Here is a 72089-nt window from a genome sequence, read left to right as displayed (position 1 = left end):
GGGCAACTAGTAGAAATTATTTGCTCCAATGGCGTTTGTCACTCTGTCATGGCCCATAACAAGTAGGAACTAGTGTTAGGGACCACTCATGGAGGCGACCTTGACGTGGTGAGTGGCTTATTACGCTTTGGCCAAAATGTACACCAATGCCTCATTCAACATCCAGCATAGAGGCTGGGCAGAGTGCTGGTTGCAGAGTGCGATTGCATTTGTGTTTTTGCGTTTGTATCTGTATTTCGTCATAGCAATGTGCACCTGCATACTGGGTTGCGTGGGCTGAACCCCCCAAATTTTTTTCTTTGTAGTATATATTGGAGTCGTGGCGATCTCCATGCAGTCATGCACACCTGACCAGTTAGTCTGCCCTGGAGGCTAGTTTTAAAGTCAGCATAAAACTGAGTCTGCTTATATAGCACCTACCAGTAGCCATTTGTCTCCAGGAGAAGTATATAGTGGGCTCAGCATGCATGTTGGTACTTGCATCCCTGGATCCGATGAAAGCTGTAATGGCACCGGACGGGGTTAAAAGCAGAGTGTGCTTGGCGTGCATGCTGTACCTGCTCTCCCTGGACTTTGTGTGGCTGCCATGGCCCATAACAAGCAGGAACTAGTGTTAGGGACCACTCATGGAGGCGACCTTGACGTGGTGAGTGGCTTATTACGCTTTGGCCAAAATGTACACCAATGCCTCATTCAACATCCAGCATAGAGGCAGGGCAGAGTGCTGGTTGCAGAGTGCGATTGCATTTGTGTTTTTGCGTTTGTATCTGTATTTCGCCATAGCAATGTGCACCTGCATACAGGGTTGTGCTGACTGAACCCCCCACAAATGTTTTGTTTGTCACTCTGTGTAGCTGAGGTAACGCAGTTAAACCACAAACAAATGCTGCACTACCAAAATGCAGTATATTGAAAGTATATTATTGGTATATAACACCCCTGCTTCAGCCAGTTTTTTTTGGGGGGGCAACTGGTATTTTACACCAGTAGAAATTATTTGTTCCAATGTCATTTGTCACTATCTGTAGCTGTGGTTAACGCAGCAAAACCGCAAACAAATGCTGCACTACCTAAATGCACTATATAGAAAGTATATCATTGGTATATAACACCCCTGCTTCAATCAGTTTTTTTAGGGGGCAACTGGGTATATCACACCAGTAGAAATTATTTGTTGCAATAGCGTTTGGCACTCTGTGTAGCTGCAGTATCGCAGCAGACTTGCACACAACTGCTGCACAATACAAATGCACTATAATATACTTTCTATGTTAGAAAGTATATTATAAGTATATAACACCCCTCAGTAAGTCACACCTATCGATAGCACACCTATACCAGTCCTTAAAAGGACTTTTGTGGCCCTATTAGCTAGCATTTGCTGTCCCTAACAGTCTGTCCATGCTCCATACAGCAACCTCTCCCAACACTGGCAAAAGACTGAATGTAAAATGATGGCAAGATCAGTTTATTTATAAGGTAGGGGGTATGTCCATGAGCTGAAATGTCTCAATTGGCTGTCCTGTACCACCGGATGGATGTGTCATGGGTCAAAGTGCCTAACAATGTAAAAGAATATGGCACTGGCGGACATCTCCATATGTTCGCATGTTCGGCGAATCGCGAACGAGCAAAGTTCGCCACAAAACGACCGTCAGGCGAACCGCAAGGCCATAATAAATGTTAAACCTTTGGAGCTGTCTTCCTTGCCATCTGCTCCTGTCATAGTGATGGTAGTTTGGAATTTCAGATCGCCAAGATAATTGACTCTCGAGTTCTCCGTAGATCTCTTCGGTATCTTACTCACTGGAACGGTTATGGACCAGAGTAGAGGATGTGAGTACCAGCATCTGATGTGAATGCCAGTCGTTTGGTGAAAGCTTTTCACAAGTCTCACCCGGATAAGGTCGGTCCTGGCTGCTTGGCAGTCACCCGTAAAAGGGAGGGTTCTGTCATGGACATTCCTGTGACAGGTGCCAGGAGATCAGTGAGACTGGAAAGACGTGGTTTGATCTGACAGGTTCCTTGTGGATCAATTCTTGTCTGTGTTGTTTCTGGTAATGGCCACATCCCTTGCCTCAGATGTTGCTTATGTGGTCATTTTACCTTCTCTATTTATTGTGGCTTCTCCCACCATGCTGTGCGGTTTATAACTTCAGTCTCGTTGTGGATTGCTGGTGTTTGGATCTTGGCTGAGTTCCTGTGCTTCCATAGCTATTTGAAGTTAAGTGTCTCCTTCCCCTGTTGTTTTATTGTTTGGGTTTTCTTGTGTTGCTCTTTACCCTGCCATTTCTTTTTAGGCCTGAGGGAGACTCCTATTCATCCTACTGTTTGGAGGAACAGGTTGTCTCTGGTCCTGACTAGTGATGAGCGGCATAGGCAATATTTGTTTTCGCAATATTTCGCACATTTTCCACATAATATTCGCAATAAATTTGCGACTTGTAGAATTAATTATCTCCAGTCATTATTTTTGCGATTGTGCAAATGGGCACTAATGATGCGGATGTTTTTTGCACAATACATGCAACTTCACATTTTATCAGCTCTGAGTAGATATTACTGATTGGTGCACTAAGTATTGTTGTGACATCACAGGACTATGTCTGTAGCATGTACGTATGTATATAAAGCAGAGAAACAGTAATTCCTATCACACTACCTAACGCCCTGCTTTGGAACCTATCAGCTACACTTTATCACTATCTAACCTACACTGAGTATCTCCCACTAACTATCTGTATTATATATATGAGCTAACTAACTATCTAATGTAATTGGATAAAGAATAGGTTCCAGATGAAAGCACAGAGCACAGCAATGTCACTGCTCTGTCTCAGAACTGCAAAAAACTGCAGAAAATGGCTGCTGGGGAGTTTCTTATTTAGTAAATGGGGTAGGCAACTTTCCTATTTGTTGCTAGGGATCTTGCTAAGCTCTGCTAAAGATATTGCAGCTTTCTAATTTGCCCACAAGCAAGAAGGAAGGTAATGCTGAAAAAAAATCTATAAGTGCCAATTTTTGCGATAAAAATTCAGGATTAGAATATTTGCGATCAACACTAGTACCAGGGTCCTACAGAGTGAGTTAGGACTCTAGGTTCCTGTGTATGAACTCACCTACATCTGGGGTCAGTTTATACTTGCAGTTAGTCAGGATTTGGATTAGGGTTTCTCTAGGAGATGACCTGCTCCTTTCCCTAGTTTCCAGACCTTTTCCCCTCATCCCTTTCCCTCCTATGTTCGGTGTGGGTTTCCCTCCCTCACTGAAGCATGACATTGCTATTCCGTCCTGCTAATTCCCTACTTCCATTACCACTACACAGCAACCACTACTACTACTTCCACCCCTAAACAGCTGCATACACAACTGCTGACTTGTGTGTTCCATGCTGTGCGCTACTGCTGCCCATACTATTGCGCTCACATGCCGTGATTATCCTATTCTTTCAACATGTACACTGTATGGCTGCTGATCCAAAATAAAAGGGAACATTTCTTCAGGCTTATGCAGAACAGGGGATTCTGTCCCCATTAATGCATACTTTTTGGACTGTTGTGCAGAACAATACAATCTTTATTTTGACAATTGACACTTGTGCATGTATAAATATGGGCATGCATTCTTCTCCAGTTAAGTCATAATCTTAAATTCTTGTTCAGGACAAGCAGCTCTTTCTACTTACTGTCTATTAACTGGGGTAGCCATTGAGGCCTCATTTTTGGATGCTCATCTCTAGTACACAGGATTCTGCTCACACACTGGTGTCTGCTACATGGTCTAATACATCCACCAGCCACAACTATACACAGCTTCTCTCTTGCACTCCTAGAAGCAACACACTAACCAGAGGAGTGGTGTCAACCCACCACCTGGCAACTGTCTCTAAAGTCTGCCAGTTAACTATTCCCTTCCCATATACAGCCTTTTTATGTACAAGTGCATAATAAAGCCACTTTAACCATTTGTACTACTGAAAGTGCACTGTTAGCATACATTAGCAATCTTAGTATTTTTGGACATTTTAGCAGTGAACCACTGGGTCACTGCAGGAACATCAAGGTACTTGTACATACATATTATAATAACATCTGTCTTCTCTTCAAAGTCACTCAGGCTATATTAAAATCTGCTTTGGTTCCTGTATTTTACACTACTTTTATATATGACCCTGACATACAGTGTATTGGATTCTGTATATAAATCCTTAGTGTAAAGATCCAAGTAGACATTTATTTAATGGAAGGTGATGATGTTCTAGAATTGTATAATGCATGCCAAGAGGTTATGAACTCTCCTTTTGATGTACTGTAAGTCAGAAAGCATAATTTTCAATAGTGCAGTCTTTGACTTTCAATTGCAAATCTTTACGAACAGTTACTGTTTGCAATTATTCAGTGACCAATTAATACAATTTCCTCTGTTTCCTAATATGGTACCAAATAATAGCCATATAAAACAATGCAAGCTTATCTAATGATCCCTGTTTCATCCTCCATTGTTGTAATTGGAGAACATACAGTTCCACAATACAAAATTAGACAAAAATCATGTTTTCAGCTTTGTGCATCTTATAGGGATCCTGCCACACTGAGCACAGTGTATGCTCTGTGGGCAAGAGGTTATAGAGCAGGAGGAACTGAACAGATTAATATCAAGTTGTTTGTGAAAAGATTGTGTAAAACTTGCAGTTTATTCGTTTAATTTCCTGTTGACACTGGGTTAGGAGTCCAGTGGGGCGGTCTTGTCAGTGATTGACATCCTTACTTGTATATGTGTGCATACAGAGCTAGCTGGAAATCACTGATAAGCCCACCCAATTAACTCCTAATACAGGCTGAACAGGTATTTAACCCCTTAAGGACATGGCCATATTTCACCTTAACGACCAGACCATTTTTTGCAAATCTGACCAGTGTCACTTTAAGTGGTGATAACTTTAAAATGCTTTGACTTATCCAGGCCATTCTGAGACCGTTTTTTTGGGCACATATTGTACTTCATGACACTGGTAAAATAAAGTCAAAACAATTCATTTTTATTTATAGTTATTACTTTACATTCCCCATATGTCTACTTCATGTTTGGATCATTTTGAGAATGATATTTTATATTTTGGGGATGTTACAAGGCTTAGAAGTTTAGAAGCAAATCTTGAAATGTTTCAGAAATTTTCAAAAAAAACCTATTTTTAGGGACCAGTTCAGGTCTGAAGTCACTTTGTGAGGCTTACATAATAGAAGCCACCCAAAAATGACCCCATTCTAGAAACTACAACCCTCAATGTATTGAAAACTAATTTTGCATACGTTGTTAATCCTTATGGTGCTCCACAAGAGTTATTAGCAAATGGAGATGAAATTTCAGATTTTTTTTTTTTGCCAAATTCTTAATTTTAACCAATTTGTTCCACTAAAAAAGCAAGGGTTAACAGCCAAACAAGACTGTATCTGTATTGTCCTGACTCTGCAGTTTACAGAAACACCCCATATGTGGTTGTACACTACTGTACGGCCACACGGCGGGGCGTAGAGGGAAAGCAGTGTCGTGTGGTTTTTGGAGGGCTGATTTTTATGGACCGGTTTATTTACAGCGTGTCCTGTTGCAAGCCCCCCCTGATGCACCGCTGGAGTAGAAACTCCCTAAAAGTGACCCCATCTAAGAAACTACACCCCTCAAGATATTCAAAACCGATCGTACAAGCTATGTTAACCCTTTAGGTGCTCCACAAGAGTTATTGGCAAATGGAGATAAAATTTCAGAATTTATTTTTTTTGCCAAATTTTCCATTTAAACCCATTTTTTCCACTAACAAAGCAAGGGTTAACAGCCAAACAAGACTGTATCTTTATTGCCCTGACTCTGCTGTTTACAGAAACACCCCATATGTGGTCTACACTACTGTACGGCCACACGGCTTGGCATAGAGGGAAAGGAGCGCCGTGTGGTTTTTGGAGGGCTGATTTTTATGGACCGGTTTATTTACACCGTGTCCTGTTTCAAGCCCCCCTGATGCACCCCTGGAGTAGAAACTCCCTAAAAGTGACCCCATTTTGGAAACTACGGGATAAGGTGGCGGTTTTGTTGGGACTATTTTTAGGGTACATATGATTTTTAGTTGCTCTATATTACATTTTTGTGAGGTAAGGTTACCAAAAATTGAAATTCTGAAATTTAATTTCCATTTGCCATTAACTGTTGAGGAACACCTAAAGGGTTAATAAAGTTTGTAAAATCAGTTTTGAATCACTTGAGGGGTGTAGTTTCTTAGATGGGGTCACTTTTCGGGAGTTTCTACTCTAGGGATGCATCAGGGGGGCTTCAAAAGGGACATGGTGTCAATAAAAAAGGCCATTAAAATTGGCCTTCCAGAAACCATGTTGGTCCTTTACTTTTGCGCCCTGCCTTTTAGTGATACAGCAATTTACGACCACAAATGTGGCGTTTCTGTAAACTGCAGTATCAGGGTAATAAATATTACGTTTTGTTTGGTTGTTAACCCTTGCTTTGTTATTGGAAAACGGATTGAAATGGAAAAGTGGCAAAAATAGCTGTTTTGGCACCGTTTTAATTATTTTTTTGGGACCGTGTTAATCTGGGAGGTTAGTTCATGGGGTTTTTTTATAGAGGAGATTCTTACAGACGCGGAAATACCTAATAAGTCTACTTTTTTACAATTATTTAGGTTTTAGACTATATTATACTTTTTGATAAAAAAAAATTTTTGTAACTCTAAATTCTAAGAGTCATTTAAAAAAAAAGTTTTTTAGCTGATTGTATTAGGTAGGGGCTCATTTTTTGTGGGCTGAGGGGACGGTTTTAATGGCACTATTTTGGGGGCTATATGACTTTTTGATCGCTTGCTATTAAACTTTTTTTTATCTAATGTGACAAAAAAATATATTTTTTTGCACCGTTTTATTTTTGGACCGTGTTAATCTGGGGGGTTAGGTCATGGGGTATTTTTATAGAGGAGATTATTACCGATGCGGCGATACCTAATTGGTATACTTTTTTTAATTATTTTAGTTTTACACATTTTTTTAACAAATTTTTTTGGTGTCTCAAGTCTGAGAACCATAGTTTTTATTGATTTTACTGATTGTCAGTGGCTAAATGGAAAAGGGGATTCTAAATTTAGTACTCCATGGAAGTGTGGTACTCCCTGAAGCAATCTATAATGCAGAGGCCCGAATAATCGGAGCACGTGTTACATTGAATGGTGGTGTCCTTCTGTGACACACTCTGCACTTGTTTGGGGTCCGTTCCTTCTTTCAGTATGGGGGACCACACCTGGAAAGTGTTGACCAGGGACGATCTGGGCGTCTACAGTTCCCGAGGTACTCCGGCCTGCTCTTTCCCGGTCAGAAAAGATCAGGGCCTTGAGGACTGCCTCATAGAACTGCAAGAATTTCCCTGTGTTGCCAGCGCACTGGAACAGTACAAAAGAGTTGAACATGGCAACATGCACCAAGTAGACCGCAACTTTTTTGTACCATGTCCGTGTTTTGCGCATGGCGTTATATGGCTTGAGGACTTGATCAGAGAAATCACCTCCTCCCATATACCGATTGTAGTCGACAATACAATCGGGCTTGAGGACCGTTGGCGCGGTACCTCGTACAGGGACAGGGGTGATGCCGTTACTGTGAATTGTGGACAGTACAAGGACATCCCTCTTGTCCTTATATCTGACCAGCAGCAGGTTTCCAGTGGTAAGGGCACGTGTCTCACCCCTGGGGATAGGTACCTGGAGGGGGTGGGCAGAGAGGCTGAATTGATTTTTCCGCACGGTCCCACAAGCGGACCTGGATCTGGCGGCGAGGGACCTGAACAAGGGGATACTAGTTTTAAAGTTATCCACGTAAAGGTGGTAACCCTTATCTAGCAGTGGGTGCATAAGGTCCTACACAAGTTTCCCGCTAACACCCAGAGTGGGGGGACATTCTGGGGGTTGAATAAGGGAATCTCGCCCCTCGTACACATGAAACTTGTAAGTGTACCCTGAGGTACTCTGACAAAGATTGTACAGCTTCACGCCATACCTCGTCCGCTTTGAGGGTACATACTGGCAGAAACTAAATCTCCCCTTGAACGCAATGAGAGACTCATCAATCGTAACCTCCCTTCCAGGTACGTAGGCCTCCAAAATGTTTTGCCCCGAAGTGATCACATCGGGGGGGGGGGGGGGGCGACTGTCACGGCTGAGGATGGGGAAAACCCTCAGCCGTGTGATGCCTGAAGATGTTAATGGCTGCTCGGCCAGGACGACAGAATTAGGGAGCAGGTCACCTCCTAACACATCCCTAATCTGACCCTAACTCCTAGCTGCATGAGCCGACCTTGAAGGTAGGAGGGCCTATGCTCAGGAACCTCGGATCCCTACTCACCCTCCGCCGATCCCTGAACTAGGAGCTGGGTAGACCACCTGTTTCTCCTGGATGCGGAGAAACAGGAGTCTAAAACTGGCCGAGCTGCAATGGGATGCAACCATAAACAGACTATGGATATGGCAGGAGAGTGAAAGACTTCCACCTCTACCTGCCACAGACACACTGACTGGATCCCTGGACACAAGTGCTGGCTGTCCACACACAAACATAAAAGGACACAGCACACATAAACACACAGGGACCCAGAACCAAAGCTGCAATAATAACAGACACCACAAAGACATAAACTTAACATCACATTAACATATAGTATCACAATTTATGACCACAAGGGTGGCCCTCACTGGCAGATGGTATATGGGACCAGGAGAGTGCCTCCAGCTTACTACAAGGCTGGAGTACCCCTCAGAACTCAGGTCTCAACTGAGGTTAAATAGCCCATGTAGCCACACCCACGCAGACACACCCAGTGCTCACAGACTAGGAAGGGAATTAACCCTTCACACACCAGGGAAGGGAAGACAGCAACTAAAAGGGGAATACACACAATAAACCCCGTGCACACCAGACAAGGAAAGTGCACACATAAACATACATTGCCAAAGACAACCGCATGCATGGACAGCTAGCCGCCCAGCAAACAGATCAGGCTGCTCCACTGCCCAACAACCACAAGTTGCCAGCGGCAACCACACGTGAGGCAAGATACTAGCCCTCACCTGTGGTTGACAACAATACCAGACCGCGGGCAAATGCATGCGGGTCCCAAGGAGTCACGACCATGACGATGGTTGTGACAGGGACATGCTGCATTATCTGCATAATGCAGGTATTTCCAGATGGCCTCAAACCGGGAGCGTGTCATGGCCGTACTGTAGAGTGGGGTCTGGTAGAGGACGTCCCCACTCCAGTACAGCCTGGCACTAGGTTTTTTGACTAGGCCCATGTGCAGCACGAGGCCCCAAAATGTCCTCATCTCGGCTGCACTGACCGGGGTCCAGCCACCGGGCCTAGCCCAAAAGGAGCCTGGGTTTTGAGCGACGAATTGTTGGGCGTACAGGTTCGTCTGCTCCACCATTAGATTTACCAGTTGGTCACTGAAAAAATGACAAAAAAAGTCGTATTCAGTGAAGCCCACTGTGTAAATCTGGATTCCTGGTTGTCCAACAAAATCAGGAATCACAGGCTCAAATCGCGTGCAAGTTCACCTGCAGGGGGCTCAGGTGAACTGACCTGGTGGGCTGAAAAACTAGTACGAACCCTATTGCTGCTCATACTAGGGTGGGCCACAGGGTTTCTAGCCACACCTGGGGGGTTAATTGTGTGGATCACAGCCCCCTGTAAGAGATCAGGTGCTGCCAGGTAGCAGGGGTCCAGACCCCCCTCCCTCCTCAGTATTAAAATCATTGGTGGCCAGTGTGGCCCCCTCCCTCCCTACTAATAAAATCATTGGTGGCCAGTGCGGCCCCCCCCTCCCTATTAAAATCATTGGTGGCTAATGCGCCCCCCCAACCCCCCCTACCCCCTATTGAAATCATTGGTGTCCAGTGCGGCCTCCCCTCCCCCCCTAATTTAAATCATTGGTTAACAACCCCCCTCCCCCTCATCATTGGTGGTAGCGGAGAGGCAGTTCCGATCGGAGTCCCAGTTTAATCGGGGCTCCGATCGGTTACTATAGCAGCAAGGACGCTACTGCAGTACTGGCTGCCATGGTTACTAATGCACTTTTAGCAGCATTATACTTACATGCACTGTCTGTGGCCGGCCGGCTCTCCTCCTACTGGTAAGTGAAAGGTCTGTACGGCGCATTGCTTATAGCACAGACCTGTCACTTACCAGTAGGAGGAGCGCCCGACCGGCCACAGACAGCGCATGTAAGTATAATGCTGCTAAAAGTGCTAAGTAACCATGACAGCCAGGACTGCAGTAGCGTCCTGGCTGCCATGGTAACCGATCGGAGCCCCAGTGATTAAACTGGGACTCTGATCGGAACTGCAGCTCTGCTGCCACCAATGATGGGGGAGGGGGGTTGTTAACCTGTGGCCTCTGCCACCAATGATTTTAATTAGGGGTGGGGGGGAAGAAGGGAGGCCGCACTGGACACCATTGATTTTAATAGGGGGGGACCCGCACTAATAGGGGTGGGTTGGGGTAGGGGTGTCACACTGGCCACCAATGATTTTTTTACTGGGATGGGGGGGTGCCGCACTGGCCAACAATGAATTTAATACTGGGAGGGAGGGGGGTCTGGCCCCCGCTGCCTGGCAACACCCGATCTCTTACAGGGGACTGAGATCTGCACAATTAACCCCTCAGGTGCGGCTCCTGAGGGGTTACTTGTGTGATCACAGCACCCTGTAAGAGATCGGGTGCTGCCAGGCAGCAGGGGGCAGTTATATACACAGTTCTTAGTATATTCTAACTTGAAGCGTCCCCATCACCATGGGAACGCCTCTGTGTTAGAATATACTTTCGGATTTGGGTTTTCAAGATCGTGAAAACTCAGATCTGAAAAAGCTAATACTATTATTTTCCGTTATAACCATGTTATAACGGAAAATAATAAAGTGAAGTTCGGGTTCCCATTGACTTCAAGTTCGGGTCCAAGTTCGGATCTAGTTCGGGTCCCGAACCCGAACTTTTTTTTAAGTTCGGCCGAACTCCCCGAACCCGAACATCTTGGTGTTCGCTCAACTCTACTCATAAGTCTTCAAAATAGAGCCAATGAACTTGATTCCTAGTCTATGACCATGTAATTATCATCTAAATGAATAGCTTTATGGCTATGATGTTACATTCTAGGATAGAGAGTCATTCAAATTGTTAAACATAATTCCAGTCACTACTGACAAAAAATATGACCGATTTTTATAATCCATAATTGTATTTGCTATAAATGCACTTTACCCTAATTCTAAAGTTTTTTTTTAACTGGTTTTAACAGGGGTGGATTGGTAGTGCTCAATAGTGTTGGGCGCAAATATTAGAATCGCAAATTTTAATAACGAATATTGGCACTTCGGCAATTCGCAAATATTTAAAATACAGTGCTATATATTCGTATTCACGCATATTCTAGATTTTTTTCATCTGAACTCATGATCCCTCCCTGCTTCTTGCTTGTGGGCCAATGAGAAGGCTGTAATGTCTTTATATGAGCTTAGCAACATCCCTAGCAACCAATAGGAAAGTTGCCTACCCCTTACTATATATGAACCTCTCCAGCAGCCATTTTCTGCATTTTTTTGCAGTTCTGAGAGAGACAGCAGTGTCATTGCTTAGCTCTGTGCTTTGCTGTGTCACATTACATTAGATAGTTAGATAGCTCATATATATATAATACAGATAGTTAGTGGGAGATAGTCAGTGTAGGTTAGATAGTGATATAGTGTAGCTGATAGGTTCTGCTGTCTATACATACATGCTACAGACATAGTGTTGTGATGTCACAAGTTCACAACAATACTTAGTGCACCAATTAGTAATATGTAGTCAGACCTGCTAAAATGTGAAGTTGCCTGCATTGTGCCAAATTATGTGCATCATTAATTGCTGATTTGCGCAATCGCGGATATATAGGAACACTCTATCTGCATATAAAGCTATTGAAATGTTTTGCAGTGCCAACTATTTTCTCCAGTCTCAGGAAACTTCTAGCAGCTTGAAAAATGTAGCAAAAGTGACCCTCGTCTGTATTTTACGCGCAATATGCGAATATTACACTGCCGATTTTCTCAATCAAGAAATAATCATGAATTAGCAAATTCGCAAATATGATGAATATTCGCCCAAATATTCACAAAATATTGTGAATTCAGATATTGCCCCTGCCGCTCATCACTAGTGCTCAAGTCTTGATTAGGGATGAGCGAACTCGAACTGTATAGTTCGGGTTCGTACCGAATTTTGGGGTGTCCGTGACACGGACCCGAACCCGGACATTTTCGTAAAAGTCCGGGTTCGGGTTCGGTGTTCGTCGCTTTCTTCGCGCTTTTGTGACGCTTTCTTGGCGCTTTTTGAAAGGCTGCAAAGCAGCCAATCAACAAGCGTCATACTACTTGCCCCAAGAGGCCATCACAGCCATGCCTACTATTGGCATGGCTGTGATTGGCCAGAGCACCATGTGACCCAGCCTCTATTTAAGCTGGAGTCACATAGCGCCGCCCGTCACTCTGCTCTGATTAGCGTAGGGAGAGGTTGCGGCTGCGACAGTAGGGCGAGATTAGGCAGATTAACTCCTCCAAAGGACTTGATTAACTGATCGATCTGCAGCTGTGGATCATTGAGCTGCTGATCCTCAATTGCTCACTGTTTTTAGGCTGCCCAGACCGTTTGTCAGTCACATTTTTCTGGGGTGATCGGCGGCCATTTTGTGTCTTGTGGTGCGCCAGCACAAGCTGCGACCAAGTGCATTTAACCCTCAATGGTGTGGTTGTTTTTTGGCTAAAGCCTACATCAGGGTGAAGCTGTCACACCAAGTGCATTTAACCAGCAATAGTCTGTTCATTTTTTGGCCATATACAAAATCAGGGGCAAGCTGCGCCTGTCACCAAGTGCATTTAACCCTCAATGGTGTGGTTGTTTTTTGGCTAAAGCCTACATCAGGGTGAAGCTGTCACACCAAGTGCATTTAACCAGCAATAGTCTGTTCATTTTTTGGCCATATACTAAATCAGGGGCAAGCTGCGCCTGTCACCAAGTGCATTTAACCCTCAATGGTGTGGTTGTTTTTTGGCTAAAGCCTACATCAGGGTGAAGCTGTCACACCAAGTGCATTTAACCAGCAATAGTCTGTTTATTTTTTGGCCATATCCCAGTCTAATTCTGTCACTAAATCCATACCGGTCACCCAGCGCCTAAATACTAGGCCTCAAATTTATATCCCGCTAAATCTGTCCTTAGTGCTGTAGCTGGGCGAGTTATTTAGTGTCCGTTCAAGCACATTTCTTGTTCTGGGTTGAAATACAATTCCCAATTTAGCAATTTCATAATTTAGTGGTTTCTGCTATATCAGAGCTATTTGAAATCTATCCCTAAAAGGGTATATAATATTCAAGGTGCACATTGGGTCATTCAGAATAACTTCACACACACCCGCTACTGTGTATTTCCAAGTCTAATTCTGGCACTAAACCCATACCTGTCACCCAGCGCCTAAATACTAGGCCTCAAATTTATATCCAGCTAAATCTGTCCCTAGTGCTGTAGCTGGGCGAGTTATTTAGTGTCCGTTCAAGCACATTTCTTGTTCTGGGTTGAAATACAATTCCCAATTTAGCAATTTCATAATTTAGTGGTTTCTGCTATATCAGAGCTATTTGAAATCTATCCCTAAAAGGGTATATAATATTCAAGGTGCACATTGGGTCATTCAGAATAACTTCACACACACCCGCTACTGTGTATTTCCAAGTCTAATTCTGGCACTAAACCCATACCTGTCACCCAGCGCCTAAATACTAGGCCTCAAATTTATATCCCGCTAAATCTGTCCTTAGTGCTGTAGCTGGGCGAGTTATTTAGTGTCCGTTCAAGCACATTTCTTGTTCTGGGTTGAAATACAATTCCCAATTTAGCAATTTCATAATTTAGTGGTTTCTGCTATATCAGAGCTATTTGAAATCTATCCCTAAAAGGGTATATAATATTCAAGGTGCACATTGGGTCATTCAGAATAACTTCACACACACCCGCTACTGTGTATTTCCAAGTCTAATTCTGGCACTAAACCCATACCTGTCACCCAGCGCCTAAATACTAGGCCTCAAATTTATATCCCGCTAAATCTGTCCTTAGTGCTGTAGCTGGGCGAGTTATTTAGTGTCCGTTCAAGCACATTTCTTGTTCTGGGTTGAAATACAATTCCCAATTTAGCAATTTCATAATTTAGTGGTTTCTGCTATATCAGAGCTATTTGAAATCTATCCCTAAAAGGGTATATAATATTCAAGGTGCACATTGGGTCATTCAGAATAACTTCACACACACCCGCTACTGTGTATTTCCAAGTCTAATTCTGGCACTAAACCCATACCTGTCACCCAGCGCCTAAATACTAGGCCTCAAATTTATATCCCGCTAAATCTGTCCTTAGTGCTGTAGCTGGGCGAGTTATTTAGTGTCCGTTCAAGCACATTTCTTGTTCTGGGTTGAAATACAATTCCCAATTTAGCAATTTCATAATTTAGTGGTTTCTGCTATATCAGAGCTATTTGAAATCTATCCCTAAAAGGGTATATAATATTCAAGGTGCACATTGGGTCATTCAGAATAACTTCACACACACCCGCTACTGTGTATTTCCAAGTCTAATTCTGGCACTAAACCCATACCTGTCACCCAGCGCCTAAATACTAGGCCTCAAATTTATATCCCGCTAAATCTGTCCTTAGTGCTGTAGCTGGGCGAGTTATTTAGTGTCCGTTCAAGCACATTTCTTGTTCTGGGTTGAAATACAATTCCCAATTTAGCAATTTCATAATTTAGTGGTTTCTGCTATATCAGAGCTATTTGAAATCTATCCCTAAAAGGGTATATAATATTCAAGGTGCACATTGGGTCATTCAGAATAACTTCACACACACCCGCTACTGTGTATTTCCAAGTCTAATTCTGGCACTAAACCCATACCTGTCACCCAGCGCCTAAATACTAGGCCTCAAATTTATATCCCGCTAAATCTGTCCCTAGTGCTGTAGCTGGGCGAGTTATTTAGTGTCCGTTCAAGCACATTTCTTGTTCTGGGTTGAAATACAATTCCCAATTTAGCAATTTCATAATTTAGTGGTTTCTGCTATATCAGAGCTATTTGAAATCTATCCCTAAAAGGGTATATAATATTCAAGGTGCACATTGGGTCATTCAGAATAACTTCACACACACCCGCTACTGTGTATTTCCAAGTCTAATTCTGGCACTAAACCCATACCTGTCACCCAGCGCCTAAATACTAGGCCTCAAATTTATATCCCGCTAAATCTGTCCTTAGTGCTGTAGCTGGGCGAGTTATTTAGTGTCCGTTCAAGCACATTTCTTGTTCTGGGTTGAAATACAATTCCCAATTTAGCAATTTCATAATTTAGTGGTTTCTGCTATATCAGAGCTATTTGAAATCTATCCCTAAAAGGGTATATAATATTCAAGGTGCACATTGGGTCATTCAGAATAACTTCACACACACCCGCTACTGTGTATTTCCAAGTCTAATTCTGGCACTAAACCCATACCTGTCACCCAGCGCCTAAATACTAGGCCTCAAATTTATATCCCGCTAAATCTGTCCTTAGTGCTGTAGCTGGGCGAGTTATTTAGTGTCCGTTCAAGCACATTTCTTGTTCTGGGTTGAAATACAATTCCCAATTTAGCAATTTCATAATTTAGTGGTTTCTGCTATATCAGAGCTATTTGAAATCTATCCCTAAAAGGGTATATAATATTCAAGGTGCACATTGGGTCATTCAGAATAACTTCACACACACCCGCTACTGTGTATTTCCAAGTCTAATTCTGGCACTAAACCCATACCTGTCACCCAGCGCCTAAATACTAGGCCTCAAATTTATATCCCGCTAAATCTGTCCTTAGTGCTGTAGCTGGGCGAGTTATTTAGTGTCCGTTCAAGCACATTTCTTGTTCTGGGTTGAAATACAATTCCCAATTTAGCAATTTCATAATTTAGTGGTTTCTGCTATATCAGAGCTATTTGAAATCTATCCCTAAAAGGGTATATAATATTCAAGGTGCACATTGGGTCATTCAGAATAACTTCACACACACCCGCTACTGTGTATTTCCAAGTCTAATTCTGGCACTAAACCCATACCTGTCACCCAGCGCCTAAATACTAGGCCTCAAATTTATATCCCGCTAAATCTGTCCTTAGTGCTGTAGCTGGGCGAGTTATTTAGTGTCCGTTCAAGCACATTTCTTGTTCTGGGTTGAAATACAATTCCCAATTTAGCAATTTCATAATTTAGTGGTTTCTGCTATATCAGAGCTATTTGAAATCTATCCCTAAAAGGGTATATAATATTCAAGGTGCACATTGGGTCATTCAGAATAACTTCACACACACCCGCTACTGTGTATTTCCAAGTCTAATTCTGGCACTAAACCCATACCTGTCACCCAGCGCCTAAATACTAGGCCTCAAATTTATATCCCGCTAAATCTGTCCCTAGTGCTGTAGCTGGGCGAGTTATTTAGTGTCCGTTCAAGCACATTTCTTGTTCTGGGTTGAAATACAATTCCCAATTTAGCAATTTCATAATTTAGTGGTTTCTGCTATATCAGAGCTATTTGAAATCTATCCCTAAAAGGGTATATAATATTCAAGGTGCACATTGGGTCATTCAGAATAACTTCACACACACCCGCTACTGTGTATTTCCAAGTCTAATTCTGGCACTAAACCCATACCTGTCACCCAGCGCCTAAATACTAGGCCTCAAATTTATATCCCGCTAAATCTGTCCTTAGTGCTGTAGCTGGGCGAGTTATTTAGTGTCCGTTCAAGCACATTTCTTGTTCTGGGTTGAAATACAATTCCCAATTTAGCAATTTCATAATTTAGTGGTTTCTGCTATATCAGAGCTATTTGAAATCTATCCCTAAAAGGGTATATAATATTCAAGGTGCACATTGGGTCATTCAGAATAACTTCACACACACCCGCTACTGTGTATTTCCAAGTCTAATTCTGGCACTAAACCCATACCTGTCACCCAGCGCCTAAATACTAGGCCTCAAATTTATATCCCGCTAAATCTGTCCTTAGTGCTGTAGCTGGGCGAGTTATTTAGTGTCCGTTCAAGCACATTTCTTGTTCTGGGTTGAAATACAATTCCCAATTTAGCAATTTCATAATTTAGTGGTTTCTGCTATATCAGAGCTATTTGAAATCTATCCCTAAAAGGGTATATAATATTCAAGGTGCACATTGGGTCATTCAGAATAACTTCACACACACCCGCTACTGTGTATTTCCAAGTCTAATTCTGGCACTAAACCCATACCTGTCACCCAGCGCCTAAATACTAGGCCTCAAATTTATATCCCGCTAAATCTGTCCTTAGTGCTGTAGCTGGGCGAGTTATTTAGTGTCCGTTCAAGCACATTTCTTGTTCTGGGTTGAAATACAATTCCCAATTTAGCAATTTCATAATTTAGTGGTTTCTGCTATATCAGAGCTATTTGAAATCTATCCCTAAAAGGGTATATAATATTCAAGGTGCACATTGGGTCATTCAGAATAACTTCACACACACGCTTCTGTGCATTTCCAAGTCTAATTCTGTCACTAAATCCATACCGGTCACCCAGCGCCTAAATACTAGGCCTCAAATTTATATCCCGCTGAATTTGAATACAATACATTGGGCCAAATAATATATTTGTTGTTGTGGTGAACCATAACAATGAGAAAAACATCTAGTAAGGGACGCGGACGTGGACATGGTCGTGGTGGTGTTAGTGGACCCTCTGGTGCTGGGAGAGGACGTGGCCGTTCTGCCACATCCACACGTCCTAGTGTACCAACTACCTCAGGTCCCAGTAGCCGCCAGAATTTACAGCGATATATGGTGGGGCCCAATGCCGTTCTAAGGATGGTAAGGCCTGAGCAGGTACAGGCATTAGTCAATTGGGTGGCCGACAGTGGATCCAGCACGTTCACATTATCTCCCACCCAGTCTTCTGCAGAAAGCGCACAGATGGCGCCTGAAAACCAACCCCATCAGTCTGTCACATCACCCCCATGCATACCAGGGAAACTGTCTCAGCCTCAAGTTATGCAGCAGTCTCTTATGCTGTTTGAAGACTCCGCTGGCAGGGTTTCCCAAGGGCATCCACCTAGCCCTTCCCCAGCGGTGAAAGACATAGAATGCACTGACGCACAACCACTTATGTTTCCTGATGATGAGGACATGGGAATACCACCTCAGCATGTCTCTGATGATGACGAAACACAGGTGCCAACTGCTGCGTCTTTCTGCAGTGTGCAGACTGAACAGGAGGTCAGGGATCAAGACTGGGTGGAAGACGATGCAGGGGACGATGAGGTCCTAGACCCCACATGGAATGAAGGTCGTGCCACTGACTTTCACAGTTCGGAGGAAGAGGCAGTGGTGAGACCGAGCCAACAGCGTAGCAAAAGAGGGAGCAGTGGGCAAAAGCAGAACACCCGCCGCCAAGAGACTCCGCCTGCTACTGACCGCCGCCATCTGGGACCGAGCACCCCAAAGGCAGCTTCAAGGAGTTCCCTGGCATGGCACTTCTTCAAACAATGTGCTGACGACAAGACCCGAGTGGTTTGCACGCTGTGCCATCAGAGCCTGAAGCGAGGCATTAACGTTCTGAACCTGAGCACAACCTGCATGACCAGGCACCTGCATGCAAAGCATGAACTGCAGTGGAGTAAACACCTTAAAACCAAGGAAGTCACTCAGGCTCCCCCTGCTACCTCTTCTGCTGCTGCCGCCTCGGCCTATTCTGCTGCTGCCGCCTCGGCCTCTTCCTCCGCCTCTGGAGGAACGTTGGCACCTGCCGCCCAGCAAACAGGGGATGTACCACCAACACCACCACCACCACCTCCGTCACCAAGCGTCTCAACCATGTCACACGCCAGCGTTCAGCTCTCCATCTCACAAACATTTGATAGAAAGCGTAAATTCCCACCTAGCCACCCTCGATCCCTGGCCCTGAATGCCAGCATTTCTAAACTACTGGCCTATGAAATGCTGTCATTTAGGCTGGTGGACACAGACAGCTTCAAACAGCTCATGTCGCTTGCTGTCCCACAGTATGTTGTTCCCAGCCGGCACTACTTCTCCAAGAGAGCCGTGCCTTCCCTGCACAACCAAGTATCCCATAAAATCAAGTGTGCACTGCGCAACGCCATCTGTGGCAAGGTCCACCTAACCACAGATACGTGGACCAGTAAGCACGGCCAGGGACGCTATATCTCCCTAACTGCACACTGGGTAAATGTAGTGGCAGCTGGGCCCCAGGCGGAGAGCTGTTTGGCGCACGTCCTTCCGCCGCCAAGGATCGCAGGGCAACATTCTTTGCCTCCTGTTGCCACCTCCTCCTTCTCGGCTTCCTCCTCCTCTTCTTCCACCTGCTCATCCAGTCAGCCACACACCTTCACCACCAACTTCAGCACAGCCCGGGGTAAACGTCAGCAGGCCATTCTGAAACTCATATGTTTGGGGGACAGGCCCCACACCGCACAGGAGTTGTGGCGGGGTATAGAACAACAGACCGACGAGTGGTTGCTGCCGGTGAGCCTCAAGCCCGGCCTGGTGGTGTGTGATAATGGGCGAAATCTCGTTGCAGCTCTGGGACTAGCCAATTTGACGCACATCCCTTGCTTGGCGCATGTGCTGAATTTGGTGGTGCAGAAGTTCATTCACAACTACCCCGACATGTCAGAGCTGCTGCATAAAGTGCGGGCCGTCTGTTCGCGCTTCCGGCGTTCACATCCTGCTGCTGCTCGCCTGTCTGCGCTACAGCGTAACTTCGGCCTTCCCGCTCACCGCCTCATATGCGACGTGCCCACCAGGTGGAACTCCACCTTGCACATGCTGGACAGACTGTGCGAGCAGCAGCAGGCCATAGTGGAGTTTCAGCTGCAGCACGCACGGGTCAGTCGCACTACAGAACAGCACCACTTCACCACCAATGACTGGGCCTCCATGCGAGACCTGTGTGCCCTGTTGCGCTGTTTCGAGTACTCCACCAACATGGCCAGTGGCGATGACACCGTTATCAGCGTTACAATACCACTTCTATGTCTCCTTGAGAAAACACTTAGGGCGATGATGGAAGAGAAGGTGGCCCAGGAGGAGGAGGAGGAGGAGGAGGAAGAGGGGTCATTTTTAGCACTTTCAGGCCAGTCTCTTCGAAGTGACTCAGAGGGAGGTTTTTGGCAACAGCAGAGGCCAGGTACAAATGTGGCCAGCCAGGGCCCACTACTGGAGGACGAGGAGGACGAGGATGAGGAGGAGGTGGAGGAGGATGAGGATGAAGCATGGTCACAGCGGGGTGGCACCCAACGCAGCTCGGGTCCATCACTGGTGCGTGGCTGGGGGGAAAGGCAGGACGATGACGATACGCCTCCCACAGAGGACAGCTTGTCCTTATCCCTGGGCAGCCTGGCACACATGAGCGACTACATGCTGCAGTGCCTGCGCAACGACAGCAGAGTTGCCCACATTTTAACCTGTGCGGACTACTGGGTTGCCACCCTGCTGGATCCACGCTACAAAGACAATGTGCCCACCTTACTTCCTGCACTGGAGCGTGATAGGAAGATGCGCGAGTACAAGCGCACGTTGGTAGACGCGCTACTGAGAGCATTCCCAAATGTCACAGGGGAACAAGTGGAAGCCCAAGGCCAAGGCAGAGGAGGAGCAAGAGGTCGCCAAGGCAGCTGTGTCACGGCCAGCTCCTCTGAGGGCAGGGTTAGCATGGCAGAGATGTGGAAAACTTTTGTCAACACGCCACAGCTAACTGCACCACCACCTGATACGCAACGTGTTAGCAGGAGGCAACATTTCACTAACATGGTGGAACAGTACGTGTGCACACCCCTCCACGTACTGACTGATGGTTCGGCCCCATTCAACTTCTGGGTCTCTAAATTGTCCACGTGGCCAGAGCTAGCCTTTTATGCCTTGGAGGTGCTGGCCTGCCCGGCAGCCAGCGTTTTGTCTGAACGTGTATTCAGCACGGCAGGGGGCGTCATTACAGACAAACGCAGCCGCCTGTCTACAGCCAATGTGGACAAGCTGACGTTCATAAAAATGAACCAGGCATGGATCCCACAGGACCTGTCCGTCCCTTGTCCAGATTAGACATTAACTACCTCCCCATAACCATATATTATTGGACTCCAGGGCACTTCCTCATTCAATCCTATTTTTATTTTCATTTTACCATTATATTGCGAGGCTACCCAAAGTTGAATGAACCTCTCCTCTGCCTGTGTGCTAGGCCTAAATATATGCCAATGGACTGTTGCAGTGGTGGCTGACATGAAGCCTGATTCTCTGCTATGACATGCAGACTAATTCTCTGCTGACATGAAGCCAGATTGTCTGTTACGGGACCTCTCTCCTCTGCCTGGGTGCTGGGCCTAAATTTATGACAATGGACTGTTGCAGTGGTGGCTGACGTGAAGCCTGATTCTCTGCTATGACATGCAGACTGATTCTCTGCTGACATGAAGCCAGATTGTCTGTTACGGGACCTCTCTGCTCTGCCTGTGTGCTAGGCCTAAATATATGCCAATGGACTGTTGCAGTGGTGGGTGACGTGAAGCCTGATTCTCTGCTATGATATGAAGACTGATTCTCTGCTGACATGAAGCCAGATTGTCTGTTAAGGGACCTCTCTCCTCTGCCTGGGTGCTGGGCCTAAATTTATGAAAACGGACTCTTACAGTCCTGGGTGACGTGAATCCTGATTTTCTGCTATGACATGCAGACTGATTCTCTGCTGACATGAAGCCAGATCGTCTGTTACGGGACCTCTCTGCTCTGCCTGTGTGCTAGGCCTAAATATATGCCAATGGACTGTTGCAGTGGTGGGTGACGTGAAGCCTCATTCTCTGCTATGACATGCAGACTGATTCTCTGCTGACATGAAGCCAGATTGTCTGTTACGGGACCTCTCTGCTCTGCCTGTGTGCTAGGCCTAAATATATGCCAATGGACTGTTGCAGTGGTGGGTGACGTGAAGCCTCATTCTCTGCTATGACATGCAGACTGATTCTCTGCTGACATGAAGCCAGATTGTCTGTTACGGGACCTCTCTGCTCTGCCTGTGTGCTAGGCCTAAATATATGCCAATGGACTGTTGCAGTGGTGGCTGACGTGAAGCCTCATTCTCTGCTATGACATGCAGACTGATTCTCTGCTGACATGAAGCCAGATTCTCTGTTACGGGACCTCTCTCCTCTGCCTGTGTGTGTGCTGGGCCTAAATATATGCCAATGGACTGTTGCAGTGGTGGCTGACGTGAAGCCTCATTCTCTGCTATGACATGCAGACTGATTCTCTGCTGACATGAAGCCAGATTCTCTGTTACGGGACCTCTCTCCTCTGCCTGTGTGTGTGCTGGGCCTAAATATATGCCAATGGACTGTTGCAGTGGTGGCTGACGTGAAGCCTCATTCTCTGCTATGACATGCAGACTGATTCTCTGCTGACATGAAGCCAGATTCTCTGTTACGGGACCTCTCTCCTCTGCCTGTGTGTGTGCTGGGCCTAAATATATGCCAATGGACTGTTGCAGTGGTGGCTGACGTGAAGCCTCATTCTCTGCTATGACATGCAGACTGATTCTCTGCTGACATGAAGACAGATCCTCTGTTACGGGACCTCTCTCCTCTGCCTGTGTGCTAGGCCTAAATATATGCCAATGGACTGTTGCAGTGGTGGCTGACGTGAAGCCTCATTCTCTGCTATGACATGCAGACTAATTCTCTGCTGACATGAAGACAGATTCTCTGTTACGGGACCTCCCTCCTCTGCCTGGGTGCTGGGCCTAAATATATGCCAATGGACTGTTGCAGTGGTGGCTGACGTGAAGCCTCATTCTCTGCTATGACATGCAGACTGATTCTCTGCTGACATGAAGACAGATTCTCTGTTACGGGACCTCCCTCCTCTGCCTGGGTGCTGGGCCTAAATATATGCCAATGGACTGTTGCAGTGGTGGCTGACGTGAAGCCTCATTCTCTGCTATGACATGCAGACTAATTCTCTGCTGACATGAAGCCAGATTGTCTGTTACGGGACCTCTCTCCTCTGCCTGGGTGCTGGGCCTAAATATATGCCAATGGACTGTTGCAGTGGTGGCTGACGTGAAGCCTCATTCTCTGCTATGACATGCAGACTGATTCTCTGCTGACATGAAGCCAGATTGTCTGTTACGGGACCTCTCTCCTCTGCCTGGGTGCTGGGTAGTGTTGAGCGCGAATATTCGAAAAGCAAATTTTTTTCGCGAATATCGCAACTTCGCGATTTCGCGAATATTTCGAATATAGTGCTATATATTCGTAAAAACGAATATTCGTTTTTTGTTTCCCCCCCCCCCCCCACAAAATTACAGTACACATATAATTGATTGTTTCCCAAAGGTCCAACAGCTCAGATCTTCAGATCTTACTCACATTGCCTAGAAAGTGATTGAGGCGCGAATCTTCGTAAGGCGATTTTATTAGCGCACATGCGAATATCGGCACGTCCCAGAACAGAGGCAAAGGGCTTTGCATTCATACATTAGTGAATTGAGTTGCGAATCTTCGTAAGGCGATTTTATTAGCGCACATGCGAATATCTACACTTGTCCCAGAACAGAGGCAAAGGGCTTTGCATTCATACATTAGTGATTGAATTGAGCTGCGAATCTTCGTAAGGCGATTTTATTAACGCAAATGCAAATATCTACACTTGTCCCCAGAACAGAGAGGCAAAGGCCTGTGCATTCATATAGTATAGCACCATATTCGCGAATACGTAGAACTTCGTAAAATTCGATTTACGAATATTCGTATTTTTTATTTTACTTTCCACCTTACAGATTACATTGATCTGTACTCTGTCAACTACTGTCATCACCCCCCACTGTATCTCGATTGATTCCCAAAAGTCTCACATTCCCTAGAAAGTGATTGAGGTGCGAATCTTCGTAAGGCGATTTTATTAGCGCACATGCGAATATCTACACTTGTCCCAGAACAGAGGCAAAGGGCATTGCATTCATACATTAGTGATTGAATTGAGTTGCGAATCTTCGTAAGGCGATTTCATTAGCGCACATGTGAATTTTGCATAGCATATGTATTATGCGATGCGAAAATTCGAATTATCGCATATGCGAAATAATAACGAATTTGAATAATCGCGAATATTTTACGAATATTCTTTCGAATATTTACAAAATTTCGCGAATTCGAATATGGGACATGCCGCTCAACACTAGTGCTGGGCCTAAATTTATGACAATGGACTGTTGCAGTGGTGGGTGACGTGAAGCCTGATTCTCTGCTATGACATGCAGACTGATTCTCTGCTGACATGAAGCCAGATTGTCTGTTACGGGACCTCTCTCCTCTGCCTGGGTGCTGGGCCTAAATATATGCCAATGGACTGTTGCAGTGGTGGCTGACGTGAAGCCTCATTCTCTGCTATGACATGCAGACTAATTCTCTGCTGACATGAAGACAGATTCTCTGTTACGGGACCTCTCTCCTCTGCCTGGGTGCCGGGGCCTAAATATCTGAGAATGGACTGTTCCAGTGGTGGGTGACGGGAAGCCAGATTCTCTGCTATGGAACCTCTCTCCAATTGATTTTGGTTAATTTTTATTTATTTAATTTTTATTTTAATTCATTTCCCTATCCACATTTGTTTGCAGGGGATTTACCTACATGTTGCTGCCTTTTGCAGCCCTCTAGCTCTTTCCTGGGCTGTTTTACAGCCTTTTTAGTGCCGAAAAGTTCGGGTCCCCATTGACTTCAATGGGGTTCGGGTTCGGGACGAAGTTCGGATCGGGTTCGGATCCCGAACCCGAACATTTCCGGGATGTTCGGCCGAACTTCTCGAACCCGAACATCCAGGTGTTCGCTCAACTCTAGTCTTGATCCTCTGTTCAATAGAAAGCAGTCCAATGTCGTGACTCTTAAGTCTGTAATATCCATATGTACTATAACATCCATATGAACTAATATTAGTCACAGCGTTTGCATAACATTAATGTATATTGTTTAATTTTTTGTTAAATATGTTGATCTGTATAAACCTTGTGGCATTTATTTGTAGACTTTCTCCTTTTGAAGTTTATGGGTAGAATTTATCCACTAAAAGAGAAGAGATTTCCAAGCCAGATTTGTGCTTGTGAAATTGTCAGGGCAGAGGAATGAGGGGAGCACAACTCATCTGGACAAGTTTACTACTGGATATATCAAAGTTTGAGACTAGACAAAGGAATGACGGGAATGCAAGATTTATAGATGATACAGAGTTCTTTCTTCATTTTTAAAACACAGCCAATAAAAACTAGAATAACATCTCTCAACATTATCACAAAGAAAGTTGTTATCAAATGTTGTCAAGTCATAAAAGGGCAACAAGTCCCACAATATAACAATCCCATCAAAAATTGTACACTGCTATCTAATGCAAATATATTGGTCTATTTCACTTAATGGTGTTATTCTAGTGCAAATGAGTAATTAATTTTACAGGTGTGCTTGAAAGTTTGTGAACCCTTCAGAATTTTCTATATTTCTGCATAAGTTTGATTTAAACCTACATCAGACTTTCACACAAGTTGTAAAAGTACAGTAGATTAAAATAACCAAATCATAAAAATTAGTTAAAAATATTAGACTTGATTGATTAGACTATTTATTGAGGAAAATGATACAATATCATGTCTGTAAGCGGTAAAAGTATGTGAACCTTTGAATTCAGTATATGATGTAAACTCCTTGTGCAGCAATAACCATAGCTAAACATTTCCGTTTGAATAGTCCTGCAGATCAGTTTGGAGGTATTTTAGTCTATTCTTTCTTACAAACAGCTTCTGTTATGTTGTTGGGTTTCCTCTAGTGTTGATAGAGCAGCAAAGTGCTAGAGTAGAACACTTTGGGATGCTCGGGTGCACAATGGAATTCAATGGCAGAACCCGAGCATTAAACCAGGCACACCCTGCTGTGAAGAGGGGAGGGTGTCTGGTTCATAGGAAAAGGTAAGAAATTGATGGAAACACCACTGAAATGGTTCGGGAACAGTATGGAGAGGATGTCTGGATGCATCATGGACTTCCAGGTCACTGGTGGGAACAATGTTGTCCTAGTAGTACGCCACTTTTACAGACTGACAATAATACTGGAGGCTTGGGCAGATAAGTGGCAGATGGGGTTTAACACTGATAAATGTAAAGTTATGCACATGGGAAGGAAAAATGCAAGTCAACCGTACATACTAAATGGTAAAACACTCGGTAACACTGACATGGAAAAGGATCTAGGAATTTTAATAAACAGCAAACTAAGCTGCAAAAACCAGTGTCAGGCAGCTGCTGCCAAGGCCAACAAGATAATGGGTTGCATCAGAAGGGGCATAGATTCCCGTGATGAGAACATAGTCCTACCACTTTACAAATCGCTAGTCAGACCGCACATGGAGTACTGTGTACAGTTCTGGGCTCCTGTAAACAAGGCAGACATAGCAGAGCTGGAGAAGGTCCAGAGGAGGGCATCTAAAGTAATAACTGGAATGGGGCAACTACAGTACCCTGAAAGATTATCAAAATTAGGGTTATTCACTTTAGAAAAAAGACGACTGAGGGGAGATCTAATTAATATGTATAAATATATCAGGGGTCAGTACAGAGATCTCTCCCATCAGCTATTTATCCCCAGGACTGTGAATGTGACGAGGGGACATCCTCTGCGTCTGGAGGAAAGAAGGTTTGTACACAAACATAGAAAAGGATTCTTTACGGTAAGAGCAGTGAGACTATGGAACTCTCTGCCTGAGGAGGTGGTGATGGTGAGTACAATAAAGGAATTCAAGAGGGCCCTGGACGTATTTCTGGAGTGTAATAATATTACAGGCTATAGCTACTAGAGAGGAGTCTTCCTCTGGATCAACTTGCAGGATAACAGGCCGAACTGGATGGACAAATGTCTTTTTTCGGCCTTATGTACTATGTTACTATGTTACATACACACCAAACCGAAGATAACATTGATTTTAGAGGACAAATTGTTAGGAAACATTCTTTCCTGCATATTTACTTGTATATAAAGTGCAAGTGCTGCCAAAAATTGCAAGGAAGAGGCGTCCGGATTCAACCTGTGTATCACATAAAGGAGGGCCTCTTTCACATTGTGGTACAATTGTTCAGGTAGTGGGACTCCTACACTCATAAAGCCTATGCACTAAGTGAAAGGGCTGCCAAAAATTACAAGGAACCGGCACTCCAATACACCCTTTATTACACATAAAGGAGGACATCATACACAACCTTTAAAAATTATGATTGATGGCCTGCTGGTGACCCTCAAAAACATTAGGAGCAAGCGAGGGCCTGCTGCTGATCTGACTATCTAAAAAATAAGGGGGGAGGGTCTGCTGCTGAGCTGACCATCTAAAAAATTAGGGGTTAGGGTCTGCTGTTAAGCTGACCCTCTAAAACATTAGGGCTGAGGGCCTGCTGCTAATCTGACCATCTAAAACATAAGGAGTGTGGGTCTGCTACTGATCTGACCTTCTAAAACATTAGGGATGAGGGTCTGCTGCTGGGCTGACCATCTAAAGCATTAGGGGTGAGAGCCTGCTGCTGATCTGACCATTAAAAAACATTATGGGTGAGGGTCTGCTGCTGAGCTGACCCTCTAAAACATTAGGGGCGAGGGTCTGCTGCTAAGCTGACCATCTAAAACATTAGGGGCAAGGGCCTGCTGCTGATCTGACCATCTAAGAAATTAGGTGTGAGGGTCTGCTGCTGAACTGACCATCTAAAAAATAAGGGGTGAGGGTCTGCTGCTGAGCTCACCCTCTAGAACATTTGGGGCAAGAGCCTGCTGCTGATCTGACCATCTAAAACATTATGGGTGAGGGCCTGCTGGTGACCCTCTAAAACATTAGGGGTGAGGGCCTGCTTCTGAGCTGACCCTCTAAAACATTAGCAGCAAAGGGCCTGCTGCTGAGCTGTCCCTCTAAAACATTAGATGCGAGGGCAGCCTAATAACCATGTTGATATGATGGAGGAGGATGAGAAAAGGAAGATTTAACCATATACCCTTTTTTGTGGTGGAAGGGGTGCATGGGAATTCAGTGTATTCAATACACCATAAAAGCCACATTTAAAGTGCCTTTATGTTCAGCCGCATTACTCTGGTGGAGTAGAAAAGTCAAGGGGCAGACGGATGCGCTTATCAGTTATTATGCCCCCAGCAGCACTAAATACCCGACAAAACGCTGGCAGCAGGGCAGGCCAGCACCTCCAAGGCGTAGAGTGCCAGTTCGTGCCACGTGTCCAGCTTGGACACACTATAAAGACACAGAAGGACGCTGACACGGTCTGCTATGTACTCCTTCACCATCTTCCAAAACTTTTCCCTCCTTGTGACACTAGGCAGCACATCAGGGTGAGGGTGCTGGCGGGGTTTAATAAAAAATATCCTAGGCCTTGGAGAGTGTTGCCCTTCCTCTGTTGGAACTGCTGTGTATTCCCCTCGTCTCCCCTCCTCGGTTGCCCACGGAACTATGGCCAGCGTTCTTGTTAGCTGGAAATTTTGGGAGCAATTTTTCCACAAGGACCTTCTGGTATTGCACAATTTTGCTAGTCCTCCCCACCACAGGAATTAGAGATGAGAAGTTCTCTTTGTAGTGGGGATCGAGAAGGGTGAACAAGCAGTAATCGGTGTTGGCCAAAATGCATATAACGCGAGGGTCACAGGAAAGGCAGAATAAAATAGTCCCAACAGATAAGACTTTGCTGTCCTCGTCAGAAGGATGACTCTCAATCTCCTCACCCTCTTCCTCCTCTTTGGCCCATCCACGCTAAACAGATGGAATAAACCTGCTATGGGTACTATACTTTGTATCGGAGGCAACCGTCTCCAGCTCCTCTACATCAACATCATCCAATTTGCGCTGAGAAGACTAACTGAGGGTGGTCTGGCTATCACACTGTGTACTGTATTCCCCCATTTCCACCTCTTTGACATGCAAAGCATCTGCCTTCATTGTGAGCAGCGAGCGTTTCAGTAGACACATAAGTGGGATGGTTACGCTGATAATAGCATTATCGCCGTTCACCATTTGTGTTGATTCCTCAAAGTTGCATAAAACCTCACAGAGGTCAGACATCCATGCCCACTTGTCGCTTGTAAAGAACAGAAGCTGACTGGAAAGGTGACGACCATGTTGCAGCTGGTATTCCACTACTGCCCTCTGCTGCTCACAAAGCCTGGCCAACATGTGGAACGTGGAGTTCCAGCGTGTGCTTACATCACACAACAGTCAGTGATCTAGCAATTGCAAGGGCTGCTGCAGCGTTGCCAGACCAGCGGCAGCTGTAGATGACTTTCGGAAATGGGCACACACGTGGTGAACCATCACCAGTACCTCAGGCAAATTGGGGTAGGTTTTGAGAAACCGCTGAACCACAAGGTTGAACACGTGGGCTAGGCATGGGATGTGTCTGAGCTTGCCAAGCTCAAAAGCCGCCACCAAGTTACGGCCATTATCAGACACAACCATGCCTGGTTGTAGGTTGAGTGGCGAAAGCCAAAGCTCAGTTTGTTCCCTATACCCTGCCACAGCTCTGCGGCAGTGTGCTGTTTGTCAACTAAGCAAATTAGTTTCAGCACAGACTGTTGATGCTTCCCCATTGCAGTGCTACACTGCTTCCAGCTACTAACTGATGGCTGACTGGTGCTGCAAGATGAGAATTCAGAGGTGGAGGTGGAGGAGGAGAAGGGGGGTTGCAGCCACTAATGTAGGTGGTGGCAGAAATCCTTATGGAAGTAGGACCCATAATCCTTCTCGTGTTTAGCACCTATGCCATCCCAGGGTACGACTCACTCCCGACCTCCACAACATTCACCCAGTGTGCCTTATGGAAATGTAGCTTCCCTGGCCAAAAGCACTTGTCCATTATGGGACACATGCTGGTGTAATCTGTTAAATTTTGGAGTACCGCACACCGTTGGTTGTTGGTGCCAGCAAGGACAATTTTTCCCGATGTTACCGCCTTACACCAGCATGTAGTAGAAAATTGCAGCACACAGTGTTTTTTCTCTTTGCTTATTTAAATTTTAATCATCACATGATCATGTTCCAGTGCAATTACAAGCATGTATAAATCAGAATGGCGACCGGACGTTCCGGCCTGTCAGGGCCTTCTTCAGCAGTCTTAATCTTTAGTTGTGCCTCTATGGTGTGTCGCGCTGGATACAAAAAAGCACCAGACTGCGGAACACCTACCCCTTGGCAAGGGAGATTGCCACAAGGGGGTGCTCCAGGGAACAGCTGCGGGCCTGTTTGGTGTGGCCCGCCTTCTCCCTTTTGCCACCCTACTGCCTCTTCCAACCTGTTGCGGTGCTGCGGATCCCTCCCCCTCTGTACTGCTATCCTTGTTAGGCTTGCCACCTTCCCAGGTTGGGTCACTGATTTCATCGTCCACCACCTCCTCTTCCACTTCCTCACTCTGGTCATCCTCCTAACTTAACCCAACAAGAACCTCACTTATTGACAACTGTGTCTCATCATCATCATCCACCTCGTGAAACACTATAATTGCCATTCCCCACCGTCATCTTTTTCTGACTGTGGATGCTCAAGAGTTTAGGAATCAGTGCTGTGAGAGTTATGATCCATATAACTGTTATTGACATACATGTAGGTATACAGTATATGTAAATATATATATTGCTTTATATATATTATTTTGTGCAGTGTTAGCTTGAACCAAGATTTAACTTTATTATTCTGTTTTGCCTGAGGATGCACCCCGAAGGCTATCTACAATTGTGCTTTCCTAGGATAAAGCAAAGGAAAAAGGGAGCATTATCTGCTGATTATTTACACAATAGTAACAACTAAAATGTGCAGATTCAGGCAGATATAAATCAATTGCTCCAGAAGTCCTCGACATGTTTTTCAAGGATAATCATCCAAGGTGTCCGGTCTGCGTGTCCAACATAGGCATAAAGCTTGGAAACGTGAACTTTGTAACTCTGTAACATTACTTTTCAAATTACATATAGCCTTGTTATATAATGATAAGATATATGCAAATGTATCACGTGTAATTGTATATTCTTAGTTATGCAATCATAAACATTGTAACCACCCAGCAACACCCAGTTACTCCCATAACCCTGTATATATATAGAGTTCGGACCGCGCATATCGTAAAGGCCAGTATACAAACAGTTTTTTTCTTTCTTCCTTCTCCTTTTTGAAAGAGAACCGAGGGCTGCAAATATCCTATTTGTGAATATCCTGCAACTAATAAAAGTTATAATAGTGTAAGTCCGTACGGTTATTTAACCTGCAGTGCACAGATTATACTTACACGGCACTATATCAACCAAGGCGTGTGTGTAATATCCTCCGTAGCTGGTTGGATTTATCCTGACGGAGATCCACGTTCACATGCAATCACGCAGGGTCTAACCACGGACTTAATTCAGATATACCCCAGGTAAATCTGCTGCTATTTTCAATTTCTTTTCTTAGAGGTTTCTGTGAATACAAGTAGCTCCTACAATAGTGAAGCTCCGATAGCTTTTGATTTAAAAGTTTATTGGCACATACTCACAAACATGCTCTTTAAAATTCGCATTTAAAATCCCAGCGTCTTAATCTTTACCCGACCCGGGTTTCACTCCTTGAGCTTCATCAGGGACACACTTCATCTCTCCCTCCCCCTTCTTTTTATTTGGTAGGCAGAGTTAATCAAGCATCTGATGTGCTACTCCAAACTACTTCTCTTTTCCCTACTTTAACCCTATACTTGTATCACCTAATCCTCAGGGGAAAACGGCTGCTCTTAGGTCCTAATTCACATGGGAATAATCGTTCTACCAGTTTAATGTTTTAATTTAACACGGCTTGCAGGTCAAAGTCTACATTCAGGCCCCCTGGTTGTAGTGTACATAATTCGTATATCCACCTACTTTCTTTTTTATAAATTTTCTCTAGAAAGCTTCCTCCCCTCCAATGGTTTTGTACTAATTCCACCCTCATGAACTTTAGTCCTTCTGGATTTTTTGGGTACATTTTTTATAATGTGCCGATACACCATGACTTTCAAGTCCCTTTTTGATATTTCTTATGTGCTCCTGCACACGGACCTTAAGGGGTCTAATGGTCCGTCCTACATACTGGAGGCCACAAGGGCACTCCAGTACATATACAACCCCTTTACTGTGGCATGTCATCTCTCCCACTAATTCCAACTGTTTGCCTTTTACAGTGCTCTTAATTATAGTGCTATTTTGTGATCTTTCTGTTCTTTTTCTATTTTTACAGGCAATGCAAAAACCGCACCAATTAAAACAGTTTTTTATTTTTTTATTTTTATTTTTATCTTCTGGTCGGTTAGCACTATGTACTAGTTTATTTTGTAAATTGGGTGCTCTTTTATAGATGACTAGCGGTTGTTCAGGAATCACAGGTCCGAGTACTGGGTCATTTTTCAGGATCGACCAGTTTTTTTTTATTGCGTTTTTTAGTTCCCCAGAACATTGTGTGAACTGGGTTATGAACGAGTTCACACAATGTTCTGGTTGATATAGTGCCGTGTAAGTATAATCTGTGCACTGCAGGTTAAATAACCTTGTACCTGAACATTGAACTACTCTAACATTACTTGGAGGCCCCAGCGAGATATCCAACCTGCTGGTCGAGGACTGAACATTACTGAGCGACACCAAAGGTTTGGGGAACGCAAATCCTAGTTAAGTGAGCCGTTGACTCACTCGCTTTCCTAAATTTGTGTGCTTTGCCTCGGGATTAGTCTGACGCCTGTTCGGATATCATTCAAGCAGATGGTGATTAAGTGGATTACTGTCTTTAACTGATTTTAAGTTTTATTGTGTTACTATATTATATGTGATTTTTCTACTAACTTGCTTAAACTGTAGAAGGCGTGTGTTTGATGATATGAATTCTGTTTTGTGTTCTGGTGTCCTGTGAAGAGTTAACTGCACACAGTTACTCTGAACGGGGGAGTGAAAGAAATGGCTGCTTTTGGAAACAGAAGCAGTCCATGTGATTCTGGAAAAGGATCCTTGCAGTTCTAAGTGTTTAACCCGGAAACGGAGTCAGGGGATAGTTTGTGTTGTTTGTCTCACTTCTGCTACTAAAATACTACGCTTGTATTAACCTATAGGTTAGTGTGGAGACAGGACACTCTCTGCACGCTGCGGCTGTTTTTTTGTACTAACGTACTATCCAGTAACTTTTAGCTGCAATAACGGTAAATACTAAATAGTTTTACAGAGTTGTCAAGCGTACTGGCTTGAGTACAATACAGAAAGGTCTGATGTATGAGGAATACATTGGAATTATTATTGGATTGTCTTTATATTTTTTAGTGTGCATCTACTTGTGGTACAAAGTTTGTCTAAAGCCAAGGGAAGTGCAAGCCTCCGACCCAGATATACCGCTCATTTCCTCAGTAAAATCTGTAACTTAAGAAAAGACACATAGCAGTAATAACCAAAGGTCAGGGATCGCTACCCTACCAGGTTGCTATGGGAACTAGTTCCAGCAAGGGAGAAAGGGAAGAAAAGGGTTGTCCCAGGATTACTATCAAGTGCTTGGTAGAACTAGAGCATCGGAAATTGGCATTTAAGAATGCTACTGCTATTCTTAATAAAGCTGATATGCCATCTGTCGGATGTTTGGATGTTTTCAGATAAGATAGAGGAAAAGCAATGGATAGTAAAACATGGATATGAAACACAGGGAAGGCATGGCTGAGTAGTAGTCTTGAGCAGGAATATTTGAATAGCAAATTTTTATTGCGAATATCGCCACTTTTTCGCATTTAATAAAATAATCTCGAATTCTCGAAATTCACGAATTTTTGCCAAATATTCTACAAAATATTTGTGAAATATCGATTCGGATATAGCCCCTGCCACTCATCACTACTGAGTAGCTCCGCTAGACATGATCCCCTATATATTACAAAGGAAGACGAGGAAGAGTATAAAGTTGGGGGAACATCAAGGCAAGCTCCCAGGAGTGTAAGTTTTAGTATTGAGCCCAGCACTGCTCCAGCAGCTGTTTCTCCATCCTATTCTGACAACCAAGGAGACATATAGAACATATTTTACCCAGAATTGTCCGGGTCAGACTGGACAAGGCCTAGCACCAGTACAGAGTATGGAGACATGACACGGTTAAAACAGACATATGTCATGCCACCGCCAGCATATATAAGTACAATGCGGTGGAGATCACCACAGCTATCAAGTCCATTAACTCCCTCTTTTGGGGAAGGTGAGGATGGATGGAGATGCGGTCAATGTGACAAGTGTAATTCAGAGAATAATAATAGATGTGTCAGGTGCGGCACTCTACGGGATGAGAAATAGAAAGAATGGGCGAGCACTCATACACTTGGTCACCAGATTGAAATATGCAGAAAATGTATTAATCTCTAAATATATATCCCCATAAAATATAAAACAATAAAAATAATGTGATAAAATGATGCAATAATCAAGGTCTACAATGACATACTGTATAGTAAAAACAATCAGGGTATTTTGTGGTATATAGTGCGCCAAAATGCTTCTGGTTATACACCCGGACTTTGTATATCACTGTAACTATATACTACTGTTTCAAAAAGAGAAAAGAAAAGAGTTTCCTTTATATCTCTGTCCCAGGTTGGAAAAGTGGATGTCACTTCAGGTGTTAGTAATGCACTTATAACAAGAGCGCAATGTGTTCATATATCCTCCAAAAGATTCAGGTGATGCTGAACTTAGAGTCTCTCTTTAGATTAGAAAGAAAACTCTTTATCAATATTCGGCTTACCGTATGGTGCCAGTTGTCTCCCGATCGCTTGGTATGGAGCTTTAGATGTTTGCCGGCATATTCATTTTCACCTTGAGCCAAGCTAATTCAAATCTCGCGGGAGTTCCAAAGATCGCGGGAGTTCACACTCTACCGCGACTTCCTTGGTACAACGTTCGAAGACAAGAATATTAATTCCTTTTCTTTGAGAATTTTTCTCTATGGCCATACAATTTGTCGGAGGACTTTCAATGTAGGCACATCCACTTGTTTCACCAAACGCGTTTTGTGTAGATTCACTCTCCCTTCCACCTCCTACTCCACGGGATGAGTTTGCGAGAACATGCTGGAGAGCAGGGCAGTCACTAGACTCTTCTGTGAATATGCCTCACATCCCTCCCCAAAGTGCTTTCACCCCTGCTCACACTGTCCCTCATTGCATTCCTGACAGGGTTGTTTCACAAATAAAACTAATCAAAGGAGGGCTATGACAGGCCATCACAGAAACAGAAGGAGGTAAACCAACTATTAAGTGGCGATCAACTGTATGGATTTGCAAATGTGGGGATCCTTATAGGCACGATGTTAGCTCAGAGTCAATTAGTCCCAAGTCTGTCCCCTTAATATGGACATATCCAATAATTACTCAGATTACCCAAGAATGCAATGACAAGGGGGTTGCAAATAGAGCCACCCAACATGTAGAGTGGTACGAGCCTTGGAGTCAGGGGGAGCAATTGCCTGATCCGTACAAGAATCCAAATGGTGTTTAAAAAGGTCTGACAAAATTTAACCCAACTATGACGCCATTTGGGATGATTAATATGCCCTATCCAGAGCAGCTGGTGCTGTTTTTGTGGAAAGGATAAAAAAGGTTCCCGCAGCGGGAGAGATAGAAGCAGTACCAGAATGCGCAGACGCTAGATTAAAGAAATCAGGTGAGACGTTCTTGAAGAGACTCAAGGTGGTTGCTAAGAAGGTGAGTAATCAACTAGGAGCAGGACTGCCAGAAGCCTTCCAAGCTTCTGATGAGCCGGTTGATAAATATCATGCCCGGGTTGTTAACATATTTGCAGATCAGGATTTTAATACCAGTGATCCGGAGAGCAGCGATGGGCGCATATTCAGAACCTGTTTTATCAATGGGTTAAGAGATGATTTGAGAACTGAATTAATGAGGATACGCCCATAATGTATGCACACCTCCTTAGATAAATCATTGCTTGTTATACGTAGTTTAGAGGAACAGGCAAATAAGAAAAAAAAGAAACAAGCCGCAAAGCAGCAGCCTATTCCTGTGTTCATTGCTTCATATGCCGGACAGAAGCAGACAGGAAAAAGGGAGGTTGTGCAGGCGGGGGGAGAGACGCTGAGGAGAGGGAATGAGAGAAGGAATACATATGACAGTGGGAAAGGAATAACTATAAATGTGGAGGAATACAAACGTAAAGGATTTTGTTTTGGATGTGGTAGCTAGATGTGCCCCCTCTTGTGTACAAGCAATTGCAACCTGTGCATTGCTGATTGGAAAGTTTTCGGACATAGTTCTTGATCATGCACTGACAATTTATGTGCCTCATGCTGTTCAGGAACTATTGTCCCAAGCAAAGATACGTCATTTGTCAATGGTAAGAATAAAAAAGTATGAGGTAGCACTTCTTACTCCACCAAATATAACTATTAATAGATGTACTATCCTCAATCCAGCTACCCTACTTCCAGAGTCTGACAAGGTGGAGCAAGAGGATAATTTAAATAATGATCATGATTGCTTTGAACTGATGAAAATTGAAGCAAAAGAACTTGACAATGTAACTGAGACACCAATACCTAATGCTGAGTTTGAGCTTTTTGTAGGTGGATCCAGTTACTACCTAGATGGGGAAACCATACATGGGATATGCTGTGACCACCTTGGAGGAAGTTGTGAGACAAGGATCACTCCCACCTGGATGTTCTGCACAGGAAGCGGAGTCACTCACTGAGGCATGTATAATGGCTGAAGGTCAGACAGTAAACATTTATACAGACTCTCGCTATGCTTTTGGCATTGCACATGACTATGGTCCTATTTGGAGAAGCAGGGACTTTGTGGGATCCTTTGGTAAGCCTATCAAAAATGCAGAGTCTGTAGCTCAGTTGTTCAGAGCATTAAAACTGCCTAAGATGGTGGCCATTGTCAAGGTACAGGCCCATACCAAAAAGCTGAAAAAAGAGGCAGAAGGAAACCGTCAGGTAGATGCGGATGCAATGCAAGCTGCTCTGCTACCCCTTCCCATAGCAGGCCATGTAGTGGATATAGTACTACAGGCCAAGGAGGTGGATCTGGATGTGCTCCAGAAATTTCAAGAACAAACTCTGAAACAGGAAAAAGAAGAGTGGGTAAGAAGAGAGGTCAAGAAGAATCAGGAGGGTTTGTATGCTGTAGATGCTAAACTATGCCTTCCCCGGGCACCAGGGGCGTAGCGTGGGGGGGGCCGGGGGGCTGGGGGGCCACATTGCAGGGGGGTGCCGTCCGCTGGGCTGGCACAAGTTAAATCGCCGACACTGTGTTTTTTTATTTTTTTCACACAGCGCCCGGCTGCAGAGCAGAGTGAAGAGGCAAGAGGGGGCGGGGCATGCACAGCAGTTCCCGATAGGCTCCGCCCACCCTGCAGGCAGGAAAGACAGTGCAGACTGCAGAGCCAGGAGCCGGAGCAAGAAGAAGCAGAAGATGGCTGCAGCTGAATCAGTAGTAGACTGTAGTCCAGCCTACAGACAGTGATTCAAGCGACCCTGAGACAGAGTGAGTGACAGAGTGAGTCAGTGTCACTGTCCCAGAGTCCCAAAGTCCCACCCTGAGTGTGTAATTAGGTCAGTAGTGTACTGTGTTGGCATGGGCTGAGGGCAGGCAGGCTTTAGGGGTAATATATGATAATATGAGTTAAGTGCCACTGTGCCAGTCAGTGTCATGAGAGCCAGGCCAAGGCTGCCAAGCAGATGGCACCATGGCACTGCAGTCAGAGTGCTGGTGAAGAATAACTAGGGACACTGAGACAGTACTGCCTCTCTGGGATGCCATCTGCCCATCTCTGCTGTCCATATACCAGGCCTACCCTGATATATGGACAGCAGAGATGGGCAGATGGCATCCTCTGGGCAGTACTGTCTCTCTGGTCATCCTTCACCAGCACCCTGACTGCCACGGTCCTGCTTGGCCTGGCTCTCATGGCACTTCACTGCCTGGTGCTTGGCTATCAGTGCTGAGTGACAGTCACACTGCGACACTGAGTCACTCAGTGCTCAGTGCTGATAGCCGAGCACTAGGCAGTGAAGTGCCATCAGAGCCAGGACAAGCAGGACCGTGGCAGTCAGGGTGCTGGTGAAGGATGACCAGAGAGACAGTACTGTCCAGAGGATGCCATCTGCCCATCTCTGCTATCCATATACCAGGTCTACCAGCATTACCCCTTGATATACCACCTGCCCGCCTGGTCACTCCACCTAACACTCAGGGAGACAAGTGACTCAGACTGTTAGGTGTGGGGTGACCAGGTGGTATTTGAAGGGGTAATACTGGTAGGCCTGGTATATAGACAGGAGAGATGGGCAGATGGCATCCTCTGGGGGTTGTATCTTACATGGGACTGTATGCTGGAGGAGTTGAAGGGAGAGTGATGTATTTTACATGGGACTGTTTGCAAGAAGGACTGAAGGCAGGGGGAGTGATGTATCTTACACGGGACTGTATGCTGGAGGGGCTGAAGGGGGCCATAATTATAACTATAATACTACAGAGGTGGTCATTATAATAATAATACAGAGGGGGCCATTATATATTATAATTATACAGAGAGCATTATACTTATGGGCACTACGGGGAAAGGGGAGGTCTGTTATCTGAGGATGATAGCAAAGTGAGGAATGTAAACCATTTTCTGCGAAACTTTGCAGAGACGAGACTCGGCTGAAAGAAGGTGTCATGATGGTCCTATCTCCGAATGAAGACGTTGAGGAAAGTCTATATCACAGGAGATGTCACTGGATGTAACAGGTATGGTGCGGTATTCTACTGTATATTTCATAGCAATGTATGTTATGTCCATTCAAATATCTGTTTCACGGTAGGGTAGGGGGGAGGGGTATATAGAATTTGTCCCATACTGCCTCAGCCTGGCCCCAGACTTGAGGTCACATTGTGTGTATTCTGAATTCTGGGGCCTCACACCCATCTACTACATTATCTGTACTCAGAGAGCTATCACTGTGTTATCTGTGGTGTTACATAGGACTGCAGGAGACATCTACTACATTATCTGAACTCAGAGTTATCACCTTGTTATCTGTGGTGTTACATAGGACTGCAGGTGACATCTACATTATTTGTTTTAAAAAAGGGGCGTGGTCACAGGTTGGGGGGCGCAATCCTTGGCTTGCCCCGGGTGCTGGCTACCCACGCTACGCCACTACCGGGCACTATACCCCATGGTGTGTGCTCTATCACATGGCCAAACTCACCAGTCCAAGGAAGCAATGGTAAGCCTGGAAAATCAAGGATGGGTGTCCACAGGGTTTCAAAATGCTGCTGCAAAGTTTGCACAAGGGTGCATAGTCTGTGCTTGCCATAACATAGGGAGGACTGTCAAAGTGCCCCCAAGGTGCACTCCAAAGCCATTGTATCCGTTTCAAAGACTGCAAATTGATTTCATTCAACTTCCTAGGGTGGGCACATAAGAGTATGTTCTGTATGTTTGGACCTTTTTTCAGGGTGGCCAGAGGTCTGGCCTTCTGCCAAAGCTAATGCAAAAACAGTAGCTAAGAAACGTTTGTCTGAAGTTGTGTGTAGATTTGGGGTTCCAGAGGTTATTGAAAGTGACAGAGGAACTCATTTTACTTTGGAAGTGTTGCAGGAAGTTCTACATTCTCTAGGTATAGAGCAAGCATTCCACACGCCTCATAGGCCACAAAGTTGATGAAAGCTGGAATGCCTAAATGGAACTTTAAAGGTAAAAATGCATAAAGCTATGACAGAGACAGGGAAGCCATGGCCCATGGACGGAATTTTTACCCATTTCTTTGTACTCTGTCAGAGTAACTCCTCATAGGAAAACTCAGTTTAGCCCCTATGAGGTGTTGTTTGGCACAGCGCCAAGGACAGGCTTGTATTTTCCTCAGCAACTTCAGACCATACATTCAGATATGACACAGTATGTAGGAGCGTTGCATAAAAGGTTACAACAGACTCATAACCGTGTTCTCAGTTCAATTCCAGATCCCTCTTCACTGGAAGGAACTCATTCATTATATCCTGGAGACTGGGTTACCATAAAAAGGCATGTGAGAAAAGCATTGGATCTTTGCTTTGATGGGCCATCCCAAGTCCAGCTGACAACTACAACCTCTGTGAAGTGAGTGTATAAAATATATGACATATAAAATATAAAAGGACTTATATTAGGCATGATGAACATGAGATTGCGGTCTATTTTTAAGATGGGTGCCCAATATAAGTCCTTCTATATTTTATATGTCATATATTTTATACGCTCACTTTTAGATTATATACTAATTTTTACTTGTATTCTGAGTCACATCTTTTATTTTTATGTTTATCTTAAATTATTAGTATGATATACAGTCATGTGAAAAAATTAGGACACCCTTTGAAAGCATGTGGTTTTTTGTAACATTTTTAATAAAAGGTTATTTCATCTCCGTTTCAACAATACAGAGAGATTAAAGTAATCCAACTAAACAAAGAAAACTGAAGAAAAGTCTTTTCAAGATCTTCTGTAAATGTCATTCTACAAAAATGCCTATTCTAACTGAGGAAAAAGATAGGACACCCTCACATGTATTCCCTCTTAAATTGGCTCAGATCTCACACAGGTATATCACACCAGGTGCACATAATTAGTAGATCGTTACTCTGCATGTTGAATGAGGCTTGCCCTATTTAAACCTCAGACATTTAGTTTGGTGTGCTCCTGACTGTTGAAGTGAGAGTGAGCACCATGGTGAGAGCAAAAGAGCTGTCAGAGGACTTCAGAAAAAAGATTGTAGCAGCCTATGAGTCTGGGAAGGGATTTAAAAAGATCTCAAAAGATTTTGAAATCAGCCATTCCACTGTCCGGAAGATAGTCTACAAGTGGAGGGCTTTCAAAACAACTGCCAACATGCCCAGGACTGGTCGCCCCAGCAAGTTCACCCCAAGAGCAGACCGCAAGATGCTAAAAGAGGTCTCCAAAAACCCTAAAGTGTCATCTCGAGAACTACAGCAGGCTCTGGCTACTGTTGATGTAGAAGTACATGCCTCTACAATCAGAAAGAGACTGTACAAGTTTAACTTGCATGGGAGGTGTGCAAGGAGGAAACCTTTGCTTTCCAAGAGAAACATCGAGGCCAGACTGACATTTGCCAGAGATAAAGTTGACAAAGACCAGGACTTCTGGAATAATGTTCTTTGGACAGATGAGTCCAAAATTGAATTATTTGGACACAACAGCAGAGGACATGTTTGGCGTAAACCAAACACAGCATTCCAAGAAAAGAACCTCATACCAACTGTGAAGCATGGAGGTGGAAGTGTCATGGTTTGGGGCTGCTTTGCTGCAGCAGGACCTGGTCAGCTCACCATCATAGAATCCACGATGAATTCTACTGTGTATCAGAAGGTGCTTGAAGAACATGTGAGACCATCAGTTAGAAAATTAAAGCTGAAGCGGAACTGGACCATGCAACATGACAATGACCCAAAACATACTAGTAAATCAACCAAAGATTGGCTGAAAAAGAAGAAATGGAGAGTCCTGGAATGGCCAAGTCAAAGTCCAGATTTGAATCCCATTGAGATGCTGTGGGGTGACTTGAAAAGGGCTGTACGTGCAAGAAACCCCTCAAACATCTCACAGCTGAAAAAGTTCTGCATTGAGGAGTGGGGTAAAATTTCCTCAGACCGATGTCGAAGACTGGTAGATGGCTACAAGAACCGTCTCACTGCAGTTATTTCAGCCAAAGGAGGTAACACTCGCTATTAGGGGCAAGGGTGTCCTATCTTTTTCCTCAGTTAGAATAGGCATTTTTGTAGAATGACATTTACAGAAGATCTTGAAAAGACTTTTCTTCAGTTTTCTTTGTTTAGTCGGATTACTTTAATCTCTCTGTATTGTTGAAACGGAGATGAAATAACCTTTTATTAAAAATGTTACAAAAAACCACATGCTTTCAAAGGGTGTCCTAATTTTTTCACATGACTGTATGCTATATATACTGTGAATTTCCTCACAGGTGAAGGTTAAGAGATTACCTGAACACAAAAAAGAGAAATAAGGGTATAGATCAGAAAGGAACTTAGCTAACATGAAATCCTTCATCTAAGTTGTTAAGGGTGACATTTCAGCAGCATTAGAGAGAAAAAAAACGCATTGGGGGAAAAAAACGCATAAGAATCACATCATTATCGCAATCTGCGGTTTTGCAATTGAAAGTAAGATCTCAATGAAACACATCTGTGTGATACGTATAAGATATGAAGAGATATAATGCTTTTGAATAATTGTATTCCAATACCAACTATGTCTAAGTTAGTTTTTCTATCACAATCTGGGCCGGGTTTTTGATATGACCTTTACCATGATCCAAGTCAGGGTTTGGTTTTACCGGATCCAATTAGGAAACAGGATATAAAAAGGTGTTGCAATAGGGGCCAGGTTACCACTGAGGAAGAAGTCAGTAACCTATGGGACTTCGAAACGCGTCTGGAGGAATCTGGACTCTGTAACACCACTGTCCCTGTGTACGCTGGAGAATATCCACATTTTTACCTCCTTATCTGCCGATTGAGAAACTGATCTGTCCCACTGATGAACAAGTGCTCCATAGAACTGCCTGGAGTGTGATCGATCCACCCCCATTCTGACTGGAACAAGCCAGGACTTGAGCACGAGGGTCTCTGAAGTAGCGGAGATCAGAGAAAGAAGCCACACTTCGATTTGGAGGTAAGGGAATATCATAGCTCAAAACAGGTGGGACGCCACCTAGAGCTGAATTCCCAAATAACTTAAAATTGCAACTAACTTGTGGATTATACTGCACATTGTTACAAAAATGATACAGTGACAATATGAGACAAGCTGATTTTGGATACAGATAAAAGAGTATGCAATAATAATAGTGTAGATTATTATAATCAAACTACCCAATCCCTTGATTGTGGTGGATATTGTCTGGGCTGCTAAACCTATGTGATCAATAAGTGCTCCTTTCTCACGCCTTTTAGTGATATTAATTATATTCCGTCATTTTAGTGATGTTTTAATATACCACTATATGGTTATTGTATATTGTGCGTATATTTTATGGTTTGTCTATGACCTTTAACCAATATTGTGATTTATGAAATATTGAATTAATTGAATTTAATAAAATCAAGTTTAAGCAAACTCTCCAGGTATATGAGTGCCATATCACTAACTACTATTTATTTATTACCCTTTGGTGTTTTGGAGTTAACACTTTAAGATATTGAGCACCAGTCCATCCTGCTTATAGGTAGAGCCACCTCATCCCATTTATAATCCCATTTACTGTGATTAGGTTCCCTGGTCCATTGGCTGAAAAACACCCACAAAGCATTAGATTCCCACCACCATGTTTGACAGTGGGGATGGTGTTCTTTGGGTTGAAGGCTTCTCCTTTTTTACGGCAAATGAAGGAAACATCATTGTGACCAAACAATTCAATTTTTTTATCTAACCATTACACAGAAGACCAGAAGTCTTCTTCTTTGTCCAGATGAGCTTTTGCAAAAGCCAAGCAAGCTTTTGTGTATCACCTTATCTGGAGAAGAGGTGTCCTCCTTGGTCTGCATCCTTGGAACCCAGCAGTGTGCAGTGTCCGTTGGATTGTCTGTCTTGAGACATTGCCACCAGCAGAGCCCAGATTCACCAGGATGGCCTTGGTAGTGATCCTTGCATTCTTTTTTACCTCTCTAACTATCCTCCTGGACAGCACAGGAGTCACTTTTGGCTTCAGACCACGTCCTCTGAGATTTTCTACAGTGCGGAACATCTTGTATTTTTTGTTCAAATGTAAATAAAAGCTAAGAAATGTTTTTTTTTTCCACAATAATGCCTCTTGTACATCGTCTTATTATCTTTTGGGAGACACCTATGTAATTTCCCATCAAAAAAATTACTTGCTGGTTGAATAAAAGTAACTTTAAGTCAAAATTTTACAGGGGTATAAATAATTATGGGCAGCATTGTACATATTATGTGGTAATAGAGCATTCAAATGGCTTCCTCGAGGGGCTGGAGGAACTTGCACTCTAGCCAGACTTGAGCCTGCCACTTGGATATGGGAACCTGAGGATATCCCTTATCAACATTTACCTGAAAATATGTTAGTAAAAAGGGATGTCAATATACTTGTTATACCAACGATCCCAAAAAGGCCACGTTTTAGGCATCCTACAAAATTAATTCATGCAGGTGTTTCAACATGGGAAAAGGCAGGGATGTTTCTTCCTTACATGAGTACTTATTATCTGTCCACGAGAATTCTTAATAATGCTAAACAAATTGATGAACTCGGTGAACTATTTGATAATATTACTGATTATACGTTTGATGCTGTTGAGGTAAATTCCATATATTTAAAACAAGTGATCATTGTTGCGAATCTGCATGCAGCTGTGTTAGATTACCTCACCGCTGCCCAAGGTGGATTATGTCAAATAGTAGGTCCTTCTTGTTGTCATTATATAGAACATACAGGTATGTTCCAGATATCACATGATCTACAGCAAGCTAGACAACCTAATTAGGGGTTCCGAAATGCACATCAGGCACCTCCTGATCTAGAATTACCTGATTGGTTATCATGGCTTAACCCCCTTAATTGGTCTAGAGGAATTGGAGGATGGTTCCCAGGCCAATTTCATATGTTATTACAAGGATGTTTCCTTATTCTTATGATTTTTGTCATTATTAAACTTTTCCTGCTGATTTGTAAGAAAATACTAAAATCCAACTGTTTTTCAAGAAATTCTGGAGAGACTATTGTAAGACCTGTGATCCTCCACCACCCTCTCTATAGTCTACTGTTGCTGAACCCACTACAATTGTGCCTTCTGCCCTACACTCATCCACCTCAAACTACAATTGTACATTTTGTAGACAAAAGGCTGTGGAGAATCTGACTGATTGCATATATTGTGGGACTGAATTGCAAAGCTGAAGAACTAATGATCAGCTGTTTGACTTGGCACTCATAGCATACCACCTCTCTAAAAGTGAATTCCACTGGTTGTGTAGATTCAGGATTAAGTTAGTGAAGACAGTTTCCAGCAAGTGATCATCTGGATGGATGCTGGGCATCCCACAATTTGCAAGAATTAGAATTCTTCCACTTTGTGTAGGAAGGATGGTCTTCCAAACAGTTTTTCCTATCGGTAGGAAGATAGGGAGATCTTCACAGACAGTGGAATATTGATAAAAAGAGGGGAGTAATGTGAGAGTTATGTTCCATATATCTGTTATTGACATAGGTATACAGTTTAAATAAATAAATATATATACATTGCTTTATATACAGTACAGACCAAAAGTTTGGACACACCTTCTCTTTCAAAGAGTTTTCTTTATTTTCATGACTATGAAAATTGTAGATTCACACTGAAGGCATCAAAACTATGAATTAACACATGTGGAAATATAGACATAACGAAAAAGTGTGAAACAACTGAAAATATGTCATATTCTAGGTTCTTCAAAGTAGCCACCTTTTGCTTTGATTACTGCTTTGCACACTTTTGGCATTCTCTTGATGAGCTTCAAGAGGTAGTCACCTGAAATGGTTTTCACTTCACAGGTGTGCCCTGTCAGGTTTAATAAGTGGGATTTCTTGCCTTATAAATGGGGTTGGGACCATCAGTTGCGTTGTGGAGAAGTCAGGTGGATGCACAGCTGATAGTCCTACTGAATAGACTGTTAGAATTTGTATTATGGCAAGAAAAAAGCAGCTAAGTAAAGAAAAACGAGTAGCCATCATTACTTTAAGAAATGAAAGTCAGTCAGTCCGAAAAATTGGGAAAACTTTGAAAGTGTCCCCAAGTGCAGTCACAAAAACCATCAAGCGCTACAAAGAAACTGGCTCACATGCGGACAGCCCCAGGAAAGGAAGACCAAGAGTCACCTCTGCTGCGGAGGATAAGTTCATCCGAGTCACCAGCCTCAGAAATCGCAGGTTAACAGCAGCTCAGATTGGAGACCAGGTCAATGCCACACAGAGTTCTAGCAGCAGACATATCTCTAGAACAACTGTTAAGAGGAGACTGTGTGAATCAGGCCTTCATGGTAGAATATCTGCTAGGAAACCACTGCTAAGGATAGGCAACAAGCAGAAGAGACTTGTTTGGGCTAAAGAAAACAAGGAATGGACATTAGACCAGTGGAAATCTGTGCTTTGGTCTGATGAGTCTAAATTTGAGATCTTTGGTTCCAACCACCGTGTCTTTGTGCGACGCAGAAAAGGTGAACGGATGGACTCTACATGCCTGGTTCTCACCGTGAAGCATGGAGGAGGAGGTGGGATGGTGTGGGGGTGCTTTGCTGGTGACACTGTTGGGGATTTATTCAAAATTGAAGGCATACTGAACCAGCATGGCTACCACAGCATCTTGCAGCGGCATGCTATTCCATCCGGTTTGCGTTTAGTTGGACCATCATTTATTTTTCAACAGGACAATGACCCCAAACACACCTCCAGGCTGTGTAAGGGCTATTTGACTAGGGAGTTCCTCAATGAGTTGTCTGAGATTGTAGATAATGCCCATAAAAATTGAGTCCTCACCACAAAGATGGTGGAGTACCTGACTCCGCAACACCCCTGCATACCTGTAATCTATACCCTACCTAAGAATAGGGAGAAAAAAAACTGGTAGGCCCATCACATCAGGGTGCGATTCGGTGTTTCAATCAGCAGCTAAAATGCTTGATAACCTCCTCAGACCCTACGCCCAAAATGGAAGATCTTTTATCCAGGACACAATGCATTTTCTCAAGAGAATCCGAGAGGTTGATTTAGGAGGGAGTGACCCCTTTCTGGTCACTATGGACATAACTAGTCTTTACACTAACATTCCTACAGATGCAGGTATAGAGTGTGTGAAAATATCCTTACAACAGCAGGCGGAATTTACCATGATTGAACAAGAGTTCATTCTGTCCCTGTTAACTTTTGTCCTTAAACGGAACTACTTCCTTTTTGAGGATCAATTCTATCTACAGATAGCCGGAACAGCGATGGGCTGTAACGTAGCGCCAGCATTTGCTGTTATCTATATGAACTTTTTTGAGGAAAAAGTGGTCTATTCACATGCAATGTTCAATGAATATGCCCGTTGTTGAGTTAAATACATTGACAATGTGTTTTGTGTTTGGCAGGGTACTCTGGAAGACCTATTTGCCTTTAACCAGGCCATTAATTCCAGCATCTCCTCCATCTCTCTCTCTCTAAACTTCAGTCGGTCGGAAATCTCCTTCCTGGATGTCTGCCTCAAGGTAAGAGACAACACTATCATAACAGACTTATACACAAAACCGACTGACAAAAATAGTTTACTTAGGTTCAATAGCTTCCATTCCTCTGGCCTTATCCGGTCCCTTCCACGATCCCAGTTGATGAGAGTCAAGCGCATTGTTTCAGACCCATCCATTGTTGACGTCACAGAAGTTCATTGCTAGGGGTTTCCCCACCCATATTCTTTGAAATCATACTCATAAAGTAGCAGACATGTCCAGAACAAACCTATTGATCCTGAAACCATCAACCGACAAATCCCTTCAGAAACGCATTCCGTGTGTCACTACATTTTCTCACCAGAGTACGGATATTAAAAAAATTGTGTATAGGCATTGGCACATTTTGACAAATAATTTCCCTAACATTTTTCCTGAAATTCCATTTATGTCATATAAGAGGGCTAGGAATATTAAGGATATGCTTGTAAAATCGGACCTCGGACCCAGCAAGGGCAATAGTATACAGACTACTATTACAGGCTCCCCTAATAGAGGCACGTACCCATGCCTCTCATGTGCCCAATGCAGCAATGTCACCATGGGCCCGACTTTCACCCATCCCACTACAGGCAAAACATAAAAATATCCAGGGTCACTTTTCATGCCAGACCATCTATGTGATCTATCTGATCAAATGCCCTTCTGGCCTTGGCTAAATGGGCCAGACCATTCAAAAAATGAAGGAGTGTATTTGTCAGCATAAATCGAATATTCGGGTCAAAAAGGCAGACACCCCACTAGTTGAGCATTTTATTTCACAAAAACATGCCATCAGCCAACTACGGTTTCAAGTGATAAAATGGATTCACCCCCTGAGGAGAGGAGGTTATTGTCAAATGCTGTTACGGGAGAGAGAGATGGCGTGGATTCGACACCTAAGTACTCTGCAACCTATTGGACTCAATAGGGATTACCTTGAATGAATAATGTTATAAACTTCCCTTATGAGATATTCTAATGTTTGTTTTTCTCATTCACCTTTTAGGACCGGAATCGTCCAGTAGCTGGTGAAGACATCCGCCAAGCACGTTCTACGGTCCATCCGTCATGACTTCCAGTATCCTATAGTTTATGTTTCTCTTAGCAATATGTGGTATTTCATGTCTACTTCTACTATGTAATATTACCACACTCTATATGTATAATTTATATATATATATATATATATATATATATATATATATATATATATGTGCTATTGCCCCTGTTCTTTTTATTAAGGTGGATGTACGGTTCCCCTTCTATTAAGCTACAGTCCAGCTCATTTTTAATACATGGCTACCTATTCTCAACTTTTACTTGCAACCCTAGGTTATCTAGATATATGGCCTTAAGACCATCTATTTGCACTCTTCTCAGGTGGCCTACGGTAGATGCGCCTCGTTCGACGCATGCGCATCCATGTGATGCTTGCGTCACAGGCTAGATTTACATTCTCATCCTGAGAGCGCTCTTCCTTCACTCTGTGCATGCCCAGCTTAGTCACAAGTGATAAATGCTGTACCGCACTCTCAGGCTCTCCCACCCACATGGGTGGACACGTGACCCCTGGCCACCAATCAGGGATTCCTTGCCGGTATTTATCTTGGCACTCCGCACCACAGGCTAGTGCTGGCTGCATTCTACATGTGGTCTCGTTATTGGTGAGTTTTGAGCTCAGGGCTCCATTATATCTAGCCTTTTTCAGTATGGGATATGGTCTTACATTGTCCGCTCCTTTCTAGGACCTTGTCTTTACACTCCCACCATTGCCTTGTGTTGTTGCCTGTTTAGGTTTTCATCATTTCAGCCTGCCTTTAGTCACCTAGTGCCTAGTATTGATCTCGGATCACATCCCTGATAATTGTTATACCATCACATATCTGATCTGACCAGGATACAGCATCTACCTACCCTACTATTTGTATGGACTGTTTGTTGGATATTAGCACCTACCCGCCATAAGCTCTTGTCCCACAGCTAATGTACTGTTTAGATGTTATCAATCATGTCATCAAGTTTTTTTACAAAAAATCATGTTTATTCAAACTAATCATGTGTTAGTAAAATTCTCATATTTCTAAGAATCATGTCCATGGAGTATTCTTATACATGAATTATGTACATTTGCTGTTTTGTTGTGTATGCAATACTAGTGCACACCTTACAGATATGTTTTTGTCATTCTATTTTTTATCAGCCTGAAGAAGGGCTAATGTTAGCCCGAAACGTTGCGACTTGTGTACCACTGTGCCCGGCTGAAATTATATGAAAAAAATATTCACTGATTATCATCATTACCATTGGAGTTCTGTCTAAATCTTTATGATACACAGAACAAAACCCAGACGTGCACCCACTTTTGCCAGATTTAGAAAGAGTGCTGTGGTCTAGCAGATTTGACATTACTGAAGAATATTTGTCTCGTCATAAAACTGTGAAACCAATAGAAGGCGCTGTTCATAACTCAATAGCACCCTCTATTGGTTTCATACTCTTCTGACAAGAATATTTGTCTTGTCATAAGACTGTGAAACCAATAGAGGGCGCTATTCATAACTCAATAGTCTTATGACAGCTGAAAACCAAGGTAAATTCTGCTCATTTGCATGTCTTTTCCATATGCCCATGTTTATGCAAATGAGTTTTACATGACAAAACTGTATAGAAAGGTTATTGAATATTATTTTAGGACAACCAGAAAACTTGTTGTCGCCCTAATGATATTGATCTAGGTGTGCAGGTCCACACAAGCCATCCAACAGATGCAAATTAACTTTGAGGTTTACTGGTTCTCAGTCAGATGAGAACTGGTTTGGAATATCTCATAGTGCGCAAGGCTGCCATTATGGCATACAGCCTTTGTGTGGTTGTCTATTGTATGCATATTAGGAGTCTAATATGCATCCAGCTATCCTCTTAATGCTGTTTCCAAACCATTTTGATGGGGTTTCTATCAATTTATAAACTATTTTTTATGAACCAGACACCCTCTTCTCTTCTAAGCAGGGGGTGCCTAGTTGTCTCCCATTGACTTCCATAATACTCGGTGCTCGGCTGAGCACATGAATATAGCAATGTGTTCGGGCCGAATACTATGGTGCTCAAAACTCCCTAAAAAACACAATTCCTCTCCCTACACTATCTGTACTTTCTGCTGCTGCTCGCCCTGTGAGCCTAACCACGTGTCATTGGGTTATATAGCACCCGATGACACGTTCCGACCAGCCAATCACTGTAATGTCAGTAACTAACATGGCTATGGCATTACAGTGAGTGGCACTACTACCCTGCACATTTATTGATGAAAGGGGAGGAGACTCGAGAAACACGCTTGAGCACACACGTTGTTCAGCCAAACACCGTGATGTGCCTAGCATCGCGATGCTCAAGTGAAAAAGGTGTTTGGCGGAGCATGCTCGCCCAACACTAGTTTCCTCCCTTGATTTGATTACTTCAGGTCCTTCCCCAATTTTTCTATTGGCTTATAATCAGGACTGTGAATTGGTCATTTCAAAACTTTAATTTTAATCTTATTTGACCATTCTTTGAGTGAACAAATTGTGTGCTTAGGGCTGTTGTCTTGCTCCTTGACCCATGTTCTCAAGAGATTCAGCCTCTTGAGATTCAGCTCAGGGACGGAGGTCCTCCTGACATTTTCCTGCAAATACACACTTCTCCATCTTAGCATACAGTTTATTCTCTCTTAGGATCTGTAACACTTGTCTTACGTGATCCTGATGTGTCTCCATGTCAGCAGAATAAATCAGAATATCATCCAGATACACCACAACAAACCTGCCTACCAGATGACGAAAGATGGCATTGATGAAATGTTGAAAAACTGCATGAGCATTGGCTAACCTAAAAAGCATGACCATATTTTCAAAATGACCCTCGGGGGTATTAAAGGCCATCTTCCATTCGTTCCCCCCCTTGATCCTTATCAGATTATATGCCCCCTCCTCAAATCCAACTTCGAGAACACTTTGACACCGACAATCTGTTTGAACAAATCTGAGATCAAAGGAAGGGGATAAGGATCACGGACAGTAATGCAATTAAGCTCACGGAAGTCCAAACATGGCCTAAGAGTTCTGTCCTTTTTCTTAACAAAGAAGAACCCTGCATCCACTGGGGATTTGGATGGTCTAATATGACCTTTAGCCAAACTCTTGTTGATATAGTCTCGCATGGCTGCTCTTTTGGGTTCAGAAAGATTATACAACTGAGACTTGGGGAACCTATCTTCGGGAACAAGGTTGACGGGGAAATCATACTCCCGATGTGGAGGTAACTCCTGGTTTCCCCTTTCAGCAAATACATTAGAAAAATCAGAAATAAACGAAGGTATAACTTTAGTGGCTACCACAGAAAGTGAAGTGCTAAGACAGTTGTCGATGCAATAATCACTCCAATCAAGAATCTGTCTCGCTTGGTAGGGTTATGTTTGCTTAACCATGGTAACCCTAACACCAAGGGAGCAGGCAGACCCTCCAGCACAAAACAAAAAATGGATTTTTGATGAAAATCACCCACCTTTAACACACGGATGTCCTGTACCAATTTTGATAAACATTTCTGTGTGAGAGGAGCAGAATCAATAGAAAACACTGCAATATTTTTTTTTCTAATGCACTCAATCAATACATATGGACAAACTGACCATCAACGAGGTTACCCCTGCCCCACTGTCAATAAGCACTTCAATTCCTATCGTTTTGGAATCTAGCACCACCTTGTCAGGCAGGAGAAATTGGGAACTACCGGCAAATGACAAAAGTAAATTCTCAGATTCCCCACCCATACCACAAAGAGTGAGATGAGGATTAAACACATTTTTTTTTTCTTTTTTACCCTGCCGCTGAACATAAGGACATGCGTTAACAAAATGTCCCCTTTTTCCACAGAAAAAGAAGGGTCTCAACTTAAGTCTAAAGTTCTTATCACCAGATCCAGGGGATGCTCCCCCCCCAGCTGCATTGGTTTGTCACCAGACATGAGCTAAAGTGTTTCTTTACCCAAAGAGTCGGAGGAATACGCCACCTTATATGATAATATGTACTGAGAGTCAGGATGTAACAGGGTGCCAAAGGCGCACTCGGTCTCCCATCTGCCGCAGACCTGCTGCTTAGCTTCGGGAGTGAGGATCTGTGTTGGGCCTCGTTCCCAGGGCAGCTTTGTTAGCTGCGAGGCTCCCGGCTCCTAGGTCTGCTTTGAGCGCCGAGCTGATCACTCGGTGCTCGACTTGTCTGTCTGTCGGTCATGTGACGCTGGCCACGTCACATGACCCTCACTCCCCACTATAAATACAGGTGGCCTTCTGGCTACAGGTTGCCTGTGATTTTAGTCTCTTAGGCTGTGTGTATTGTTAGCTACTCTATTGATTGACCTCTGTAATTTAACCTTGACCGTTTCCTGACCTCCCTTTGCCTGCTCCCTTGGTTTTGACGCTACATCTCGGATTCTGACCTTGGCTCGTTCTCAGATTCGCCACCTGCCTCTTCCCTTGGTATTAACGTGACCTCCCGGACAGACCTCGGCTAGCTGACCCGCCTTTGCCTTCTCCTTCACAAAGTACCTCTCTCTTTTCCACTTCCTTGTCCCATTTGTCTGCCTGCATCTTGCGTACTGTTCTCAGCCTAGCTGTCTGGTACCCTCTCTGTTCCTTCCTCCCCTACCCGTCACTTACAGAGGTTAGGGACCGTCGCCCAGTTGTGCCCCTTCACCTAGGGCGGGTGGTGCAAGTAGGCAGGGACAGAGTTGAGGGTGGCAGTCTAGAGGTGCACTTCCTTCTATCTTCCCTTCCCGTGACAGAGGAACCTTAGATCTCTCCCACAGGCATCTATCAATACATACAGCAAGAGACATAGCTGCTTCCAATGACTCAGGATATTCATGAAAAGCCAACGCGTCCTTCAGGCTCTTGGATAGCCCTTGACAAAATTGACTAGATAATTTCACTCCGTATTCATATCTCCTAAATTCAGAGCAATAGGTTTCCGCAGAACGCTTTCGCTGCCGTAAGCCACGCAACTTAGTGTCGGCCAGGGAGATCCAATCTGGGTTATCGTAGATAATACCTAGAGCTCTGAAAAATTAATCTACCGACCAGAGGGACTGTGATCCGGTCGGCAACGAAAAAGCCCAAGATTGAGCATCACCTTTAATTAACAAAATGACTATACCTACTCTTTAACTCTTTTCCCTAGAAGAGTTAGGACGTAGTTTAAAATATGATTTGCATGACACCCTGAACCGAATAAAGTTGTCACTTCCCTCGGAAAATCTGTCCAGGAGAGCAACTTTAGGTCCAGGGCAGGCCTGGTTCTCGCTGCCGGAACCAGCCGTCTATGGTCTCTGGATCTGTGAGACGGTCGTGCGGAGGTCAGCTACCTCCAAAGACAGCCTCTGCAGTTGTTCAACCTGTGCAGAAATAGTATCCATCGCTGCACTGCCACAAATAAAATTTCATTTTTTTCTGGGGTTGATAATGTCACAATGTAGAGGGAGGGGAGGAACATCAGAATGACAACAGAAGGAAAATGACCCAAAACTAAGCCTCACGGCTAGGGAAAGGAAAAGGTCACCACCTAGGAAACCCTAAACCTATGAATAGACCCTAAAGGTGGGAATATTTATACACCGTATACCTAGGCCCTAGAAACCCTGAAAATCCCTAGGCATAGTGAAAGGGTCAGAGACCCCTTGTTCCTTCCCAGATGAACGAACCAGCGTCTCCCTGAGGCATAGGAAACAATGAGCAAAAGGGGTAAAACAAAATACAAGGGGGATTATACTTATCTTCAATAGAAAATGGATGAGAACTCAGAAGAGGACAACACACCAGCTTCCAACTCCAGGCAGATAATATCAACCACATGGTAAGAAGTGTGAGTCCAGACTAAATAGAGAAACAGCAATGACCACAAGCTACACCTGAAACAAGAGGTATGGTCATACCAACAACAACAATGCAAAGTGAAAACCAAGAGGCTGTCAGATAACCATACATGATACAAGTCTCTCAGATCTTCTAATCTCTGTCACGGGAGGGATCGTAATAACGACAGACTTAAATCAACACCAGCTGCCTTGCAGACATAGATTTAAGCCATTTTCTATGCCACAAACTGGTGTAGAAAATGATGAATGAGATGGACCTGCTGTCCCGCCCTCTTCCCCACCCACTCAATGCTCACTTTTATTGTTCTGTCCGAAAAGTGTCGAGATCAGGGAAAAGTCACAGATTTTAACGCACTCCATTTTGTGACAAAATCCAAAAGTGGAATATATCAGTTCATAAACGAACCTATTCCCACCACCCACCCCTATATTTTTGAAGTGGTTCGAGCTTATTTTTAAAGAGAACTTGAAATCCTCTGCCATAATCAAATTATAACATTTTACTTTTCTGCTTTAGCCACTAGATGGAGCTCTTCTAGAAGTGACTAGAAGATCTAAGAGACTGGCTGCACGTGATTGACGTCTTTTAGTTTCACTTTTCTGTGTTATTGCTGGGGATGACCACAACTCTTGTCTCAGGTGTAGCTTAATTGGCCATTCCTTCTCCTCTAGTTAGTCTGGTCTCACCCATCATCCTATGTGGATGATAGCTCCTTGTTTGTGGAAGTCCTGGTGTTGGTTCTCTCTGAGTTCCTGCCCGTTCGCATACTTCTGGAAGTTAAGCGTATCTTCTTTGTTCTTTGTTGTTTTCTCCTACCTCCTGATATTAGGCCTGAAGGGGTCTCCTATTCCTTCATCTGGGGAGAAATAGGCCTTCCATGCCCTGACACTATCTGCAGGGCCCTGTTAGGGGGAGATTGGGCTTAGGTTCCTGAGTATGAACATTCCTACCATCAAGGTCTGTTAATACTGATAGCAGTCAGGGCTTGGCATAGGGACTCACTAGGTGTGACTATTTCCCTTTCCCTAAGTTTCAGGCCTAGTACCTTTTCCCTTCGCTTCTGTGTTCAGTGTGAAGTGTATTTACCACACTGCGCCATGACAATACCATTTATACACTGACATCAGTTTGCAGTAAGTGCCTAAAGTTCCCTTAAGCCTCATGCAAACGACAGTGAATAATGGCCGCGTGGTGGGCGTCTAAGTAACGGCTATCACACGGCCATTTTTAGCACCAATGAAAGTCTATGGGGCTATTCACATGGCCGTTCTTTTAACGGCTAGTGAATAGCGTCCGTCCAAAAATAGGACACGTCCTATTTATGGCCGTTTTCACAGTCAGACGGACCCATTGGAATCAATGGGTCCATTTTTAACGGCAGATTGACAGGAGTATACCCATCTAATGGCCATTAAAAACAGGTACACTTTACCCAGGAGTAAAAAAAAACCTCACCTCATCCACTTGCTCGCGGCGCGGCAGTCTCTCCTATCTTGATTGAGCAGGACCTGCTGAAGGACCTGTGATATGCGTGGTGACGTAACCACGTGGGAGTGCGCAGAGACGTCATTGCGAACCTTCGGCAGGACTAGTGTTGAGCGCGAATATTCGAATATCGAATTTTTTTCGCGAATATCGGCACTTCGCTAATTCGCGAATATTTTGAATATAGTGATATCAATTCAATATTTCAAATATTTTTTTTGATTTTATTTTTTTATTGTTATATTTTTTTCTTTCCCACTTCCCTAAAGTTGTTCTTACCTGTCCTTTGGATTCCTGGCTTCCTGGCTGCTCCAGTCAGTGCCCGTTGCCGCTTCTGCTGACTTCCGTGCTCATGGAGCGTCCCCATCACCATGGGAACGTCTCCATATACTAGAATGTACTGTCGGATTTGAGAATTACGTTGAAATCGCAATTCGATTTTTTCAAGTTAGAATAATCGAATTTCGATTTTAACTTAAAGGCTACTCTCCTATTGAAATAGCAATGCGATTAATTCAAGTTATAATAATCGAATTTCGATTTTAACTTAGCACTGCTATATTCCATATTAGGCTAGAATTAACGAATATGGAATATAGCAGTGCTAAGTTAAAATCGAAATTCGATTATTATAACTTGAATTAATCGCATTGCTATTTCAATAGGAGAGTAGCCTTTAAGTTAAAATCGAAATTCGATTATTTAAATCGCATATTAATCGCGATAACAAGAATAATGACGAATATTTGATTTCGACGAATATTCTATCGAATATTTGCGAATTTCGTCGAAATCGAATATGGCACCTGCCGCTCATCACTAGGCAGGACCCATTCAGTGAAGAGAGAAGAGACTGCTGCAGCGTGAGCCAGTGGATAAGGTGATTTTTATTTTATTTTTTTGTAAACAGTGGTGGGCCATTAAAGGGCATTATTTAAACCATGGGGGACATTATTTAATATGGGGGAATACATTGGGGGCATTATTAAATCTGGGGGCGATAAAAAATAAATAATCATACATTATGGGGGACATTATTTTACCAGGGGGCCTACATGGGTGACATTAAAGCTGGGGACAGTAAAAAAAAATCCTACACTATGGGGGCCATTTTTTTTGCAGGGGGCCTACCATCCTGTAAGTGTTCTTAGAAGGGTGGGTCTAGAAATAACTGCCAATCAAATTCATCCATTTAAAAACGGACATGAAAAACTGATGTAAAACGGACATTATAAACAGACACACGGCCAGAAAATGGATGCACACACTGATGCAAAATGGCCATGAAAAACTGACAGTGTGTCCGTTTTTAACTGACTTTTTTTGTAGGTGTGCGCGTTTTTATAATTCAGCTCTACGCAGAAAATTTGGAGTTATTATTATATTTTTTTTCAGAAAAGCACAGTTCCACGCAAAATATTAAGACAATAATCAGTAAATCATCTCATGCTCCCTTTAGTGGTGGCTCTTCAGGCAGCAGCATTTTTTTTATATCTCTACATCTATGTTGAATATTTGGAGCTTTGTATCAGGAAAACATACTGTAGATCCAAACACTAGAAAGAGAAATACCCAAAAGGGGGACATTCAATTCAGTCTACAGATCCAACAAAAAAGGAGGTTTATACTAAATAAGTTACATATTATGATGTAATGCTATTTTAATTTATTATAACTAGTTATTGTACACTACTGTAAAGGATTGATGTCTCCCTGTACCAGCACATTACTCAGTGTCGTTCTTGGATTTCTCCTAAGATCTTGAGTCAGTATAGATTTACTTATCTTTGGCTATTGATTTTTTGCTTTTAACTTTAAGTAGCTCTATATGAGATTAAAGTGTTTCACCTAAGCCATGACATCTGCCATCTAAGGAAGAACTAAATATATGGTCATATATTAAGTGTATGACCTTCCATGCCTCAGGGACACATTAAAGGTAATATCTCAGATATGTGAATTTGTTTTATACCTGTAATTTAGAGATAGGTTATTATATTTTATCATCGATAATTGATCAATATGTGTTTACATATACAGACGTGGACAAAATTGTTGGTACCCTTTGGTCAATGAAAGAAAAAGTCACAATGGTCACAGAAATAACTTTAATCTGACAAAAGTAATAATAAATTAAAATTCTATAAATGTTAACCAATGAAAGTCAGACATTGTTTTTCAACCATGCTTCAACAGAATTATGTAAAAAAATAAACTCATGAAACAGGCATGGACAAAAATGATGGTACCCCTAGAAAACACAGAACATAATGTGACCAAAGGGACATGTTAATTCAAGGTGTGTCCACTAATTAGCATCACAGGTGTCTACAACCTTGTAATCAGCCATTGGGCCTATATATATGGCTCCAGGTAATCACTGTGTTGTTTGGTGATATGGTGTGTACCACACTCGACATGGACCAGAGGAAGCAAAGGAAAGAGCTGTCTCAAGAGATCAGAAAGAAAATTATAGACAAGCATGTTAAAGGTAAAGGCTATAAGACCATCTCCAAGCAACTAGATGTTCCTGTGAGTACAGTTGCACATATTATTCATAAGTTTAAGATCCATGGGACTGTAGCCAACCTCCCTGGACGTGGCCGCAGGAGGAAAATTGATGACAAATCTAAGAGACGGATAATCCGAATGGTAACAAAAGAGCCTAGAAAGACTTCTAAAGAGATTCAAGGTGAACTTCATGCTCAAGGAACATCAGTGTCAGATCGCACCATCCGTCGTTGTTTGAGCCAAAGTGGACTACATGGGAGACGACCAAGGAGGACACCATTGTTGAAAACGAATCATAAAAAAGCAAGACTGGAATATGCCAAACTACATGTTGACAAGCCACAAAGCTTCTGGGAGAATGTCCTGTGGACAGATGAGACAAAAATCGAAGTTTTTGCCAAGGCACATCAGCTGTATGTTCACAGACGAAAAAATGAAGCATATCAAGAAAAGAACACTGTCCCTACTGTGAAACATGGAGGAGGCTCTGTTATGTTCTGGGGCTGCTTTGCTGCGTCTGGCACAGGGTGTCTTGAATCTGTGCAGGGTACAATGAAATCTCAAGACTATCAAGGAATTCTAGAGAGAAATGTACTAGCCAGTGTCAGAAAGCTTGGTCTCAGTCGCAGGTCATGGGTCTTGCAACAGGACAATGACCCAAAACACACCGCTAAAAACACCCAAGAATGGCTAAGAGGAAAAAATTGGACTATTCTAAAGTGGCCTTCTATGAGCCCTGACCTCAATCCTATTGAGCATCTTTGGAAGGAGCTGAAACATGCAGTCTGGAAAAGGCACCCTTCAAACCGGACACAACTGGAGCAGTTTGCTCATGAGGAGTGGGCCAAAATACCTGCTGAGAGGTGCAGATGTCTCATTGACAGTTACAGGAAGCGTTTGATTGCAGTGATTGCCTCAAAAGGTTGCGCAACAAAATATTAAGTTAGGGGTACCATCATTTTTGTCCATGCCTGTTTCATGAGTTTATTTTTTTACATAATTCTGTTGAAGCATGGTTGAAAAACAATGTCTGACTTTCATTGGTTAACATTTATAGAATTTTAATTTATTATTACTTTTGTCAGATTAAAGTTATTTCTGTGACCATTGTGACTTTTTCTTTCATTGACCAAAGGGTACCAACAATTTTGTCCACGTCTGTATGTAGAAATCAGAATGAAGATAGCGGAACAGATTTACTAATTATGTCTATTTAGACAGGGCAGCTGACATATGTGCAAAATCTATCAAAGTTCTTCAGCCAGGTGATACATTTAGTGCATCTTAAGACACTTGTCTAACCTATTGGTTGGCTTACTTTGTGCCAGCACTTTGCGCAAAGCATGCCAGCTTGTTATGTGTTGTGCAAGAAGTGTCTACAACACATACGGAATGTGGTACAAGTCGTGTAGACCAGATTTCGGCACAAATTAAAAGAGTTGTCTTGTCTGAGACATTGGTGGTATATTGCTAGGATATGAAACCAATGTCTGATAGATGTGGGTCCCACCTCTGGGACCTGCACCTATGTCCAGAACAGGCCCCCGCAAGTTAAGGAGATTGCACTGCAAATGCAAAACATGCTCTCCGTTCATTTCTATGGGGGTTGCGAAAATAGCTGAGCGATCACCACTCCATTCACTTCTATGGGACTGATGGAGATAGCTAAGCCAGATTTAGCTTTTTTCAGCAGCCCCATAGGAATGAATAAAGCGCAACTGCGCATGTGTGGCTTCTCTATGCTCCCTTCCAGGGTCCTGTTCTCCAGATAGATACAGGTCCCAGAGGTGGAACCTGCAATATCTGACATTGCAGGCATAGCCTAGTTAAATGCCACCAATGTCTCAGATGAGAAAGCTCAATTAAGCCAGATTTCTGGTGCTCTTAGCTTAGTAAATCTTACCCTGGGTGTGTTTGACAGTGATTAGTTTATGGGAAAGATTTAATGCTGAAATACTGCATTTAGAGTTTGACAGAAACTCATAACTGTGCATAATATATAAGATTAAAGAAACACAGAACCTAGAAATGAAGGATCAAAGTAAACAGAAAAAAAAAAACGTTTCTTTTCAAATCTCTTTCTATTGTAATAGAACAATATCACTGATGGGTAAAGCATGTGAAACATTCACAAAGTGAAATAGTATGGCATCACTCAAGATGCTAGTACAGTACAAAAACAATGAATGTCTATGACTATAGTCCTTCACAACCTGCCAATCACTGTGATATCTGTTGAGTCCTAGTAGAATAGGCGATGTACACAGTAAATTGTGGGCTATATGTGATCATCTGTAATTGTGTTAAACAATCTTAAGTAAACAGTATTTTTGATTTTTATTCAAAGAATATTCAGAAAACAGTGTATACCTTGAACTGAAATAAAAAAGAAAAGTCTGAAAGGAGGGAGGGGATAAGAGAGGAAAAAAGGGTGGGGTAATTGCAATCGAGGTAAAGGCTTCCACTAATGTGCTGCTGTGGAGTTGACTAATTACTACGGTCTTCGTGATGTGCAATGTGAAAAGACTCTGTATCTGGCTTGAAGCCATAGTCTATAATTAGAGATGAGCGAATTGAAGCTGACAAAGTGGAATTCGATCCGAATATCAGGAATAAAATTTGCAACAAATACGAATTTCCTCGCGCTTCATGGTAACGAATCACAATTTTCCTAAAATGGCAGCTACACATAGTGAGGACTGAGGACATAGGGCAAGGAACTCTGAGAAAGCGGGATCACCCAGATTGACAAGCCTGCATGCAGCCAATCAGCAGCCAGCCAGCCCTGTGATGTCACATTTTGTGATAATTAGTCCCACAGGTTTTTTTTGCTACGAGAGGAGGTTAACGTGGCTATATGTAGAATATGTGGGCAGAAGATGAAGCATGGCCAGGGTGCCAATGTTGGCACTACTACCCTGCATCAAAATATGCAGCATTGCCATGCAGTGGCCTGGGATAACCGTGGCTCCGATGTGGTGGTCCACCACCTCAGCCGAAGGGAGCTGTCTGTCATTCCCATCTTCTGCTGGTCCAGATGCTCCTGCTCCTACTCCTCGTCAGTCATTCTGTCAGCAATAGATCACCAAAGCAATTGCCAAGAGACAGCAGTATGTGTGCACGCATCCAACGGCGCAGAAGCTGAACATGCTTCTCTTCAAGTTGCAAAATAAATAAATAATAATCTTGATCTAGGAGGACGAGGTCCATATGGAGTAGAAGCTTAAGGAGGCGGTGGATGTGGCGGTGTCGGAGGAAGCGGCAGTGGAGGAGGAGGAGGAGGAGGTAGCCTACACTGCTTTTTTGTTTTAAATGTATTTATATTTTTAAAAATTAGGGTATACCCCAAAACATTGGGAAGTATAACCTGTGATAACCCCCTGCAGTTGTGCTAAACACACGTTCAGACAATACACTGGGTGCTGGGCAGGCTAGCAACTCCAAGGCGTAAAGGGCAAGCTCAGGCCATGTGCCCAATTTGGAGACCCAGAAATTGCAGGGGGCAGAACCATCAGTCAGTTCGTGTAGGCGTGTGCAAACATACTGCCCCACTATGTCGCACGTCCTCCTGATGTTCACGATCCAATTGGATATCTGCTCTATCAACTTTCGATGTTCTTTTCTGTGCCTACCATGTTGATCACGGTTACCGGCTAATCAGGGTTCCATACTGGAGAGGGAGCGTGAGAAAGAGAGACCACATCCAAGGGAGATCAATGGATGAAATTTTATTGTGATCGAGCGGAAATGTGGGACAAATTATTAAAGCAGAAGAATTAAAGGAAAGGAGGGGGCGGGCGGCAATTACCCACTCCCGACTCGGGGAGATAGTGGCGATAAATAACAATACAATACTCTTAAGATGCCCTTTTATTGGAATGATTAATAAAAAATTATAGGGAATGTCACTGGGGTATTTTGGATTTGTAAACGTTAGCCCGGAGAGGCCCTGCTGCCGCTTTGTTGACTCTAGATAACTTCTACCTGATCACATTTCCCTGTGATGTCCATGATCCATTTGGATATATTCTTTATCAACTTTTGATGATCTTTTCTGAGCCTACCATGTTGATCATGGTTATCGTCAAATCAGGGTCCCACGCAGGAGAGGGAGGTCAATGGCTGCAATGGGATGAAGTGGAAATGTGGGACAAGTTATTAAAGCAGAAGGATCGAATGAAAGGGCTAATTAAAGATGAATTTTAGAAATTTAAGTCCCTGTCACCTATGCGGAGCAGGGGTTTTTCATCGCCAGAAATGGGATAATGTCATCCACCAATGGAACAGGTTATTTTTAAAAATTTTGGTCCCTGTCATCTATGCAGAGCAAGGGTTTATTCACGACAAAAAATTGTAAAATGTCAACCCAAGAATGTAAAATTTATTAGCCTGTCTATGAGGTAGAGCAGGGGTCTATCACAGCCAAAAATTGTTGAATGTCACCCGAAAATGTAACAGAAAAATTAGTGAAATGTATTAAGCTGTTAACTAGGTAGAGCAGGGGTATATCACAGCCAAAAATTGGTGAATTTCACCCGAAAATGTAACAGACAAATTAGTGATTTTTTTTACCTGTCTACTAGTTAGAGCAGTGGTATATCACACCAAAAATTAGTGCATTTCAAACGAAAATGTAACAGACAAATTAGTGATTTTTTTTTACATGTCTACTAGGTATAGCAGTGGTATATCACACCCAAAAATTGGTGAACTTCACTTAGAAATGTAACAGACAAATTTGTGATTTTTTTTTACCTGTCTACTGGGTATAGCAGTGATATATCACACCCAAAAATTGGTGAATTTCACCCAAAAATGCAACAGATTAAATATTGAAATGACATCAAATAAAATACATACAAATAAAAAAAAAATGTGATTTATAAGGTGGAGGTCCATATGGAGTAGAAGTTTGAGGAGGCGGTGGACACAGCGGTGTAGGTGGAAGCAGCGGTGGAGGAGGACGAGGTAGACAACACTGGTTTTTGATATTTATTTATTTTTTTAATTAGAGTACACTCCAAAAGAGTGAGAAATAAACAAAAAACAAGAATGAGCAATTGCGCTGCAGTATAACAATGGCTGGTTAAGGCCGGTATACATGTCTATTCTGCACAAGGTCCAGACAAGTCCTGTGGGATCCTTGCTTGGTTCATTTTAATGAACGTAAACTTGTCCACATTGGCTGTGGACAGGCAGCTGCGCTTGTCTGTGATAACGCCTCTGCCGTGATAAACACACGTTCAGATAATACACTAGCTGCAGGGCAGGCCAGCACCTCCAAGGCGTAAAGGGCAAGCTCAGGCCATGTGCCCAATTTGGAGACCCAGAAGTTGAAGGGGGCAGACCTGTCATTCAATACGTGTAGGCGTGTGCATACATACTGCTCCACCATGTTGGTGAAATGCTGCCTCCTGCTAAGACGTTCCATATCAACTGGTGGTGCTGGTTGTTACAGCGTGCTGACAAAGCTTTTCCACATTTCGGCCATGCTAACTCTGCCTTCTGAGGTTCTAGCGGTGCCCCAGCTGCGCTGGCGACCTCTTCCTCCTCCTCTGCCTTCGCATTATGCTTCCACTGTGCCCCCGCTGTCAGGTGGGAATGCCATCAGCAGCGCGTCTACCAGCGTGCGCTTGTACTCACGCATCTTACGATCACGCTCCAGTAAGGGAATTAAAGACGGTACCGTTGAAACCAAGTACCGTTGAAACCTAGTGACTCATTTTATTTCATTTTATTGCAATTAAAGGCGGTAATTTGTCCTTGTAACGGGGATCCAGCAGCGTGGCCACCCAGTAATCAGCACAAGTTTGAATGTGGGCAACTCGGCAGTCGTTGCGGAGACACTGCAGCATGTAATCGCTGATGTGTGCCAGGCTGCCCAGAGGTAACAAAAAGCTGTCCACTGTAGGAGGTGTATCATCTGTGTCCTCTGTATCTCCCTAGCCACACACCAGTGATGGCCATGAGCTGGTCTGGGTGCCACCCTGCTGTGAACATGGTTCCTCCTCCATCTCCTCCTCCTCATCCTTCACCTCGTCATCCTCCAGAACTGTGCCCTGGCTGGACAACTGTGTACCTGGCGTTTGTGGGTGCAGGAACCCACCCTTGTAGCCACTTGTGAATGACTGGCTGGAAACCCTTTGAAATGATCCCTCTTCCTCCTCCTCCTGTGCCACATCCTCTTCCATCATCCCCAGCAGCGTTTTCTCAAGGAGGCATAGAAGTGGGATAGTAACGCTGAGAACGACGTTATCGGCACTGGTCATGTTGGTGGAGTACTCTAAACAGCGCAACAAGGAACACAGGTCTCGCATGGAGGCCCAGTCATTGGCGGTAAAGTGTTGCAGTTCTGCAGAGCGACTCATCCGTGCGTGCTGCAGCTGAAACTCCACTATCGCCGGCTGCTGCTCGCACAGTCTGGCCAGCATGTGCAAGGTGGAGTTCCACCTTGTGGGCACGTCTCATATGAGGCGGTGAGCAGGAAGGCCGAAGTTACGCTGCAGTGCTAACAGGCGAGCAGCAGCAGGGTGAGAACGCCGAAAGCATACACAGACGACACGCACTTTATGCAGCAGCTCTGACATATCAGGGTAATTTTTAAGGAATCTCTGCACCACCAAATTCAGCATATACACCAGGCAAGGAATTTGAATCAAACCGGCTAGTCCCAGAGCTGCTACGAGATTTTACCCATTATCGCACACCACTAGGCCGGGCTTGAGGCTTACTGGCACCAACCACTCATTGGTCTGTTGTTCAAGGCCCGTCCACAGCTCCTGCGTGGTGTGGGGTTTGTCCCCCAAACAGATACGTTTTAAAACTGCCTGCTGTCGTTTACCACTGGCTGTGCTGAAGTTGGTGGTGAAGGTGTTACGCTGACCAGATGAGGATGAGGAAGCAGAATAGGAGGAGGAAGCAACAGGAGGCAAACTGAAGCGCCCTGCAATCCTCGGTGGTAGAAAGACATGCAGCAAACTGCTATCCGCCTCAGGCCCAGCCGTCACTGCATTTACCCAGTGTGCTGTTATGGAGATATAATGTCCCTGACGCAGTTAGGTTGACCTTGCCACAGATGGTGTTGCGCAGTGCACAACTGATTTTGTCCCCTACTTGGTTGTGCAAGGAAGGGATGGCACGCCTGGAAAAGTAGTGGCGGCTGGGCACGACGTACTGTGGGACATCCACCGCCATAAGGCTTTTTAAAATATCCGTCTCCACCAGACGGAATGACAGCATTTCAAAGGCCAGTAATTTTGAAATGCTGGCCTTCAGGGCCAGGGATCGTGGGTGGGTAGGGGGGTACTTCCTCTTCCGCTCCAGTGTTTGGTAGATGGAGAGCTGAACGCTTCCGTGGGACATTGTGGAGATGCTTTGTGACCCAGGTGGTGGTGTTACTGGCGTCCTCTGTTTGCGGGGTGGCAGGTGGCACTTTCACTCCAGAGGTGGATGAGGCCAAGACTGCAGCAGAAGAGGAAGCACCTTTCTTGGTTTTTGAGGTGTATACTCCACTGCAGCTCGTGCTTTGCACTTAGATGCCTGATCATTCAGGTTGTGCTCAGGTTTAGAACGTTTATGCCTCGCTTCAGGTTTTGATTGCACAGCATGCAAACCACTCGTGTCTTATCGTCAGCAAATTGTCTGAAGAACTGCCACGCCAGGGAACTCCTTGGAGCTGGCTTTAGTGTGCTCAGTCCCTTGCTGCGGTGGGCAGTAGTAGGCGTACTGTCTAGGGGACGGCTTCTCCGCTTTTGCACCCTGCTTGTATTTCAAGCTTATTTTAACAATAACAGATGCAGCAAAGGCTGCAATATTAAGTACTTTGCCAAAAATTGGTGTTTTTTTTTTATAACAGAATATGACAGCAGTATATAACGCTTGAATTTCACACGCACAGGTGCAGCAAGGTTTGTAAAATTGTGTATTTTGCCCAAAAAGGGTGTTTTTTAAAACCCAGAAAATTATAGCTGTACTTAAATTGTACAATGACTAATGCTGAAAAGGCACCAGATGTAGGCTATTGCCAAAAATTTGTGTTTTTTTTAAACACAGATAATTATTGCAGTATTTCAAGCTTGGATTTCAAAGTCACAAAAAGCACATATGCAGTGCTGGTGCACTGAGATTGCATAAAATGGCCGCCGCCGCCCACCTAACTAAGAGACGGATAAAAGTTATTTTTCTCTGTCACTGGGCTCAGGGCAGGGTAAAAAGATTGTGCACTGCACCCACTGAAACAAAATCTATGTAGATCGCTGAGTTCAATTGCAGTTCTGATTAAAGTTTATTTTCTATTCTCTCCCTTACAGCAGCAGCATCCTATCCCTACACTAGTAACAGCAGAGTGACGTGCAGCGCTACGTGACTTCAGCTTGTATAGAGCCTGGGTCACATGCTGCTCTGGCCGATCACAGCCATGCCATTAGTAGGCCTGGCTGTGATGGCTTCTAAGGGCACAGAGTTAAACACTTGTTGATTGGCTGCTCTGCAGCCTTTAAGAAATCACCAAGAAATCGTTGAACACTGAATCCGAACCCAAACTTTTACTGAAATTTTCCGGTTCGGGTCCGGGGTCCAAAAATCCCAAAATTCGGTACCAACCCAAACTTTACAGTTAGGGTACGCTCAACCCTACTGCCAAACATTGCTGAAAGCCTGCTGGGACCTAAGACTAAAGCTGTATCTTGCTTGGATAAAAGTTACCCTCAGTAGAGACAAGTTTGAACTTTGCCAAAGGTCTGGATCTCAATTTCTGCTGCAAAATCCCTCTATTACTCCTCCTATCACTACACTCAATTTATTGCACGTGAGCCAGGAGCCAGGAATCCAGCCTTACCCAGGTAGGAGACACCGTTAACACAATTACCACTACTATACAGAGACATTATACTACTCTGTCATTCCTAAACTAGGACGTGCGTTATAACACCTTGGGAGGGCCCTGTGAAAGTACCCTGGGCACACTGCAATTAGCATCACAAACAAAACTATGGACTATTATACCCATGTCCTGACCCACTGCATAATTTGGCGTCAGTGTAACCGTACCACGGTTACTGCCTGTGCTCTATTGTAGGTGTTCCGCAGTATGGTGCTTTTTTGAGGAAAGTGCGGACGACAAAAGAATAGTAGTTTGCAACCTGTGCTGCACCAAAATGAGCCGGGACGTGAACGCTAGCAACCTCACCACTACAAGCATGATCCGCCACATGGCATCCAAGCACTGTAATAAGTGGGTCGAACGTCTGTGTCCACAATCTGTATCTGCAGGTCACAACACTGCCTCCTCTTCCCCTATGGTATGTGCTGGCCTATCGTCTGTCGAAGGTGAGGATGCCTCCTGCCTTGCACCTGGACCTTCGCAAGCACAACCACATCCACTTCCCTGTCCCAGCACAGCGTCCAAATGTCTTTAACCCAGTCATTTGAACGCAAACGCAAATACCCAGCCACCCACCCACAGGCCATAGCACTAAATGCGCACCTTTCAAAATTACTGGCCCTGGAAATGTTTCCATTTAGGCTTGTGGACAATGAGGCCTTCCACAGCCTGATGTTGGCGGCCATACCGCGGTACTCTGTCCCCAGCCGCCACTATATTTCAAGGTGTGCCATGCCCGCCTTACACCAATATGTGTCCCTAAACGTCACACGTGCCCTGACTAATGCAGTTACTGGGAAGGTCCACTTAACCACGGACACATGGACAAGTGCATTTCCCTGACGGCACATTTGGTGAACGTTGTGGAGGCCGGGAGAGACTCATTCCCTGGGATGGCACAGGTGCTGACGACTCAGAGAATTGCGGGCCCTACGTCGATCAGGGTTTCCGCCAGCACCTACGTAAGTGGCTCCAACCCGACTTCTCCTCCTCCACTTCAACCTCTGAATTATCCGCAGCACCAGTCAGCCATCAGCCGGTAGCTGGAAGCAGTGTAGTACTGCAGTGGGGAAGACTCAACAGGCCGTGCTGAAGCTGATATGCTTAGGGGACAAACAGCACACCGCAGCAGAGCTGTGGCTCTCGCCACTCGACCTACAACTAGGCATGGTTGTGTCTGATAATGGCCGTAACTTGGTGGCGGCTTTGGAGCTCGGCAAGCTCACACACATCCTATGCCTAGCTCATGTTTTAAAGGGACCCTGTCACCGGGATTTTGTGTATAGAGCGGAGGACATGGGTTGCTAGATGGCCGCTAGCACATCCGCAATACCCAGTCCCCATAGCTCTCTGTGCTTTTATTGTGTAAAAAAAACGATTTGATACATATGTAAATTAACATTAAAGAGTAATATCTTACTTGTGTGACCAGGGAAGAGTCATTTTTTCAAGCTCTGACTCATCTCAGGTTAATTTGCATATGTATCAAATCGGTTTTTATACACAATAAAAGCACACAGAGCTATGGGGACTGGATATTGCGGATGTGCTAGCGGAGATCTGGCAACCCATGTCCACAGCTCTATACCCAAAATCCCGGTGACAGGTTCCCTTTAAACTTAGTGGTTCAGCGATTTCTCAAAACTAACCTTAATTTATCTGAGCTATTGGTAAAGGTGCGCCGCTTGTGTGCACATTTATCCAAGTCATTGACAGCTTCAGCAGGTCTGTCAAAGTGCTTGAAATTGCCAGCTCACCGGCTGTTGTGTGTTGTGAGCATGTACTGGAACTCCACGTTCCACATGTTGGCCAGGCTTTGTGAGCAGCAGAGGGCAGTAGTGGAATACCAGCTGCTGCATGGTCGTCGCATTTCCAGTCAGCTTCTGCTAATCAGAAGTAAGGAGTGGGCATGGATGTCTAACCTCTTTGAGGTTTTAAGAAACTTTGAGGAATCAACACAGATGGTGAGTGGCGATAACGCTATTATCAGCGTAACCATCCCACTTCTGTGTCTACTCAAACGCTCGCTGCTCACAATTAAGGCGGACGCTTTGCATGTGGAAGAGGAGGAAATGGGGGAAGAAGACATTACACAGGGTGAAAGCCAGACCACCCTCCATCCATATTCTCAGCGCAAATTGGACGATGAAGGGGAGGAGGAGCAGGAGACGGTTGCCTCCGCTACATAGGGTAGTACCCATGAAAGTTTAATTCCTTCTGTTCTGCATGGGTGGGAAGAAGAGGAGGAAGAGGATGAAGAGATGGACAGTAATCCTCCTGATGACGACAGCGAAGCCTTCCCTGTTGGTACTCTGGCACACATGGCTGACTTCATGTTAGGCTGCCTTTACCGCGACCCACGCATTATACGCATTTTAGACAACACAGATTACTTCTTATCTCTGATTCCTCAGGTGGAGAGGACGAGCAAAATGGTGCAATACCAGAAGGTCCATGCTGAAAAATTGCTCCAAAAATTTCCATCTCACAACGCTAGCGGCAGAGTCCGTACTTGCTTGGGCAACCGAGAAGGTGAGACAAGAGGGACACACAGCAGTTCCAACAGAGGCAGGGCAATACTCTCCAAGGCCTGGGACAGTTTTGTGAGACCCTGTCAGCACCTTCACCCTGATGCGTTGCCTAGTGTCACAAGGAGGGAACATTTTCGGAGGATAGTGAAGGAGTACATAGCAGACCGTGTCAACGTCCTCTATTATCCCGCAGTGCCTTACAACTACTGGGTGTCTACGTGGCACGAACTGGACTTGCTGGCCTGCCCTATTGCCAGCGTTTTGTCTGAGCGGGTATTTAGTGCTGCTGGTGGCATTATAACAGATAAGCGTATCCGCCTGTCAATTGAAAATGCTGACAGGTTGACTCTTATAAAAATTAACAATGCCTGGATTGACCATGAATTCTCGACTTCACCAGAGGGAAGCGGCTGAACATAAAGGCACTTTAAATGTGTTGTTTATAATGTACTGAATACACTGTATTCTCATGCACCCCTTCCACCACAAACAAGGGTATATGGTTGAATCTTCCTTTTCTCATCCTCCTTCTCCTCCTCTTCCATCATATCAACATGCTAATTCGTCACATATAATGCCCTCGCATTTATGCCCTTTGCATATCATTTTTTAGAGAGTCAGCTCAGCTGCAGTGTCATGGAACCATGAACCAGACGTACAACAAGAGATAAGTGGAAATAAGAAGGCTTTATTGCAAATCAAGCTGTAAGCAAAAGTCCAAACGGATGGCTAAACCGAAGCAGGGTCTTGCGTAGACAGGGGTCAGGAACTAGAAGGGTAGTCAGACGAAGCCTGGATCAGGAACCAGCAGGGTAGTCAGACGAAGCCAGGATCAGGAACCAACGGGGTAGTCAGACGAAGCCTGGATCAGGAACCAGCAGGGTAGTCAGACGAAGCCAGGATCAGGAACCAACGGGGTAGTCAGACGAGGCCAGGATCAGGAACCAGAAGCAGCAGCAGTCTTAGAAGCATGTGAACACAGGAGGACCAAGCAAGGAACTGAAGCCACAGACCTCCTATATATATGAGCTAGGCATCCAGCTCCTCCCAGTGGGAAGGAGAAGCCGCAGGGTGGGAGGCTACAAGAAACCCAGAAACCAAGATGGCCGCCAGCACATGTCAAACGAAGGAGAACAGTAAGAAGGTAAGACCATGACAGTACCTCCCCCTCAAGGGCCCCTCCTCCGCGGAGTAAGGAACGGTTTCTGAGGGAAGCGTGCGTGGAAGGCTCGGAGCAAAGCAGGAGCATGGACATCTACGGAGGGAACCCAGGAACGCTCCTCTGGACCATAACCACGCCAATGGACCAAAAACTGCAACAGACCGCGGACCAGGCGTGAGTCCAGGATATTGCTCACCTCATATTCCTCACGATTGCCCACTTGGACCGGACGGGGCCGAGGAACCGAGGAAGTGAAACGATTACACACCAATGGCTTCAACAGGGAGACATGAAACACGTTGGAGATCCGCATGCCAGGAGGAAGCGCAAGGGCATAGGCTACCGGGTTTACCCTGCGAAGCACTCGGAAGGGACCAACAAAGCGAGGCGCCAGCTTGGGAGTGGGCACTCGAAGGTTGAGGTTGCGGGTGGACAACCATACACGGTCTCCGACCTGGTAGGAAGGAGCGGGCGCTCGTCTGCGATCAGCCTGGAGTCTCTGGCGCTGCGCAGAGACCTCAAGGGACCTCTGGATCTGTACCCAAGAAGCACGTAGGACGGAAAGGTGATCCTCCACAGCCGGAATATCCTGGGGAGAGAATACCTCCGGTAACACGGCAGGTTGGAACCCATAATTGGCCATGAAGGGAGACGTCCCAGAGGAAGAGTTCACCGCCGTGTTCCTGGCAAACTCAGCCCAAGGCAGGAGGTCAACCCAATTGTCTTGGTGATCGGAGACATAGCAACGAAGGAATTGCTCCAAGGCCTGATTGGATCGTTCTGCGGCCCCATTGGACTGAGGGTGGTAGGCCGAGGAGAAAGAGAGATGAATCCCCAACTGGGAGCAAAAGGCGCGCCAGAACCTGGACACAAACTGACTCCCCCGATCCGACACAATCTCCTTGGGCAAACCGTGCAACCGGAAGACCTCCCTGGCGAAAATCGTGGCCAACTCTTGTGCAGAGGGTAACTTCTTGAGAGGAACACAGTGGCACATTTTGGAAAACCGATCCACAATCATGAGAATGACCGTATGGCCTCGGGATGCAGGGAGGTCCACAATGAAATCCATCCCCAGGTGTGACCATGGGCGCTCCCCGGTGGCTATGGGTT

This window comes from Bufo gargarizans, chromosome 2, assembly GCF_014858855.1.
Source record: "Bufo gargarizans isolate SCDJY-AF-19 chromosome 2, ASM1485885v1, whole genome shotgun sequence".
Taxonomy (NCBI): Eukaryota; Metazoa; Chordata; class Amphibia; order Anura; family Bufonidae; genus Bufo; species Bufo gargarizans.
Note: the sequence above shows the minus strand (reverse complement) of the source record.